The 72,089-nt window shown below is 42.4% G+C and overlaps 1 protein-coding gene across 1 annotated transcript; it reads right to left on the bottom strand.

The window, feature by feature from the left end:
* Positions 1–33,700: 33,700 nt before the first annotated feature.
* ALG14 (ALG14 UDP-N-acetylglucosaminyltransferase subunit) lies at positions 33,701–62,574 on the bottom strand. Its single transcript, XM_026655706.1, has 4 exons — positions 62,442–62,574; positions 59,150–59,301; positions 54,933–55,055; positions 33,701–34,021 (listed from the first exon to the last, which is right to left on the bottom strand). The coding sequence occupies exons 1-4, from the start codon at positions 62,572–62,574 to the stop codon at positions 33,791–33,793; spliced, it is 639 nt and encodes a 212-aa protein (XP_026511491.1). The 3' UTR covers positions 33,701–33,790.
* Between the last annotated feature and the right edge of the window lie 9,515 nt (positions 62,575–72,089).

Below are 72,089 nucleotides of genomic sequence, written 5' to 3'. Positions count from 1 at the left end.
CAACATCTCTATATTCATGGATTTGTGAAGAAGTGTGCAATACTATAGTCATGGGATTCATGAGTATTTCACACCCCGCCCTCTCAGGAGCAACCTGACCAGATTCTCATCTCTGACAAGTAACCTGACTCCCCAAGTTGCCAGCCTTACTACAACCTCTCCAGCAAACAACATCATTCCCACCTTTCCAGTTGCTGAACCACCATAGCCCTCCTAAGTAGAAATTCCTAGCTCCTGCCCCCAGTTGCTAATAGGTTGAAAAGCCCCAACACAACAAGAGGAAAATGTCAAAAAAGCACAAAAGAATTGGGAAGAGTTGAAAAGGAAGAGAGTAATATTTTGCAGTTTGGGTGACATCATGACCAAGGAGGTAAATCCTTACTCCTGACTACAAAAACCTGGGCTTCTAACTATTAAATTAAAAGAATAATCCCACTGGCTCAGCCATTGGAGGAGACTGTAGTAGGTGTGATATGCCATCCAAATTAGTGGTACCAGATTAAAAGGACATAAACCATTACACAAACACTACTAGTCACTCACAAAACCAAAATATTTTTACACTCTGTAACTATGGCATCTTGAAACTTCAATAAGTGAATTCACAATCAAATAAAACTTCAGAAGCAGGTAAGACAGAGGAGAAGAGGAAGAACAACTGCAATGAGATTAAGAAAGGATAAGAATTTGGGGAGTTTCAGAGGTGCTTATGCCCCTGCACAGACTGCTGTGCTTATGGTATTGCACGATTCAGCACACATAACATTCACTGATGTCACTCCTTATTCAGCTTAATGCAATGAGGTAAGCATTCAGCTGTTCACCCTACAATGTTAGCATTAATCAGTCACATGGTTAAATTCAGCCCACTGTGCAGAATATTTACCCCAAGAATAGACTTTGATTTCTTCTTTTTCTTATGTAGCATCTCCATTACTGGAGGTGTGCAACCAGAGGAGCTCACTCTGTATAATCCTCTGCTAATCTCTTTGTGGATGAGTAGTCCTTCTGATCTACCCAGGATACCACATTGGCTATTCAAAATCTTTTTCTGCCTTGTATTTTTCTGCCATCTTCTTCACAGCTCTTAAAATCTATAGTATAAATATCAAATTAAACACATTTCAGATTTAATAAGTTAGAAACTGTCAGTCAAAAGGTGAATACTTGATGGTACGTCTTGGTGCATAAAGGTTTGCAGAATTGGGCCCAGAGGCAGTAGCCCGGGCTAAGACTTTTTTCTGTTTGATTTCTGGCAAGACAGACTCGTTTGTTTTGGATCTTGTGTTGTAAATATGACACTATAAATAGAAATAAAGGGCTGATCCAAGTCCTGTTGACATCAATGGGAATCTTTCGATAAAGTTTCAGCTGTAACTGGATCAGGCCATAAGAGTCTTGAGAGACACAATGGGTAGCCAAAAAGATTTCTTTGTTGTGATGTCATGAACTAGCTGAACCTAAACCACTGCACAACTCTATAAAGCCTCTATGGAAAACAGCCGGAGTTGTTCATAATTAAAGGAAAGCAGAACTCATCTGTGCTATTCATCAGGAAAATAACCCATTCAGCCATCTTAGAGAGACTGTACTGTAGATGAGAAGGGAGAGAACTGAAGAATGGGGTGAGGGAAATTATGGCTTAGGTCAAGGATAAGATAGGTCAGTTAATTTTTTGGACACTGATTTTGGGATGACTGGTTTTCAGGCACCTCAAGGAACAAATTACCAAAGGTTTGATTCAACACCCATTTAAGTCAATGGAAATGTTTCCATTAACTTCAACTAAAGTTGAATTAGGACCTTCTGTAACAATGCTCTCAACCATTCTTTCCAAACTCAAAAATGGTTGCGGGAATCCATGACATTTAAAATGACATTTAAAACTTTTCTTATGAGTTGCTATGCACATTTCATATTTAATGCGTAAAAAGACAAACATTTTCATGTTGGACAATCAAATTGTAAATTCAAATTGTCCTTGATTTTGTGATCAGTAGTGTACTTATGCCTCATGCGAAAATATGGAAAACACTGTATTAAGAAATATTTGATCTAGAGTCACCAAAATGCTCTGCTTGCTTTGCACCATTCTGGCAACACAAACCTCATAAACCTATAAATCCATCCAGAGTGGTACAAACCAGCTGATGCGTACTGGGGAATCTGGCTCATTATATGTAAATCTCATATATTTTCATCATTTGTCTACATTCTTTATTACTACGGCTATTTGTATGGGGAAAGGATTTGTACAAAGTAAAAGTTATTCTCCACATGAACTCATAATCCTCTTTGTGACATCATAATTATTTCATCAGCAACTATTTGTAAGGTCATAAACAGATTCCTGACAGCAATTGGGAAGAAGCAGGTGGGCTAGACTCTGAATGTCTGCTTTTGAAGTCCTGTGACTTGTCTGAGGGTGCAGAACCAGGAGAGTGGGGTAGTCTAGTGCCAGGAAACCTGGGGTGAGTAGGGGCTATGTATGTTCCTGCCCCACCCATAACCACCACAATGTTTTCTGCCCTCACAATATCTTGTGGAGGCAAGAGCAGAACCTGGCTATTTTTCTGCCCCTGTGTGCATGCGTTGGAGTGCAGAGGCAAAAGCAGATCCCAGAGGAAGGACTGGAGTGCCTGCTGCAGTGCATGAGAGCGGACCAGCTGCTGGGGAACAGGAAAAGCTCTCCTCTCCTTTTCTTTCACTTGGCCAGCTGCAATGGCTGAATGAGCCAGGGAGGTGTGCAGGGACTGCACAGGGATGACACAGTGTATGCCCCCAGCTGGCTGGGAGAGGTGGATAGTCATATGACTCACTGACCCAGCTCCATCCCACCTTGCAGTCACTGCAGGTCCTGGCGGAGTCACCTGGCCCAGGAGAGGGGCAGGAGCATGTGTGCCTGCTGGTGGGGTGAGGGACAGGGCACTGGCCCCTGAGTGAGGGCCAGGGGCTGTTGGCATACAGGATGCCAGTTCCTGATGGAAGGGTGAAGCACTGGGCATCAGCTGCTGAGGAACTGCCATAGGATTGGTATTAAGACTGCTGGGATGTCCTTTCCCAGCCTGGAGCTTGCTCCTCCTCACCCCCAAGTTTCAGTAGCCCCCCTCCCTCTGCCTCCCCATTCACAGCAAGCTTCTGCCCCCCCTGCTTTGTGCTGAACTATTACAGACTACTGGAGGCCCCTTGCCAGAAGGGAGCCCGAATACTGCTTTTCTTTCCTTTGCCATTTTTGGGAACTATGACTACCCTGGAAGGGGTAGATTCCTGTGGGCCTCCTCTGGAGGGCAGAGTCTCCCAGGCCCTAAACCTGTGCTGATGACTACCTGGGTATGGAAGATTGGAGGCTGGGTGACTCATACTCCCCAAGGTTGGCGATGGGGAGGGGGGGAAGAGCTCTGGGAGGAAGACAGACTTGTAATACCCTCTCTAGAGTAGGATCCTGGCTGAGAATGGAGCCTGGTCATATGGCTACAGATGGACCGAGTCCCCTGATTGAAAAGTGGACTGGACCCCCAATGATTGCCTCAAGACTCTTTCTGGTAGCCCACCGAGGACATTTGGCCAGACTTCATCTCAGAGGCAGAGGGAAGGTAAGCCCATGATAAGTTTGAGCTTCTTCATTTGTTTTTCCATTCTTCATTTTCTTTTCTCTTGAACCTCAGAAGAGATAAGCTCCAGCAGAATCCAGCCAGAGGGCTGAGTTTCCATCCCAGATCTGTATGATGAGGGGTTTTATACAAGATACTGTCACACTCCAAGGATGTGTGATAGAGGGAGCAAGACCATGACAAACTCCATTGAGCTCAGTAGCCTTTCTCCAGGGATGAACCAATCCCATGGTTCGGGGAGAATCCCAGCTGTAGAAAATGTTTCACAAGATATTAGTGCTGTTATTTTAGACCCCAATCCTGCAAAGACTTACGCACATGCTTAATTTTAAGCACATGAATAAACCCATTGAACTCAATGCAGGATTGGGGCTGTGGTTCTGTCCCCAACAAATTTTGGGATTAGTTGCCAGTCAATAAGAATAAATAAATGTTAGTATGCAGCAATATAATAAGCATAAAACTATTTAGAATAAAATCTTTACAAAATAATCAGACATGAAGCTTTATAGTACCAGAACCCATGCTTTCACATGGTTACTTAATTTATCTGAACTCATTTTGAAAATGTCTTTAATATTTCTCCAAACAAGTCTGTATAATTTCTGTTGATGTGTTATCTAAAGATCTGTTAAAACTTTCCATGCACGTAATTTAGTATAATCTGATAATTAGTTTCACAATTCCTTGGTGCATACAGTGCTCAGCGATAAATGCCCTCCATGCCATAATTAAACATGCCCTACTGTGTGTATGGTGCTATATCTCTCTGAACTACTTTAACAGATTTCTCTCATCTTCTTATCCCATAAGAGTTTCTCTTGCCTTGTAGAACAATTATTAATGCTATAAAGTGTTTGTATCACACTCATCTTTCTAGCAGATTGTAGAAGATAGATTTTCTTGGTAGTCATGAATACTTCATAAAATAGACATCATGATATTTACTAGCATTTCAAAATCATCATCAAGAAAACCTAAGCAAAAAAGACATCATACACTGAAATACACAGGGCCAAATTCAGACTCAAATTCAGCCTGACTTTGTAACTACCTTCAAAGGCATTGCACTCACACCATGTGAGTGAATTCCTGCACATGGGGCCTATTTGTGCTCTATTGAAGACAATGGCAAAACTCACATAGACTTTCATGTAGGATTAGGCCCATGATATGACAATAGAATCATAAAATACAAATTAATGTCCCTATTTAGGAAGGATGCATGGTCTTCACTGTTTTTTCTGAATTGGGGCATAAGACCTTGATCCTACAAAGATTTACCTGTGTGCACATGAGTAAATCAATTGATTTATTGGAATTATTCATGTGTGTAAGTCTTTGCAGGAATGAGGCCTAAGTGAAAATAAAACTACATTTACCCCAAACTTGAAAGACTTACCTACATCAGCATTCACAGTTCAGTGCTTTGTTTGTTTTCCCCCCCGCCATTGATTCCAGTAGATAAGATGTTTGTCCTGATTTCTCTTACTTCCTGCATGGTTGATGGAAAATGGTAGCTTTCATGGGTAAATAAGTCATAATTCTTTTTAACTGTTTTTTAATGTAAAAAGACAATTTATGGCACAAATCTAGTTTATTCTTAAATTATGAGACAACAGTTGCCTTCCTTTGAAAGATGATACTGTAGCTACATATCCACTAGCAGCAATGTAACCAGAGCTGGCACAGTGGGTGCCAGAGTGGTTTCAGTCAATCAAAAAGGAAAAAACAAAATAACAAATGTAGAAACACACATGCACAGACAATCTGACTCAAAAGTGGGGAACCGTTCAGACTAATTGTGTTAAGAGTAAATGAAAACTGACAGAGTGAGTCCCTTTCTTCTTAGTTATTTTTAACAAGACAAAACCAATAAACCGGAAAAAATAGTAATAGCGTAGATTTTATCATTTGTAACATAATCAAAATCTGTCTAAAATGTTCCTTTTTAAAAAAAAAAAAATCCCTCCGCTTCCTCAAAATGTAATAATCATAGTAAACAGGTTCATGCCCCAAAAGGATAGTTCTCCAAAGGTCGGTGGGCAGCGGGAACCATCACATTATAAACTTAGGAACAACAAACTAAAAAGAAGAGAAGCTACTTAAAAGTCCAAAGGAGTTAGTTTTGCTCTCTTCAGAAAAAGAGAAACATTTAAGGACCAAGACGTGCTGCATAGCATACTTCATGATTCGCTTGTCCCATCATACTTCTTTTTTGGTTAATCTAACTCCTCTTCTAGAAAATTACAGTGAGAAAAGAAGCTGTAAATAATGACTTTGAATCCCTTTAAAAGAGAGAGGGAAAATATTTTTCCAAGAGACCACAGACACTCAGCATATTCAATATCGTTCTGAAAAGACTATAATGCCATCCGTTGGTGAGGTTTTGTCATTAGGAAGAGCTAAACATCCATATTCTTTTGGTTTCAGTCTAATTATTTTTATTTGGCTCACACCAATGAAATAAATGCAGTGAAGGAGATATAGGTGTGATATGAATGGATGCTCTTATCTGTGTGCCATAAGTAACATCCAATAGGTATAAAATACAGTTGTTGGAATGTGAAATCTTCCAGCTTTGTTTTCATGGAGGACACAAAAAGAGGAATGTCAGACATGAGCGGAATAGAACCTAGTTTTCAGACCCAACAATCTCCAACCTCAGAAATCAGATTAAAAGGTCAGATCAGTTCATCTGTGCTGAATAAAATGGAATCTAGTCTGCTCAAGTGTCAAAAAGAAAAGGCTGTAACAAGACAGACACGTCACAGAGGTTAAAAAAAAAGTCTTGATTTAAGCAATAATTGTTGATACAGTTATTTTCTGGGGGGTATTAACTGCCAGGAAGTATGTGATGGAGGTTGTTACAGCTGTTAAAAAGTGTGACAATGTAAAAATCTACATAACTAGCAGATCTGCACATTCTTCTAAATAAGACGTTTCTGTTAACTGGAAAAGAGCAGTACAGTAATCCACTGGAAAGCAGGACTTCATTCTTAAAATTCCATTCGGGTTGTAATTCCAAAGTGACTGTAGGAGCTTTTAAGTAGATGTTCTGTACAAATGCACATATCCTTAATTAGACTTAGGACCTGAGCCTGCTCTCATGGAAATTAATAGAATTGTTGCCATTGATTGCACTAGGAGCAGGCTCATGGTGTCCTCACTTGACCCTAATTAACCTCACACTGAGAAGGCAAACATTATAATTCATTATTTTTTAAAATGTATTTACCATTGTGATTACATGACTGTGACAAACAATCCTGGATTTGAATTGGAATGTGTATATCATAAAATAGAAAAATATGGTCTTGAACAAATGTAGCCCAGATGACGTTAGCATTTGCTTTGTCTCTTTTCGCAGGCTGTTCATAAACTAGAGGGAAAGTTTACACATTTGGAATTTCTAAAGCCACAGGATACTCTCATCTTTCATTTTGATATCAAAGCCACTTAACTAACTTTCAAAGATTCAATTTCATTGCTAAGACTAAAATTAGAGTTAATTATTTAGGATATGTAGCCTATACAAGTTGCAGTTATTTTAAATTGTTTAATTGTTGTATGTTTCTAATATTGACTAGACTGTATCTAAAAGCAATAATAAAGTACATGTGTTTTTTTTCTGATGAGAATGTAATGGTCTGGAAGATGCCTCATAGTGCCTGTTTATCCACAGATCAGTTGTTTCCCCACTCAGCCCTGTTCTGGAGGGTCTACTCTAAGGGTGGAGGCAGTTTAGGTTCCATGGCTTCTACAGTCATTGGCATCTTACATTTGCTGAGACTGCAAAAAAGGTTCATTTGCTGCCTAATGTAGTGGTAGTTCTGTTGTATCACTAGCTCTCCAGTAGGAAATGGACTGAGGCTACTACATGGCTTCTCACAGTCAAGACTGAAAAGAAATTGGACATCATTCAGCTGAAGCATCTCCAAATGATGGAAGACATCAAAAGGTATAAATTAAAATCAAAGGAAGAGATCCATGTTCTAACTAAACAGGTCCCGCACACTCAATGGTCCCCCAGTGATTCCTACAGTGATATGGTCATCTGCTCCAAATGCCTACCAACTTCCCTGTGAGAATCATCTTTGACTTTGACTGACTTAATGCAGGCTGGAAAAGAGCATCTCCCTCTCCTGCCACCCCAGAAGAGCTAAAACACAATTGGATGGCATCAAAATCTATATGTCCCTCACAGGCGTTCTACCTCATAAAGTGCCAGATTTGATTTGGCTCAGGACAGACATCACAGAGGTACATAACAGGTTTGATGGTCTCTATGTTTTCCAATTGACAGCATAACATAAGCTACCAAAGGCCATCAGATAGTAATAACGTCTAGTCAGCACCAAACTGGGCTTGATTTGAACAGGTGATTTAGGCCCAGTTCAGGAAAGCATCCCTGTTCAGGAAAGCAATTAAGCACATGCTTAAGTCCCACTGAAGTCACTGAAACTTAAGCCCAGGCTTAAAGTTAAGCATGTGTATTACTCTGTGACTGCCCCCTTTAAGATGGAGTGGGGTCCAGTGCATCTGTGGCTGGTTAGCTGCCTCCCAATTGGGCTTAAGAGAAGGCACCTGGGCCATATAAAGGGGCTGCCTGTGAACAAAGCAGGAGAGAGTCAAGTAAGGCAGTTGAGATACTTGAGAACAGCAGTGAGAAAAGAGTAGTTGCAGGAGTCCTAAAGGACTACAGTAACTGTGAGCTGCTTCTGATGATTTCTGAGGAAAACTGATGGGAGAATATGCTAGAGCTGGGGAATGGCTTGTGGGAACTTGCAGGAAGGCTTGTGTAGACGCCTTTAAGAATGAGGGGAAGAACCAGCATGGTCAGTGTAAGCATAGCCCAGAAGATGGGGGTTGATTCTGTAGGGCTCATCTCCAGAGCAGGGGAAGGACTTACAGGCAAGAAGGCTGGGGTGCGATGCTGCAGAGAGTTCTCTTGTGGGAGATCTGACATGGGGCTTCAGGAGACAGCTCATGGGAGAGAAGTGACTCCTGGAACTCTCAGGTAGATGGGTTGGAGAGTGTGGCCCTGGGACAGAATAGTTAATAACTCTTGGGTGGGTGGCCTGAGAATGGTGACCTTTTGAATGAGATTGAAGAGCTGCAGCATTGTAACTTTGTTTTACTTTAGTGTTTTGGAAAGAACTGTTTTTACCATGAGGGATTTGTGGACTGTGGCCATCTATGCAAATAAAAGGGTTTGAATTTACTGCTGAGACATGCAATATTCCTTTGTACAGGCTGATGAAGGGGAAACTGAGGTAGGGCATGTTTGTGCTGCTGAGGTTGGCTGCAGAAGAATGTCAGGGTTTCCATGTAACAACGTGCGTAAGTGCTATTCTGAATCAGGGCCTTAGAGGGAAGATTATGATATCCCATCACAAATCCCTCAAGCAATACAGTTCCCAATTCCAACCCACCATTAATAGGTAATTCAATATCTGAGATTTAAGTTTAACAACTGATGTTTTGTAATTGGATGCAAACCATTCAGATGGGATCAAAGTTATGTCATATAGTTAATTCTCTCATCTTTAAATTGGATATCAAGTGTAGAATAATTCTATAAAGAAATCATAATTCCTTATAGCTGCCACTTAAAATCAGCAAATCAGTTCCGTGATGGTCTAAATTACAGGAGGTTGAAAGATGTTGAGAATAGAGGGATGTTCTCTGATCACATTTAAGCCTTCTCTGCACCTGTTTACTGAAAGCACATTACTTTTGGCTAAGAAACTTAAAATGGGTGTCTAGTTACGTTGCATTGTAAGTTGCATAAAGAAAGGTGTAATGCTAGTGAAAAGGGAGCTACATGTGAAAAATACTATTAGGATTAGGAAAGAAACCACATTTTTTCTTTTTCCTTAGCTTGCCAATAAAAATTGCCTGTCTTGTATTGATCTAAAGGGACTTACCTCACTTAAAGGTGGCATTCCAAAAACTCTCAGGGAAAACTTTCTAGTAAATACTCCTTTAATGTTTTGAATTCTTATTCCTTTTTTTTTTCTCCTGTGAACTCACATGTTGGTCTTGAGGAGATGAAGGTATTTCAACAATACAGGAGTGAATGCACAAGAGATTAAATTAACACCGTGGGCTTATGTGAGATTGAACTGGTGCATGGGGACAAAAAGCTGAATTTCATCAATGGTGAGTGAATGGATGAGATGTAGTAGCATTTGCCTCTGACTCAGTCAGGTTTGCTACAGTCCTGCTGGAAATCCTATACAGTAAGTTTGCTACAGTCCTGCTGGAAATCCTATACAGTAAAAACGTAGGTATTCAAATCTCAAGAGAGATTGCGTCTGTTTGGATAAATAAATTTTCAGATAATCAACAGAATTTTCAATTTATGTAACAGATGTTGGAGGGCATGATCCAAATTTGGATCACGGAGATTTAGGAATAATTGATCTGATAATTTAGGTTACAGTGTAGTACAGAATCCTGAGTGATTTAACTACTGTATCTCGGATTGTTTATCTTGCAACTATTGTGCTTGTATTCAGTCCCGAGTTACCAGAAAAGTACACTGGCAACATTGTGATTGCATTGTTTTTCACTCTTTATTCATTTAGGGGTAGATTTCAAAAAAAGATATTTAGATGCCTAAAGATACAGATAGGCACCTCAAGTGGGATCCACAAATGGGACGTAGGTGTTGCAATGCTGAGCATCTTGGCATCTAGAAAATCCAGGAACACACGGCAATCCACAAAGCCAAGTTAGGTGCCTAGACAATGAATGAGGAGAGGTAGGCACCTAAGACTGTGAGTCACAAAAGTTAGCAAGCTAGACATGTAGCCACCTAACCTAGCCAATGAGAGATGCTGATAAGAGGGATAGGCTCCTAAATCCAGGCTGCAGGGAGATGCCTAGCTCTGCTTAGTGATCCACAAACAGGAACTAGCTGCCTGGAGTCAGATAGCTTAGGTGCCTAAAGTGTTTCTTGTGGGAATGAATTTGGGTGCCTGCCTTGCTCCTCACAAAATGGCTGGAGGAGGTGGTGGTGCTGCTCCTCATCTTACAACTTTTTGCCCAGTGGTTACAGGACTCATCTGGGCATAGGTAACCCAGGGTGAATTGCCCTCCCCCCCACCCCACTCTGCTCTGCCAGAGGGGAAGAGAGGATTTAAATAGGGATCTACCGCCTCTCAGAGTTTTCCAGTCACTGAGCTATGGGATATTCTGATAAAGAGTGGTTGTAGCAGGGGGACTAGACTTGGGGTCTCTGTCCTCCCAGGTGGGTGCTTTCACCATTAGACTACAGAGGCAGTCTCTCTCTGGATTGTGGGACTGGCTGAGAGTGAGGCTGTCTTTGGTATGTGCTGTGTACTAGCTGTGTTTCTGTTTCTGTTTGTCTTGTTTTGTTAATTGGTGTTTCTCTCCTGTTTTTCTTTGGGGCGGGGGAGAGTGTGTGAGGCTTCTTCATGGGGTCCACTTCAGGTGGGTTTAGCGATTTGCAAGCATGGGGTTCAGTGTGTGCCTGCTGTCTCTCAAGCTGTGGAGGATGTGTTGCTGAATGTAAGCAAAGTTATTGGCTGTGCTAGTATAAAATCTGACTCTCAAATAAGCAAATCTATAGTGATTATTTTTCCTGGCCCAGGAGCAGTTTGTGAATTGTTTGGTACAGAAGGAACTCTGGGGCAAGGAGTTTTCTGTTCCAGTTTTACCCTTGTTTACTTCTGCTACTGAAAGGGGTCTTTTCCAATGCCCCCCTGCACAATGAGACACAAATGTCTGCTCTCTCATGTTATGAGAAGGCAGTTTCTGCTGTTCAGGGATGATTCATTAAGCGGCAAGAACCCAAATGTGAGGCATGTTATGTCATTCTGGTGCCAGGTTTATGTGGTTTTCAATAACCCTGTACAGGCCTTGAAACTGGAATTAAAGGACCACATGGATGGGGTGGATCATACAGTGTTTGCTATCTCTGAAAACCTTAAGTATTTCTTGTGTGGTGATCCTGGTCACTTGAGGGGTTTCTGCCCATGTACTACTGGCTCTGGGGTATCTAGTAAGAATGTGGGATCCCAGGGGTAGGAGGCTGGGACATCAAGGGGAACAGCAGGAGACAGAGCCTACATCTGAACTGCCAAATTCTATCCTTGCCCCTTGTCTTATGTGGTCTGCCATTATCCAGGGAGCAGCACCCCCAGAGGATGCCTTTGTTGTGACCCTGTCACTTGTGCCTGGACAGAAGCAAGTACTGGAGGCTGAGGAGCACTTTGTAGAGCAAGCAGAAACAAGTTCTAGAGAACACACAGATGAGATGGATTTATGGGGAAAAAATAGTGGGTGCTCAGCTCCCACCATTCACAGCTGTTCGGTAGCACCCTTGATCAGCTAATCACGGGCACTGCCAAACAGCTGTTTGGTGGCTTGGGAGGGGTTTGGGAGAGGGTGGAGACCAGCCAGTGGAGAGTTGGCGGAGGCCTCGGGGAGGGGGCAGAGTGGGAGGCGGAGCAAGGGTGGGGCCTTGGGGGAAGGGGTGGAGTGGGGGCGGGGCCTCAGAGTGGGGGTGGAGCACCTCTTTGGGAAAGTAAAAGTTGGCGCCTATAGGCTTCCCTGTGGCTTTTTCCCCAAGTATTTCCACTTTCCATTGTTTCTCTCTGCTCTTTGGCTCTCTCCTTCTAGCCTCTATGATGCTGATCAACTTCTAAATATAATGGATGCCAGGATGGTCATAAAAGGGCACAACTCCTTGAATTTCTCAGCCAAAAATGGGCTGCAGTTGTCCTTTTGCAAGAGACTCACTCAGTCCATGATAATCAGGGGAACTGGTTGAGGGAAGGGGATGCTTTCTTGAGCCATGGCTCCAGTGTCACTGCAGGGGTAGCTGTTCTCTTTTTCCAGGGTGCAGGGGCACAGATCCTCTCTGAAGGAAACTATACATGGCTGGCTCCTCCAGGTGGAGACACATGTTGGGACTGTTTTTCCCCACCCCTCACCCCCCCCCCCCCAATCTTTTTACTGTGTATGCCTCCCACTCTGGGGTGAGACCATGTCTCCTTTTTGTAGACACTTGCCTATGTCATGCTTAGCTGTGACCCTGATATTATTACTGTTCTGGTAGGGGATTTCAGTTACACTGTAAATTATGTTTTAGATGGGAACCACGAGGAGCCACACTCTGTCAGCCAGGGAACTGTATTGTCTCCTGCAGACCTTTGGGATAGTAGATGTTTGGAGGTTCTCTCATCTCACTGTTAGGCAGTACTCTTGGCTAAAGGTTACTCACAACCATAACTCCAGGTCTAGACTGGGTTGCTTTTATACCATGAAGGCCGTATGGATATGTTTGTTCGTTCTCCACGTCTCCCACTCACTTGTCTGATCATCATTGTCTCTTCTTCTTCCTGCCTGTGTTTCCCACTGGCGCTTAATACCAAATTGTTTCAGGACTTGAATTTCATGTAGATGTTTACTGTGTTTTGGGAGTGTTGGCATCAGCAAAAGCTGCTGTATAAGTCCTTGAGACAATGGTGAGATGTCAGAAGTACAGGCTGCCATGCAGTCCTTGCATCAAGCCCTGAGTACCCTGGAATGAGACATCTTGGGCCTTCATGGCAATCTTGATGTGGGAAACTTGGTGCAGATTCACCAAGCCTTAACTGAGAAGTACTGGCTCCTGAGGTGCGTGTTGGAAGAGAAGGTGGAAGGAGCCCTGGTTTAGGCCTGGTTTACTCAGCTACATGAAACTGATGCTCCTAAAAGGTTCTTTTTTGGGTTGGAGAAGACTATGGACCATTGACAGATTTTTTTAATATATTTTTTTTTTTCTTTTTCACCTCCAGCTGCTGGATGGTCATCTGACAGCTGACCCTGCGGAGATCCGGAAAGCAGCTGTTTCCTTGTACAGTATTCTGTATTTGCCTGAAACCTGTGATGTGCTGGCAATGGAGGAGCTGCAGGTTACCCATCTGACTGATGAGGAAAAGCGGTGCGTGGCCACCCGCTGTCATTGCAGCAGCTCTCTGCAAGCAAGACCTCAACTATATGCTGCCATCTGAATTCTATAAGCATCTCTGGCATCTTATCAGACATGACTTCTTTCTCATGGTGCTGGAATGTATCCAGGAGAATGAGCTGCCTCAGTAGCCGCAGGGCAGGTATCATCCTGCTGCACAAAAAAGGGGACCTCTGTGGGTATATCTACACTACGAAATTAGGTCGATTTAATACAAGTCGATTTTTTTAGAAATTGATTTGACACAGTCGATGTGTGTGTGTGTGTCCCCACTAAGCGCATTAAGTCGGCGGTGTGCGTCCACAGTACCAAGGCTAGCATCGACTTTCGGAGCGTTGCACTGTGGTAGCTATCCCACAGTTCCCGCAGTCTCTGCCGCCCATTCGAATTCTGGGTTGAGCACCCAATGCCTGATGGGGCAAAAACATTGTCGCGGGTGGTTCTGGGTACATGTCGTCAGTCCCCCCTCCCTCCATGAAAGCATCGGCAAAAAATCGTTTCTCGCCTTTTTTCCTGGGTTACCAGTGCAGAGGCCATACCACGGCAAGCATGGAGCCCGCTCAGCTCACTGTCACCGTACGTCTCCTGGATGCTGCTGGCAGATGCGGTACTGCAATGCTACACAGCAGCAGCTCCTTGCCTTTGCAAGTTAGCAAAGATGGTTAGCAGCCGTACTGTACCGTCTGCTGCTGTCTCCTGGTTCCTCCTGGCCGGCCTCGGTGAGGTCGGTCGGGGGCGCCTGGACATAAATGGGAGTGACTCCAGGTCATTCCCTTCTTTAAGTTTTGTCTAATGGAGATTCAGTCCTGCCTGGAATATCAGGCAAGCCTACCAAAGAACCAGAGAGGCAAACGGCCGCTCCGGGTCAGAGTCCCAGACATGCCGCTTCTATGATGAGCTGCATGCCATTCTAGGGGGTGCCCCTACAACTACCCAACCCCTGTGCTTCCCTCCTCCCTAACCCCTCCTGGGCTACCTTGGCAGTTATCCCCCCATTTGTGTGATGAATTAATAAAGAATGCATGAATTTGAAACAACAATGACTTTATTGCCTCTGCAAGCGGAGATCAAAGGAGGGAGGGGAGGGGAGGGCGGTTGGCTTACAGGGAAGTAGAGTGAACCACCATTTTGCACTTGCTCAGCCTATAGTTGAACTGCTCCTTACTACTGTCCAGGCTTCATGAGCCATGGGAGCAAGGGGTAGGCTGGAGTAGGTGCGACCGCGCAGTGCTGCCGGCTGGGAGAGCAGCCTGAGGCAGAAGCCTCCAGCTGGCATGATATTCCAGGCAGGACTGAATCTCCATTAGACGAAACTTAAAGAAGAGAATGACCTGGAGTCACTCCCATTTTTGTCCAGGCGCCCCTGACCAACCTAACCGAGGTCGGCCAGGAGCACCCATGAGACAATGATGGTTAGCAGTCGTATTGTACCGTCTGCCGTCCTCAGGGCAAGGCAAGGGGATGCTGCTGTGTAGCACTGCAGTACCGCGTCTGCCAGCAGCACCCAGGAGACATACGGTGACAGTGAGCTGAGCGGGCTCCATGCTTGCTGTGGTATGTCGTCTGCACTGGTAACCCAGGAAAAAAGGCGAGAAACGATTTTTTGCCGTTGCTTTCACGGAGGGAGGGAGGGAGGCCTGATGACATGTATCCGGAACCACCTGCGACAGTGTTTTTGCCCTATCAGGCATTGGGAGTGCAACCCAGAATTCCAATGGGTGGTGGAGACTGCGGGAACAGTACAGTAAGCCAACCCTGTAAGCCAGTCACCCCTCCCTCAGTGAGAGCAACGGCTGAGACTCGTTTCGTGCCTTTTTTCCGTGCAAACGCCATACCACGGCGAGCATGGAGCCCGCTCAGATCGCCGTGGCAGTTATAAGCACTGTAAACATCACGCGCATTATCCTGCAGTGTATGCAGCACCAGAACCTGCAAAAGCAGGCGAGGAGGCGACGGCAACGCGGTGACGAGAGTGATGAGGACATGGACACAGACTTCTCTCAAAGCACAGGCCCTGGCAATTTGGCCATCCTGGTGGCAATAGGGCAGGCTCATGCCATGGAACGCCGATTGTGGGCCCGGGAAACAAGCACAGACTGGTGGGACCACATAGTGTTGCGGTCTGGGATGATTCCCAGTGGCTGCGAAACTTTTGCATGTGTAAGGGCACTTTCATGGAACTTTGTGACTTGCTTTCCCCTGCTCTGAAGTGCCAGAATACCAAGATGAGAGCAGCCCTCACAGTTCACAAGCAAGTGGTGATAGCCCTCTGGAAGTTTGCAATGCCAGACAGCTACCGGTCAGTCGGGAATCAATTCGGAGTGGGCAAATCTACTGTGGGGGCTGCTGTGATCCAAGTAGCCAATGCCATCACTGAGCTGCTGCTATCAAGGGTAGTGACTCTGGGAAATGTGCAGGTCATAGTGGATGGCTTTGCTGCAATGGGATTCCTTAACTGTGGTGGGGCGATAGACGGAATGCATATCCCTATCTTGGGACCGGAGCACCAAGGCAGCCAGTACATAAACCGAACAGGGTACTTTTCAATGGTGCTGCAAGCACTGGTGGATCACAAGGGACGTTTCACCAACATCAATGTGGGATGGCCAGGAAAGGTACATGACACTCGCATCTTCAGGAACTCTGGTCTCTTTGAACAGCTGGAGAAAGGGACTTACTTTCCAGACCAGAAAATAACCACTGGGGATGTTGAAATGCCTATAGTTATCCTTGGGGACCCAGCCTACCCCTTAATGCCATGGCTCATGAAGCCATACACAGGCAGCCTGGACAGTAGTCAGGAGCTGTTCAACTATAGGCTGAGCAAGTGTAGAATGGTGGTAGAATGTGCCTTTGGATGTTTAAAAGCACGCTGGTGCAGTTTACTGACTCGCTTAGACCTCAGCGAAACCAATATTCCCATCGTTATTACTGCTTGCAGTGTGCTCCACAATCTCTGTGAGAGTAAGGGGGAGACCTTTATGGCGGGGTGGGAGGTTGAGGCTAATCGCCTGGCCGCTGATTACGTGCAGCCAGATACCAGGGCAGTTAGAAGAGTTCAGCAGGGCACGCTGCGCCTCAGAGAACCTTTAAAAACCAGTTTCGTGACTGGCCAGGCTACGGTGTGAAAGTTCTGTTTGTTTCTCCTTGATGAAAACCCGCCCCCTTGGTTCATTCTACTTCCCTGCAAGCCAACTGCCCTCCCCGCCCCCCTTCGATCACCGCTTGCAGAGGCAATAAAGTCATTGTTTCAAATTCATGCATTCTTTATTACTTTGTCACACAAATGGGGGGATAACTGCCAAGGTAGCCTGGGTGGGGTGGGGGAGGAGGGGACGAGGGAAGACAAGGCCACACTGCACTTCAAAACTTATTTATTGAATGCCAGCTTTCTATTGCTTGGGCAGTCCTCTGGGGTGGAGTGGTTGTCTGGGTGAGGACGCTATGGAACTTGGGGAGGAGGGAGGTTGGTTACATAGGGGCTGCAGCAGCGGTCTGTGCTACTGCTGCCTGTCCTGCACCTCAACAATATGCCGGAGAATATCAGTTTAATCCTCCAGTAGCCTGAGCATTGCTTCCTTCCTCCTTTCATCACGCTGACGCCACCTATCATCTTGATCCCACCACCTCTCCTCTTGCTCCTGCCACCTGTCCTCTCGCGCATCCCTCCTGTCCTCACGTTCATTTTGTGCTTTCCTGCACTCTGACATTGTCTGCCTCCACGCATTCTGCTGGGCTCTTTCAGTGTGGGAGGACTGCATGAGCTCAGAGAACATTTTATCGCGAGTGTGTTTTTTTTCCGCCTTCTAATCTTCGCTAGCCTCTGGGATGGAGATGATACGGGGAGCGTTGAAACATTTGCAGCTGCGGGAGGAAAAAAAGGGAGAGTAGAATTTAAAAAGACACATTTTAAAGAACAATGGGTAGACTCTTTCACAGTGAACCAAGCTGGTAACATTACATAGCACGTGTGCTTTCTTTACAAGGTTGCATTTTGCCTCTTATATTGAGGGCCTGCTGGTTTGGTGTGAGAGATCACACACGCAGGGCCGGCAGGTAACAGAATTCGGCTTGCAGGCAGCCATGGTAAGCCACAGTCTTTTGGCTTCTTTAACCTTCATAACATGTGGGAATGGTTTCAAACAGCAGCGCCCTCATGTCCCATACCAAGCACCTATTGGGTTGGCCATTTAAGATGGGTTGGCCATTTAAAAGGAGGGGCTGCGGTTTTCGGGTTAACGTGCAGCACAAACCCAACTAAACCCCTCCACCCCACCCTATTCTCTGGGAAGATCGCTTCACCCCTCCCCCACCGCGTGGTGCACAGCAGGGATGATTTCTGTTCAGCCACAGGCAAACAGCCCAGCAGGAACGGCCACCTCTGAATGGCCCCTTAATAAAATTCCCCTCTTTCAACCAGGTGACCATGAATGATATCACTCTCCTGAGGATAACACAGAGAGATAAAGAATGGATGTTGCTTGAATGCCAGCAAATACCAGGACCATACGCTGCCATGCTTTGTTATGCAATGATTCCAGACTACGTGCTACTGGCCTGGCGTGGTAAAGTGTCCTACCATGGAGGACGGAATAAGGCTGCCCTCCCCAGAAACCTTTTGCAAAGGCTTTGGGAGTACATCCAGGAGAGCTTCATTGAGATGTCCCTGGAGGACTTGCGCTCCATTCCCATACACGTTAACAGACTTTTCCAGTAGCTGTACTGGCCGTGAATGCATCCCAAGTGTTTAGGGCAAATTAATCATTAAACACGCTTGCTTTTAAACCATGGATTATATTTACAAAGGTACACTCACCAGAGGTTCCTTCTCCGCCTTCTAGGTCCAGGAGCCTGGGTTGGGAGGGTTGGGAAGGTACTAGATCCAGGGTGAAAAACAGTTCCTGGCTGTTGGGGAAAACGGTTTCTCCGCTTGCTTGCTGTGTGCTATCTTCAACCTCCTCCTCCTCCTCATCTTCCTCGTCCCCAAAATCTGCATCCCTGTTGCATGCGAATCCATTGACGGAGTCCACGCACAGGGCTGGGGTAGTTGTAGGGGCACCCCCTAGAATGGCATGCAGCTCATAATAGAAGCGGTATGTCTGGGGCTCTGACCTGAAGCGGCCGTTTGCCTCTCTGGTTCTTTGGTAGGCTTGCCTGAGCTCCTTAAGTTTCATGCGGCACTGCTGCAGGTCCCTGTTATAACCTCTGTCCTTCATGCCCTTGGAGATTTTTTCAAATATTCCGGCATTTCGTCTTTTGGAACGGAGTTCAGATAGCATGGATTTGTCTCCCCATACAGCGATCAGATCCAGTACCTCCTGTTCGGTCCATGCTGGAGTTCTTTTGCGATTCTGGGACTGCATGGTCACCTGTGCTGATGAGCTGATCACCTCACCATGCTGGCCAAACAGGAAATGAAATTCAGAAGTTCGCGGGGCTTTTCCTGCCTACCTGGCCAGTGCATCGGAGTTGAGAGTGCTGTCCAGCACTCAGGGCTGATCAGTATTTGCAGAACAGGCAGGGACTGTTCTTCTGGGGGAGAATCCTGTGTTGCCTTCACTAGTTGCTTCTCTTATGTGGATGAGAACCTTGTGCAACCAGGCAGATTGTTGTCCTGAAAATTTGGTAAATGTTCTTTTTGCAATCATGACCAAGAAGCAGCTCTATGGCATGTGTGGCATTATGCCATGGTCCCCTCCCGACACCCCCCAGAGGGGGGTGAGGAGGATCCATTGTCCTCGGCTGGCTGACCGACCTTCTCTGATCTCCCTGAGACAGCCTGGAGGATGCTTATGTTTCTGAGTGACTCTGTCCCTGGCCCGGAGGACATTGTACAAGCCTCTTCCTAGGTGCTCTGGTGACTGACAGTGGAGGATCCTGCATATTATCATAGCAACCAATCGTTTTGTGAGCTATATTACTCTTGAGGTGTCTGCACAGTGCCCCTTCTGTTTGGCTTCAGACATGGTGTTTCATTTTCACCTGTGTGTGTGTGTTTGGTTTTTTGTGTGTTTTTTGTTTGTTTGTTTGTTTTGTTTTGTAGCTTTTCAGTTTGGGACTGGTTTTCTCCACATTCCTATTTGCTCTAGGAGTGAGATACAATGCTTGCAGTTGGCCGTCTTCCTGCCTATCTCTTTGCTGAGTCAGGCAAAACTGGCAGCTTTGAATCTCACAAGAACAGAGTGGCTGGGTAGAGGGGTGTGATGTACTAGGGCTGTTCAGCACACTGTCTGTGGCCTGGCTGTGGATTGATCACACCTTTATAAATGGACTTGTGACTTGCATGGTTTTTGGTTGACTTGATGTGTTAATATTTTGAGTGAACTTGGTGGTGATAACAACAAGGAGTCTGGTGGCACCTTAAAGACTAACAGATTTATTTGGGCATAAGCTTTCGTGGGTAAAAACCTCACTTCTTCAGATGCATAGAGTGAAAGTTACAGATGCAGGCATTATATACTGACACATGGAGAACAGGGAGTTACTTCACAAGTGGAGAACCAGTGTTGACAGGGCCAATTCAATCAGGGTGGATGTAGTCCACTCTCAATAATAGATGAGGAGGTGTCAATTCCAGGAGAGGAAAAGCTGCTTCTGTAATGAGCCAGCCACTCCCAGTCCCTGTTCAAGCCCAGATTAATGGTGTTAAATTTGCAAATGAATTTTACTTCTGCTGTTTCTCTTTGAAGTCTGTTTCTGAAGTTTTTTTGTTCAATGATAGTGACTTTTAAATCTGTAATAGGGACCGCTTAAGACTGTAGATGGAGTGGAGATTAAGGATAATCCAGGCATGGCACAATATCTAAACGAATATTTTGCATCCGTCTTTAATGAGGCTAATGAAGGACTCAGGAATAGTGGCAGCGTGACGGATGGGAATAAAGGAGGGGGGGTTGACATTACCGTATCCGAGGTAGAAGCCAAACTTGAACAGCTTAACGGGACTAAATCGGGCGGACCGGATGATCTTCATCCGAGAATATTAAAGGAACTGGCGTGAGAAATTGCAAGCCCGTTAGCGATAATTTTTAATGAATCTGTAAACTCGGGGGTGGTACCATTGGACTGGGGAATAGCTAATGTGGTTCCTATTTTCAAGAAGGGGAAAAAAAGTGACCCGGGTAACTACAGGCCTGTTAGTTTAACATCTGTAATATGCAAGGTCTTGGAAAAAATGTTGAAGGAGAAAGTAGTTAAGGACCTTGAGGTCAATGGCAATTGGGACAAATTACAACACGGTTTTACAAAAGGTAGATCGTGCCAAACCAACCTGATCTCCTTCTTTGAGAAAGTAACAGATTTTTTAGATAAAGGAAATGCGGTGGATCTAATATACCTCCATTTCAGTAAAGCATTTGATACGGTACCGCATGAGGAATTATTGGTTAAATTGGAAAAGATGGGGATCGATATGAAAATCCAGAGGTGGATAAAGAACTGGTTAAAGGGGAGACTTCAGCGGGTCGTACTGAAAGGTGAACTGTCAGGTTGGAGGGAGGTTACCAGTGGAGTTCCTCAAGGTTCGGTTTTGGGTCCGATTTTATTTAATCTATTTATTACTGACCTCGGAACCGAATGTAGGAGTGGGCTGATAAAGTTTGCGGATGATACAAAGTTGGGAGGTATTGCCAATTCGGAGAAGGATTGGGATGTCCTGCAGGGAGATTTGGATGACCTTGTAAACTGGAGTAATAGTAATAGGATGAAATGTAATAGTGAGAAGTGTAAGGTGATGCATTTAGGGATGACTAACAAGAATTTTAGTTATAAGCTGGGGACGCATCGGTTGGAAGTAACAGAAGAGGAGAAGGACCTCGGAGTCCTGGTTGATCACAGGATGACTATGAGTCGGCAATGTGATGTGGCTGTGAAAAAAGCTAATGCGGTCCTGGGATGCATTAGGCGAGGTATTTCTAGTAGGGATAAGGAGGTGCTGGTTCCGTTATACAAGGCACTGGTGAGACCTCATTTGGAGTACTGTGTGCAGTTCTGGTCTCCCATGTTTAAAAAGGATGAATACAAACTGGAACGGGTACAGAGAAGGGCCACTAGGATGATCCGAGGAATGGAAAACCTGTCGTATGAAAGGGGACTCGAGGAGCTCGGTTTGTTTACCTTAACCAAAAGAAGGCTGAGGGGGGATATGATTGCTCTCTTTAAATATATCAGAGGGATAAATACCAGGGAGGGAGAGGAATTATTTCAGCTCAGTACTAATGTGGACACGAGAACAAATGGATATAAACTGGCCGTCGGGAAGTTTAGGCTTGAAATTAGACGAAGGTTTCTAACCATCAGAGGGGTGAAGTTCTGGAACAGCCTTCCGAGGGAAACAGTGGGGGCGAAAGACCTCTCTGGCTTTAAGATTAAGCTTGATAAGTTTATGGAGGGGATGGTTTGATGGGATAACGTGATTTTAGTCAATAGGTCAATAACGTGCCATCGCTGGTAATTAGTAACAATGGTCAATGATGGGATATTAAAAGTTACTACAGAGAACTTTTTTCCGGAGGGTCTGGCTGGAGAATCTTGCTCGCATGCTCGGGGTTCAGCTGATCGCCATATTTGGGGTCGGGAAGGAATTTTCCTCCAGGGTAGATTGGCAGAGGCCCTTGAGGTTTTTCGCCTTCCTCCGCAGCATGGGGCAGGGGTCGCTTGCTGGAGGATTCTCTGCGACTTGAAGTCTTTAAATCATGATTTGGGGACTTCAACAGCTGAGTCAAGGGAGAGAATTATTCCAGGAGTGGGTCGGTCAGCTTTTGTGGCCTGCATCATGCGGGAGGTCAGACTAGATGATCATAATGGTCCCTTCTGACCTTAAAGTCTATGAGTCTATGACCAGGGAGATTGAAGTGTTCACTTACTGGCTTATGTATGTTACCATTCCTGATGTCCGATTTGTGTCCATTTATTCTTTTGCGGAGGGACTGTCCGGTTTGGCCAATGTACATGGCAGAGGGGCATTGCTGGCACATGATGGCATATATAACATTAGTGGATGTGCAGGTGAATGAGCCCTTGATGGTGTGGCTGATGTGGTTGGGTCCTCTGATGGTGTCGCCAGAGTAGATATGGGGACAGAGTAGGCAACGAGGTTTGCTACAGGGATTGGTTCCTGGGTTGGTGTTTCTGTGGTGTGGTGTGTAGTTGCTGGTGAGTATTTACTTCAGGTTGGGGGGTTGTCTGTAAGCGAGGACTGGCCTGCCTCCCAAGGTCTGTCAGAGTGAGGGATCATTTTCCAGGATAGGTTGTAGATCGTGGATAATGCGCTGGAGAGGTTTTAGCTGGGGGCTGTATGCGATGGCCAGTGGTGTTCTGTTATTGTCCTTGTTGGGCCTGTCCTGTAGTAGGTGATTTCTGGGTACCCGTCTTGCTCTATCAATCTGTCTCCTCACTTCCCCAGGTGGGTATTGTAGTTTTACGAATGCTTGATAAAGATCTTGTAGGTGTTTGTCTCTGTCTGAGGGGTTGGAGCAAATTCGGTTGTATCTTAGGGCTTGGCTGTAGACAACGGATCGTGTGATGTGTCTTGGATGGAAGCTGGAGGCATGTAGGTACGTATAGCGGTCAGTAGGTTTCCGGTATAGGGTGGTGTTTATGTGACCATCACTTATTTGCACTGTAGTGTCCAGGAAGTGGATCTCTTGTGTGGACTGGTCCAGGCTGAGGTTGATGGTGGGGTGGAAATTGTTGAAGTCCAGCCATTCTTCCTTAACTAACAAACCAGCTGTCTGTGTAAATGCTTATAACAGTAGTTGTAACCCCCAAAATGGGTAGCAGGAATGACAAATATGGACAAGAGGCCAAGACTTCATCAAATACAGTGCTGGGAATAGGAGTGTAAAAGGAACCAAACCTGACACCACCCCACCACCCACCAGGGGAAACCTGGGGATGGCAGCACAGTTGCAGCCTTAATACTTACCTCACCTTAAGGGGAACCCACAGCCTTGTGGATTGGTGAGTATGTGATGCAGGTTCTGCTGTTGGTCTTATCTTGTCTTTCTAGTTCTGTGACTTTTTTTGATTACTTATATTGATCATGGTATTAATAAAACTCAGTGTCTGCGTCTCACCAATCATCTTCATAGTTAATCTCTAAGTTGCTGCTAGGGAATGAATCTGTTATTGGTGATAAGTGCATCTTGCACCCAAATTAATCATAAGGCTACTTATCCCTGTCTTCTGCTGGTTCATGGATCACTCCAGGGCTTAGGCAGGAGGTAGGTGTCCGGATGCCTAGAGGGAGGCAGCACTGTTCATCTGCAGAGGCAATAACATGGATGCTGCAGGAACTTTTACCCTGAAAAACATATGTGCCAAGAGAGCTTAGGCACCTACAGGGTTTGGCAGGAGTTCTGTGATTCACAATGCAGCCAAAACAGGGACATAGGTGCCTAAGTACTTCTATGGATCCCACCCCACTGGCATTTTCAAAAGCGTCTATCTGTAACTTTAGGTGCCTAAATACTTTTTTTTTTTTTTAAATGTGGTCCTTAGTACCTCTTATCAGCCAGATTCTCAAAGCTTATGCCAGAAACAATTAACAATAGATTAGTCAATGTTAATTGTGACGCAATCTCTGTACAACAACTGATTGATTTAAAACCTTGGTTTTAATTAGGGCCGTCAAGTGATTAAAAATATTAATCACTTGATTAAACAACAACAAAATACCATTTATTTAAATATTTTTGGATGTTTACTACATTTTCAAATATATTAATTTCAATTACAACACAGAATACAAAGTGTATAGTGCTCACTTTATATTTTTGATTACAAATATATGCACTGTAAAAATGATAAACAAAAGAAATAGTATTTTTCAATTCACCTCATACAAGTACTAAAGTACAATCTCTTTATTGTGAAAGTGTAACTTGCAAATGCACATTTTTTGGGGGGGGGGGTTTACATAACTGCACTCAAAAACAAAACAGCGTAAAACTTTAGCGCCTACAAGTCCACTCAGTCCTACTTCTTATTCTGCCAGTCCCTAAGACAAACAAGGTTGTTACAATTTGTGGGAGATAATGCTGCCTGCTTCTTATTTACAATGTCACCTGAAAGTGGCACTGTTGTAGCTGGCATTACAAGATATTTACATGCCAGATGTGCTAAAGATTCATATGTCCCTTCATGCTTCAACCACCATTCCAGAGGACATGCGTCCATGATGATGATGGATTCTGCTTGATAACGATCCAAAGCAGTGCAGACCGATGCATGTTCATTTTCATCCTCTGAGTCACATGCCACCAGCAGAAGGTTGATTTTCTTTTTTGGTGGGTTGGGTTCTGTAGTTTCCACATCAGAGTGTTGCTCTTTTAAGACTTCTAAAAGCAAGCTCCACACTTCGTCCTCTCAGATTTTGGATGGCACTAAGGATTCTTAAACCTCGGGTCGAGTGCTGTCGCTATTTTTAGAAATTCTCACATCGGTCCCTTCTTTGCGTTTTGTCAAATCTGCTGTGAAAGTGTTCTTAAAACGAACATTTGCTGGGTCATCATCTGAGACAGCTATAACATGAAATATATGCAGAATGTGGGTAAAACAGCAGGAGACATACAATTCTCCCCCCAAGGAGTACAGTCATAAATTTAATTGATGCATTATTTTTTTTAATGAGCATCACCAGCATGTCCTCTGGAAGGGGCATATGAACGTTTAGAATATTTGGCATGTAAATACCTTGTAACGCTGGCTACAAAAGTGCCATGCGAATGCCTGTTCTCACTTTCAGGTGACATTGTAAATAAGAAGCAGGCAGCATTATCTCCTGTAAATGTAAACAAACTTGTTTGTCTCAGCGATTGGCAGAATAAGAAATAGGACTGAATGGACTTGTAGGCTCTAAAGTTTTATGCTGTTTTGTTTTTGAGTGCAGTTATGTAACCAAAAAAAAATCTGCATTTGTAAGTTAGACTTTCACAATACAGAGATTGCATTATGGTATTTGTATGAGGTGAATTGAAAAATACTATTTCTTTTGTTTATCATTTTTAAAGTGCATATATTTGTAATAAAAAATAATGTAAAGTGAGCACTGTACACTTTGTATTCTGTGTTGTAATTGAAATCAATATTGAAAATGTAGAAAAACATCCACAAATATTTAATTTCAGTTGGTATTCTATTGTTATAAGTGTGATTAATCACAATTAATTTTGAGTTAATCGCATGAGTTAACTGCAATTAATCGACAACCCTAGTTTTAATATGTAATATATTACATAACAAAACTTTGTTGCCTGGGGACATTGTGAAGGCCAAAAGTATAATTGGGTTAAAAAAAGAATTAGATACATTCATGGAGGATAGGTCCATCAATGGCTATTGGCCCAGAAGGTCAGGGACCCAACCCTATGCTCCAGGTGTCCCTAAACCTCTGACTGCTAGAAGCTGGGACTGAACAACAGGGGATGGATCCCCTGATTAAAATACCCTGTTCTGTTCACTTCCTCTGAAGCATCTGGCATCAGCCACTGTTGGAAGAGAAGATGGACCGTTGGTCTGGTCCAGTATGGGCATTTGTATGCTCTTTATGTAGAGGAATATATTAGCTAAAGTCCAAGTACAGCTACTTATGCATGTACTTAACTTTATTCATATGCTTAAAGGGTTGCAAGTGTTTGTAGAATCCATGCCTTAATGTTTATATTTATCCTCTTTGCACTAACTTACTTGTGGTCTCATTTCTGGACTTCCTTAGCCTCAGCAGTGAACCTTAGGAAAATATCAAGTAAGAAGCTTAAATGACCAAAAGAATGGGCCAAGCCCTACTTCATGTAATTCCATTGAAGTTGGTGGAGTTTAACCAGAGATGAATTTGTCCCAAAGATTGTAAAAGCGTACACCTGATTCATTATTGTGTTCCTCTTCATCAAACAAATTTGGTGAATAAGTTCCTCCCCTAGATAACCCCCAAGAGTAATTTAGCAGCAGTCACTGAATTTGAGATTAGGACACTTGTTCAATTTTCACTGTCAATTAGTATCCCAAACTAGATAATAAAATTCAAGGCAACAGAACTTGGTTGGAAAGTATAACAATAAAGTTGGAAGTATTAATCATTGAACCACTGTGAGCAAAAAATTAGAACTTAAAATACATTATTGCACAGTCTTAATGAGTATCAAACAAGCGAGATCCAGCTCTTCTTTTTATTATAATATAATACCATGTAGATTTAATGAAGTCAGGTGCAACATGACTTGCAAATATACAGATGTCCTAATGCTTCAGTACTTCACATGGGTATTTATTATGTTCACAAGAAGTTAATGTGTAGATGGAACATGTGCATCTGAGTCAGACTGATCAGATTATATATTCATATCTACTCTTCCCCTTCTGTCCTTTATGGAGTGATTCTTTAAAATGCTTTAGACTCTTTCTCAATTTCACCCTGCAGATGAAAATACATCTTTAAAAAAATCTGAGATAAAAGGATTATAATCCTTTGGAATGATGCCTCAATATTCTTATACTCTCTGATCAACTGTACAATACAGAAACAAAGCAATTTCACATGTCCCTACAATTAAGAGACTCTACACCAAATCTTGATCCAGCTGTTTATTCTCATTTCATACAACAGAGAGTAACACCTTCAACATACAAAATATCACAAACATTTGATTTCCAACTTTTATATCTTCCCTGTGAAATGCTATGGATTAAATATATCATCTGCCTCAAGCTTGGCACAAGGACATGGATACAGAAATATCAGAGGCTGAGTGGCTAGAGCCTTTGACATCAATCTGCAGTAGATTCACTCAAATGCATATTATATTACCCATGAGGATTGTATTATGATTCCCCTGAAATGCCAAACAATATGGCCAGTACTATCAACTCGCTGTCCAAAATATTACACACCAAAGTAACACTTTGTTTAGAATGTCTCACAAAATATCACTTCTGGCTCCACATTCCAAATTCATTTAAAGAAATGATGGGTACCTCAGATACTTTCATTCCAGCTCTAAGTTTGTGTATGAGCAAACATAATAAAGGTATCAGGAAACTGATATGATCCCATGTTTTCACTGAGCAAAAAAAGCTTACCCTAAATCTGTGGATATCTAATGTCTGTTTGACATCATTAAGAATAAAAAATTAACTAATAACAAAAATACAGGAGAATATACAAAGAGAAAGGGGTGTGTATATAATTTTTCTTAGAGTTTAGTTCTTTATGGAACAAATAATATTACACTGAAAATCATATTTGCACTCATAAGGATTATGGAACATATTCTGTGTAATATTTAAATTGTTTGAGTTGGAAAAGGCGTGTGTGTGTGGGGGGGTTGTTTTGGTGTTTTTTTTTTTTTTTTGTCTAAGCTAAGAGCTGTTGTGAATCTATGCTGCATTTTGGCTGCTCTTGGACCTTCAATACTCACTGCAGTGTATAAGCAGTGTTGCCGGAGATGAATAATACTATCTTCTGTACCATCCATAAAATTATTGTAAGAAACAAATCATGGATTTGGCTCACAAGAAACTGGATGTTGCACAAGAATTCATGATGAGGGTGTGCTGAATCAGAATTCATCTTAGAGCAAAATACTGACACTGAGCTCACACTTCCCATCAGAGGATTATCATTCTTATTGTGAGGAAGCAAAGCAAGCTGATGAAGAGCAGAATTGATCTGGGTTCAAATCCTTATGTCTGACAATCAAATTCACTTCCATTTTGTTATCTTTACCCACCTCAAACACCATTATCAATACAATAGGCAGTCTCAACTCAGAACAGGGCCAGAACTGTGATATCAAGGATCCTGAAGACCATGAATGAGAAACAGTTAGTCAGAGCTGCATTAGAAAGCTTGCAGTTTGTGCTGACTTGCTTTAACCAGTATAGAAGTTCTTAATTTCCATGAGTGCCAAATCCACCAAAGAATAAAATTTGTTATTTGAACACACATTTTTGAAAACCCTTTTGTTTTCCATAGTGAAGTATCTGAATTGGTGTTTTTTCCCCCCGTAACATGATGTGCAGATCCTGTTCCATTAATTAGCTAAACTTGAGTGATCCCGTTGTATTCACTTCATACAATACATCCTTGATGTCACACAACTTTTCCACAATTTAAATACTATTTGCTCTGAATTGTAATCTTAATGAAAAATTTTCACCCTAAAGAATTGATGTCTTACAGAACTCAGAATGGGGATACAGCCTTTTACCTCTAGGTCTTAAATTCAAATCCAGTCCAAGACAGTAGTGACTGAAGATCATTACCATTTGATACTGCTGTTTGGTGCCACAGGTGCAGTGGCCTCTAATTTCTAGTGAACTCTCCTATTCTGTATTCTGCATCATGACTGGCATTTTAGCACAGAAAGATTAAATGGGCATAAAGAGAGGAAGCCTGCCTGAATGTCAAGTGGAGGAGGGACTAGATGTGAAAATCCTACATCTGGATTGGTTACCATTTGCTTCTCCCTCAGATGAGGAAGACTCATCCATTTGTCCAGACTAGTAGCTCATCACTGAAAAAACACTAACATAATCCATGCTATAGAAGAATTATAGTGCTGCTAAAAACAATTATGAAAAATGTTTACTGCATATATCCACTTGTTTTAAAATATGCAACAGCTCTCCAAACAAAGGAATAATTTGATAGTCTACTTTTAATTTTTATTGGATTGTTACAAAATGTAACACACAGATTTTTGATTCCTCCTAACACTTATGAAGTGTGTAATCTGATTTTAATGTCTGTCAGGCATTTACTGAGTACAGCACTTCAAGTTAAGAGGCTCAGTGAAAGTTCATTCACTATTATTCCATATTCACTTAATTTTTCTCAGGTGCCTTCATTTTGACCTTCTGGCTTACCTCAGGGTACAAATCTAGGCAACTGCGCACGCACACACACACAGAGGAATAATCCCTGGAATAGGTGTGAAGTTTTTTTACTTTCTTCCAATGATTTGCTAAACAATACCAGAAACAGAACTGTAATCTGAAACACTGGGTTTCTTAAAGCGGCCATTTGTCAATCTTGCCTTGGAAATTTAAATCAAACATCCCACTGATAATCAGTAATCTACACATGCAGATGGCATGTCCGTTTTTGATGATCAAACTGAGGACTTGATTATGAGGCCCTTACTTCTGCAAAATTCCCACTGGCTTCCATTGGAGTCTTGCCTGAGACTACATCTTGGTCACAGTTTTGAATACACTTCTGAAGCTCCTCAATTCAAATAGCACAAAAGGACTTGACTGAGGAATGAAGGCTAAGCTCAGTATAGAGCTCTCTTCCCCCCTTCCCTGCCCCCGAGAAGACCTGATAAACTCTTTTAAATGGGGTTTATGGTGGGAAAGCGACACCCGTTTTACAAATATACCAAACTATTGAAATCCCTGTCCTTGAGCTTACTGTAAGTATAATTAGGATCTGAAATAGGCTTTTTCCAGTTTGGTTAAATGTTGTTGTTATAGTTTGCTCTCTCTCCCTCTTTTTATTACTTCAATCCAAACCTGCTTTTCATATTATTAACTTTGATTTATCGTACATACTGGCTTCAGCCACTAAGCATATGTCATCACCCACGCTTAATTTATAACAGAATGTAAATTGTGCTGTGTCTGCTTCTCTGTAACCCATTAGATAAACCAGAATATAGTAATTTACTGTTCCCTCCATAAGAGAAGATGCAGAAGTCTTACATGGATGGTTACTAACCAGCAAGCATATAGTCAGATAAGTAATTTTAAAAAGAGACAGCCATTTAAGACAGTAATTGAAAAGAATACTTCTTTTCTATAAAGATGAGATAAAATAGGTCACACTTTCCTCTGTTACCTTCATTCAACTCCACTGAAGTCATGGGGCAACACTGGCGGAAGTAGGACAACTGATACAAGCTCTTTAAAAACAATTGTTTGGTTATACCCACCTACTATAAACAAAAGGTGAGAATGCTCATTTACTTCAGCTCTGCAGGGTTTTCTGAGAACTAGAACAGTCATTTGAGGTTTGTGTTTTTTCCTTGAAAAGATTTGATTACAAAACTTCCCTTAACTCAGTTAAAGCCAGGAACACTCCTCTTTGCTGTAGCTGGTATGATTACTAAAGCAATTTTTGTTGAAGGGTTCAGTCAAAGTTAAGCTGGGATCTTTCCCCTCCTGGCTGTCGTCTTCATGCAGTTCTAGCTTTACAGACTTCTGGGACATTCCTGATACTGTGCAGCAGGCTTTCACTAAACCCTTCATTGTTCTTTTCAAGATAACTGGAGGCTTGACTCCCCTGTAAGCGGGGCAACTGAACTGGAAGCAAGGACTTGTCTTAAGCAGTCAAAGAAGGTGATATTCCTCAAGATCTGACCTAGAGACTGAAGTAGTTCATTTTTCATGAAAACCTCTTGAGTGAACCTGTTATACACCGGAGCATTTAAATGGGAATTTACAAGTAGAGAGGGGCTAGTGATTTTCTTTAATTCCAACAACTCTCATTTAGAGTGCAGATGAATACCATTGTTTGGAACTACGGTACTGTTTAAAGGCAGACTCACACAGTTCATCCACACAGGGTTTGATAATCCACACAGAGGGCAAAATCCTGCCCTGGGCAGTGCTGGAAACGGGAACAAGGTTGCTCATAATACACCCACCAGTTCACAATTCCTACTCACCAGAGGATTCCATGGGGAGAGCTTGTAGGAGCTGTGGTGAGGTACACTTTTCTGCTGCTCTAAATCGGAACAGCATGTGACCCCAGCAGTGCATGGTCCTGATTGTGGTGTGTATACTAGCCAGCCTGGGAACTGGACCTACCCTCTAGTCATCAGACCATACTGCCTTGAGGACATGGTGCATAAGAGGGCTTTTGTGGGCTTTTAAGCTCTAGGGCAGAGGTCCCCAAAGTTTGGGGCACACACCCCTAGGGGGCCATGGAGGAACATTCGGGGGCACAGCAGGGCCTAGGGCAGCCCCCACGGGGGGGGGGAAGAGTATCACCCAGATACTTCCTGTCCCGCTCTCAGACGTGTCCCTCGCTCCCACCCCCACGCCTCGCCCTGTGCCGAGCCTCGGCATGGCTCCACTACTGGCCTGGCCCCAGCCCCGCTCCCAACCTCAGCCTCGGCCCCCGTCCATGTCTCCCCCCACTCACCCCAGAGTTGTGGCCCCGCTCCCGGCCCCGGGGGGTGGTTGATATGGATGCGGGGTGGGGGGGGGCCACAACTGTCAAAAGTTTGGGAACCGCTGCTCTAGGGAGAGATCCTGCACTGCTGCTTTTACAGAGAGCAGGGGAAGAGGGTCCCTCTCCCCCCTCAACTCGAGTGCCTTACTACAGTGGAGGGCGGCATCCAGCTCACAGAATAAGTTCGGTAATGTGTCTAAAAAACAAAGTGGTTTTAGCCATAATAAAACAGCGTCTCCCTTCTTACCAATCTACAACTGTGCAGAAAGTCCTGATAACATGGTCCTCATTCCAATTAGTAAGGGAAAAACTTACACATATTAGCATAACTCACATCAGGTCATTTTCAAGGACCTAAGTGGTGACTCAAACAAACTGCACAAAGATGTCTTCATACAAATCTCTAATCCATTAGCACCCCTTTCATATTAGTCATTGTCCATGTTAAGACCCTGTAAAATATAGAGGGTTTGGAAACACATTTGTGACCAAATTAATGGAATCTTTGCAAGTATATTCCTCCCCCAGCTAAGAACTATTAAACCTGCTGATGGGATGCAACACCTGGCCCTCATACAGGACTTAGCATATCGGGATACCATTTTTTCAAGAAACAGGTTAAATGTCCCTTCACACCCGTTTCCAAAAAGCAGGCACCACTATTTCTGTGGAAATAAACCAATCCCTGCTCCAGTTACCAAAATAACCTCCATGACTTTTTTGACCTCTGGCGTAGTGGAAAAGGCCTCAGAACTTTATCCCCACGTGGTTGCTTGAGGAGCTGCTGCTTGGCCTCCTTGTAGTCAGTTCATACAGTCTCTATAAAGCATTTCCACTCTTCTATGAGCTTTCTTCTCTGTATGTGTTTCTCTAGCCAGAAACATATGTGTGTGTGTATATATACAGATGACAGATGTGTTTATATTGCTTTATGCATGGAACATTGTATAGGACTACATTTTGCCAGATGAACTTGAAAGACTAAAGTATACTTACACATACTTCATTCTCCCACAAAATAAATTTTTAAATTTTGCCTGATATGAAGTGCCATTTTCCACAAAAAAAAACATTTTTTATTAAATGTGCATTGTATTGCTGAAATAGAGATTATTTTCTTAAACAGACAAAACAAAATATACAGAAATCAAATTCACCATGCAAGAGAGGTATTTCCTCCCACTTCTGTTGCCATCGTTAATACTCATTTTAGTCTTTACACATGTGGCAGCAAACTGGGCCAAAACAGCTCAATACTCCACGGTGACAGTTTTGTCTACAATGTAAAGCTGCGAAGGATATTTTTATGTACATTTTGAAGCATGTATCTTTTGACTATACAAACACTGCATCTGTCTCATGACGTTTGTCACCTTCTTATTTATCTTAATTTAAACAAGAGGTGTGTTTTGGATAGTAGGAGCAGCTTTGACAAATCAAGAGGAAAAATTATGCTGGTTTAATGTCCAGGGTTTTGGAAGACTGTAGAGTGTTAATTGTAATGAAGCCAACTTAATATAACTGTTTTCTTTATATTCCAAAGATTCGCTAGGGACTTTGCTGCTTGCATACAGGAAACAGTCTGTTGTATTAGAACAAGACCATGTTTCTTACCCTTTAAATTATTACAGAAAGTTTCCTTATAGGAAATGTTACCATTCAGACAAACTCTCATATTTATTTGTAGACAAATCTTCCTGTTTGTGTCACAAGACAATTAGGTGAAACCAGAGACCAAGAAGATTCAATGCTATTCCCTTACAAGTGTGAAGAGAAGCTGGTGAATAAATCCACATGATGGCAATAAATGTGTATGCAGAAATAACATTTTTTCTTAATGTAACTCTTTATTGCGGTCTGCTTTCAAGTCTTGGCTGTTTGACTTATACATTTGGTTTGCAACAACCAGTAAATCTCAAACCAAGAACCTGTGGAAAAAATAAATATATTCCTTTAACTATAAAGAGGAGCTACCTGCAGAAATGTGAATTCATTATAAATAAAGTTTGCCTTTTGTTGTCACACTATTCGACCAAGATATACAGACTTGGGATATTTTTCCTTCAGAGCAGGCCACTGAACAATGAAGTAATCCGAAAAGTAGTAAAGAATTTTTCCAGACAGGGATAAAGTTTCCACTCGGCAGATGCTCTCTACATACACAATGATAACTTTCTTTAGCGCCAGTATCTCAAGAAGAAGGGCAGATATACAGACAGGAACACATGTTCCTGGTCCGTTGCACAATATCTAAAAGAAACAAAATATTTTAGATCAAAAGTCAAATATCAGATTTTTTTATACTGTATAGAGACCTTAGATATTTCCATAAACGATTAGGTTTATAAAAAGTAGACATTTATTAAAACTAAACAAAAAGCAAAGGCAAATTTACAGTAGGGTTTACATCAAAACAAACAGCTGCCAAAAAACATATTTTAAATGTCAAATATTGTGGTGAGGTGGGAGGTGTTGCTTCTTTCCTAGTAGGGACATTTTTGTGTAGGGATCAAAATTTAATAGCTTTCAGGAACACTACTAGCAAAGCATAGGGGTCAAATACTGGCCTCGGGCAGAGCTTTCATTGATGACAACAGGAGTTCGATGCATGGGCTTAGGGCACAATAAAGCCTAAACTGTTTAATCAGGATTTCTTAAAACTGGCAATACAGTTATAAACCTCCTGAATTTTGGCCTTGAGTCAGCAAAACATTTAGTACATGCTTAACTGCTTTGCTGAATTGGGGCTTTTATCAAGGCTTTTTAGCTGATCTGCTGAATTATTGGGGGTTTTCTAGTAAGCACTTGGGAGTTTTTACCAAAACTTGTTACGATTATGCTCTTTTGTAGCTACATGCATATAATTAATAATAATACTTTGCACTCATCAGAGGATTTCAGTGCCTTACAAACATTAATTACGCTAGTGAAGTGAAAATTATTTCTATTTTACAGATTGGTAAAATGAGGCACAGAGAAGTTAAAGCCAACATTTTCAAACTAGGATGCCTTTAGGCATCTGACCCACATTTAGTTTCCTAAGTAAAAGTAGCCTGATTCCAGGGGTGGAAGGTCAGGGTTACTAAACTGAATGAGACTGTTATCAGCACATTTGGAACAGTTGCAGTTTGTTTGGTAAATAATGGAGACACTGTGTTTTATTATGGGTAAAACAGCTTTATTTCCCTGGGATGTAATATAAAATAGGAATAATTTTAGATAATAGGGTCACATAATTTCTGTTATAGACTCAGTCCTGCATTTCTCACACCTATGGGTGCTCAGTACATCTTAGAAACAGGCCGCTTTTATTTAAGTACTTAAAGTTTGGCACCTAAATTGATATTTAGGTGCCAAACTTTAGGCACTCAGGTGTGAAAATTTTGGCCAAAAGTGACTTGGCTAAGATCAAACAGCTGTCCCATAGCCAGGGACACAGAACCTGGGAGTCTTGGCTCCCCATCCCCTGCTCCAGTCAGCAAAACTAATTAAAAAACACATGCAACTCCCATTAATTCAGCACTCTCAGGATCAGACCATGAAAGTTTGTGTGAAATATACTTATTTTAGGCATTTAAATTTTGTTTGCCCAGTTCTCCAACTCTTAAAGACTTTTTTGGGTAGAAAGTTACATATAGTAAGTTTGATAGACATCTGGTAGTCTTTGGATGACACAGTTTAGGACAACATTTTCTCGTGGGAATCAACAGCCACCAAGCTTATATGCAAAATAAATTAATGTCACTTTTTAGTGTGGTTCTTACAGAAATTAATTATTCACATTTGAGTTTCATTAAACTTTATTTACAGTGGGGAAAGACAGTTTAATGGGCAACACTTTTTATACTCTGTAAATCTTTGAAATAATAAGTCAGAAGTACTGAGTATTATGTAGTGCCCCAATTCACCATGAAATGTTTTTGTTACATGTCAGCAGTAACAAAATATCAATATATTTGTATAATAAAATTAAAGTGCAATTCTTTTCATACTAGCCCGTATCTGGTTAAGATGAGATTCAGTTGAGAACAATTCTGCATATCAGATTTTTAAAATCAAAATAATATGCTGTACTTTCGAAGCTGCTGCTGCGCTAGATATCAAGTACTTATGCCAGGGATTGAAAATCCACTCTCCAAACTGTTGAGAATGAATGTTGAAGTATAATTTCTACAGAATTTAAGCTTTCATTTTAAAAAAAATTCTACCCCCTAATGGTTACAAAGAAAATCTTCCAAATGTGAATTAAGTGTAAACTGATACTCTCTCCCTAAGTCTGCACACAGACACAGGGCTTGTCTACACTGGCACTTCACAGCGCTGCAACTTTCTCGCGCAGGGGTGTGAAAAAAACACCCCCCTGAGTGCAGCAAGTTTCAGCACTGTGAAGCGCCAGTGTAAACAGTGCCCCAGCACTGGTAGCTACGTCTCTCATGGAAGTGGGTTTTTTTAGAGCACCAGGAGAGCTCTCTCACAGCGCTCTGTCGTGACTACACAAGTCACATTAGTGTTGCCATGTAGACTAGCCCACAGCATCACAGCAGCAGCATAATCTGGTCAGTTTCATCTCTGCTATTCAGAATCCTAAGGACAGCAGTGAAACAGTCCAAGATCACTTCGGCTTAATACTGCTTTACCTTTTTTAGGCATTTTCTATGGCTGTTGAAAGGCATCAAGCTGGACCTGTAGTCTCCCCTTCCCCCCCAACTAGCACAGAGCCACTGCAAATGAAAGCTGCTTTAGTGTAAGTGAATGCAACAATGTATTAGAATAAATGACATTTACTAGCTAAAACACAGAAAACAGCTCACAACCATACAAGGATTAAATGTCAGACAAAGGGCTAAAACAAAAACCAGCAAAAGCAGAGAACTTGCGAGTTATTATATTTAGTTTATTTTTCTAATTTATACCTTTAATTACATATTTCAGCACTTCTGATGTTCATAAAATTCAGTAATCAAAAGGAGGACAACAAAGTCCCTACAACCTTAGTAGAAATTTGAAAAATTAATGCAAGATTGTTTTGCATAAGGCCTGTCAATAGCTACTGGTCTCTTATTTCTGTTAGAAAATTCCACAGAGTTTGCTCTTTGTGAGCCTGACAACATCAATGAAATTCATTGCTTTTCTGTATTCTGGGATAGATTCTGCTCCATGGCAGGGAAACACTCATCATAACTTAGAGGCAGTGTACAAAGGTGAATTGAAGACAACTGTGCACTCAACTCTGAGGCTGTCTGGTTGCTTGACTAGCTCCTGGCATAAGAACATAAAAGCTGCCATATTAGGTCAGACCATGGTCCATCTTGCACAGTACCCTGTCACCAGCACAGCTTCAGGGGAAGTGTACAGAACATGGCAATTATGGAGTGATCCACCCATCTTTCACTCCCTGCTTCTGGTAGTCAGATGTTTAGGGTTGCCCCAAGCTCAGGGTTGCGTCCCTGACCATCTTGGCTAATAGTCACTGAACATATCCAGTTCTTTTCTGAACCCAGTTATACTTTTGGCCATTACAACATCTCATGGCAATGAGTGCCCCAGATTAATTGTGCACTGTGTGAAAAAGTACTTCCTCTTGTTTATATTAAACCTGCTGCCTGGTAATTTCATCAAGTGACCCATTTTTTGTATTACATGAAAATGTAAGTAATACATTTTCCCACACCATTCATGATTTTATAGACCTCTATTGTATCCTACCCTTAGTCATCTCTTTTCTAAACTGAACAGCCCTAATCTTTTTAGTATCTCCTCAAATGAATGCCACTCCATACCCTTGATCACCTTTGTTGCCCTTCTTCAAACCTTTTCCAGTTCCACTATATTTTTTTGAGAGAGGGTAACCAGAACTAGACACAGTATTAAAGGTGTGGGCACACTATGGATTTATATAGTGGCATTATATTTTCTATCCCTTTCCTAACAGTTCCAAACATACAGGTAGCCTTTTTGACTACTGCTGTGCATTGAGCAGAAGTTTTCAGAAAACTATCCACTGTGACTCCAAGAGCTCCTTCTTGGGTGGTAACAAATAATTTAGAACCCATCACTGTGTGTATCTATCTATCTATCTATCTATCTGGGATTCTCCCCGCACCCCATACAGTGCATTTCTTTGCACTTAACACTGAATTTCATCTGCCATTTTGTTGCCCGCTCACCTAGTTTTGAGAGAGCCCTCTGTAAGTCCAAAGCAGAATGCAAGGAGTTAACTATCTTGAATAATTTCATTCATTTGCAGTGGTGTTTTTAGCATGTTGGTTCCAGGATATTAGAGAGACAAGGTGGTGAGGTAATACCTCCCCTCTTATCCCATAGCTTCTTAGTTTCCTTACGAGCCTTTGGTACTTTGTCAAAGGCTTTCTGAAAATCCAAGTACATTATATTGATTGGAACACTCTTCTCCACAGCCTGTTGACTCCCTCAGAGAATTCTAATAGATTGGTGAGGCATGACTTCCCTTTACAAAAGCCGTGTTGTCTCTTCCCGAACAAATCGTGTCTAAGTGTCTAATAATTCTGTTCTTTACTATTGTTTCGATCAATTTGCCCAGTACTGAGGTTAAGCTCACTGGACTGTAAGTGCCAGGATCTCCTCTGAAGCCCATTTTTAAAATTGGCATTATGCTAGCTACCTTTCAGTCATCTGGTAGAGACGCTAACTTCAGAGCTAAATTACATACTACAATTAGTAGTTCTGCAATTTCATATTTTAGTTCCTTCAGAACTCTTGGGTGAATACCATCTGGTACTGGTAACTTATTATTATTCAGTTTATTTATTTGTTCTAAAATCTCTTCTATTGACACATCAGTTTGTGACAGTACTTCAGATTTCTTGCCCAAAAAGAATAACTCTGATGTGGGTATCTCCCCCACATGTTCTGCAGTGGAGACTAATGCAAAGAATCCATTTTGCTTCTCCATAATGGCCTATATGACTTAGAGTAGGCTTCAGGCTTTTCCCATTTATGCTAACTGATAATGGACCCCAAGGGATGTTATAGCAACTGGGGATAAGCCAGGCCTAAGAAAACATTGACCATGCCTCCTTTTCCCAATTCATTGCTTGCACAATTAACCGGGACAGGAGTGGAGGTGACAGAAGAGTGCTATAGTGGCTCTGTGTCACCCAAAGATTCCAGACATCTTTGTGCCACCACGGTGATACAAAGCTAACTCAATGTACAGGTGCCTAAATATCTTTAAAAATCTAACTCTAAGAGCTGAACTGTCACTGAAAGTCAATAAGACTTGTATTCGTAAGTCACTTTTGAAAATGGGACATAGGCACTTATGAAAATTTTACCCTTTGTCTTCAAATTTGTCTGTAAAGTACCTAATATAGTTTTAATGTTATAGTGATTATTATAAAAAAGATACAGGCTAGGGTGAAAGGCTTAAATCTTAGTGACAAGTCAGATATTCACTTCTATAAATTCGGTATTTGATCACTGCTTATTAAATACCATAAAATAGGTAACTATCACAACACATTACAGCATGCCAGTGCAACAAAATAGCAAGAGATCAAGAGGAAATACTGCTCTTTAACCTTGAGAAACAGTATCCCTGGATGGATAAAGTATCCTCATGGATGGATAAAGCAATGTCATGCTCTATCATTTTATTATAAATGAAAAAGGCCTGTCAATTGGTTCTTTGTTTTCATGCTAATTTTGACATGACATCACTCATCTGCAGTGAAACCTTATCACTGGAAAATAAAAATTAAAAAGACAATTTAACAAGAGTTTAAAGGTAACCTGCAAAGGGAAAAATAATGGGCCTGGGTCTTTTGCTTCATTATAATTAACAGTGGAGGCCTGAAAGGTTTTTTTTTTTTTTAAATTCTGCTGTGTTTTAGTTTTTATATTAGAAATTTCTGTAGCGCCTATTTAGATTGGAAAACTGTAGAATTGCTGGGGGGAAAAAAGTATCTCTGAAGAGTCAAAAGATTGAAATCAGAGAATCTGTACAAAGAACTGACTTTGTTAGACTATTTAAAAACTCCTTGATTTTGTTGACACAGTTCAATAGCAAATTGGGGGGGAAAAGTAGTATTTGCTGAATCTTTAACACCACAGTCACTTCAGTTAAAGTGTGAAAGCTCACAAACTTCTGAGATCCTCCCATCATCCTCCAGCAACACTCGGTAAGTCCCAAATTGACATTCCTGATATTCTAAAGATAAAAAACAAGTGCAGAGGGAGGAAAGGAAGGGAATAAGAAACAAAGGGGGGAAAAAAATCCTGGAGATCTTCTTTTTATACATAATAAAGAATCAAAAAAGGCAAAATCCCAGGTTTTTTTTTTTTTTAAAAGAGCCTTTGTGGCTGCATTTAAGAAATAGTAAGAAAAGTTTCAAGTACAAAAGGAACAAGAAGTCAGCAAGAAAAAAATAGGGTCTTTAAAAATATTACTAAATTGTCATAGACTGACAGACAGGGACTGCTTTAAAAGTGTTTAGTTGTTTGTCTCAGTATTCTCAAAGGAGGATTGGTAAGAAATGCCCAAAAAAAACAGTTTCCAAGTAGAAAAAGAAGAGAAATACCAAAATAAACCAGGATACTCAATGAGATCAAGAAACTAGAATGGCTGAAAGTGACCAAACTTCTTAGCTCACAGCATTTTTCAGTGAAGGACTTTCACATTCACTTATGGAACTTACTACTTCAAACAGATCACCAGAGCCACAGTTTAGTGGCCTTTAGAGCCCACTGTAAGGTGCAACTGGCTAACTAGACTCTGGAATTAATTTTCAAAAGACAGATATCCACTAGAGAAGGCAGCCACTGTCCTAAAGCAGCTGCAGTCTGTCTACCATTTGTGTGCAGTATTATTGTGTTCAGTTTATTTTAACTGCATGTTTTTAACTAATGAGGCACCCATATGCTGTACTGTTGGGAGCTGTATAAAAATACTTAAATAAAAAGTTTTAGAATATGTAACAGCAAATTACAATATGTGGAACTTACAAAAAATAACATTAGGAAGTTCTTTTGACTTTCATAAAGCATGTAGTGGAAATAACAGTAAACAAACAAAATTCCATAATACATAAAGAAAATGAATATGGATCAGAAGACATTATGTCACAAATTAAACTGCATTCAGAACACTGTGTGCGGCTCCGGTCATATTATCATCAGAAGGATGATTCATAAATGGCAGAAAGATTGCAGAGGTTAATTAGAATGCTCCAGGAATTCAACAATCTCAATTATTAATTTGCTAATAAGTGTGGTCTGCTACAAGACACGAGTTGTTCGAATGCTGATTTTTAGTGGCAATCTTAAGTGCAGACAGGGACATGGCTCTTCTTTGTCATGTTCTCTAAGCAGGGCCGGCTCCAGGCACCAGCTTCTCAAGCAGGTGCTTGGGGAAGCTGCTCCGGAGTGGGGCGGCACGTCCAGGTATTCGGCGGCAATTCGGCGGACGGTCCCTCACTCCGCCTGGGAGCAAAGGACCTCCCGCCGCAGATCGCGATCGCGGCTTTTTTTTTTGTTTTTTTTTGTTTTTGTTTTGGCTGCTTGGGGCGGCCAAAACCCTGGAGCCGGCCCTGTCTCTAAGTCATCCTTCAGCACGTCCCCAAGGCTCTGAATGGCATCTTAGCTGAGCCTGTATGTGAATGATCTCCTGCTTAGAAATCGCAGGAAATTCTAGATCAGTTTGTAGATCTAGTTTAGAGGATGAGGGCCTGTCTTCCCTCAAAGTAAACATTATCGTACTGGACTGCTCCCTAGCCTCCTATTCCAAAGAGAAAAAAGGATAATAAAACCTAAAAACTGTATATAAATATGCTTGCTTGACAACGACCCTACAATTGAACTTTAAAAACCACAATTCTCAATGTGGCTTTCATTAGTATGGACCAGAAACTTTGAAAAAGGTATTTTTGAGGTAGTTAAATGTGACTTTTGTTATATGCATATAAACATGCTCATAAGATAGCAATTGATATGCTACATATAAAAACTATGTGATGTGAGGAAAAGTAAAACACTATTTTCATGAGGTAGAGGATGAGTGAGATATATTTAAACCTAAAAAGAAGTTAAATCTAGAGGCTGACCATAGGACTGGGAGCCAGGAACTCAGCTCTAACCTTAACCCCAACATTGTCTCCCTCTGGAGACCTGAGTTATGTCATTGGTAATGTTGTTGTAAGAATTGGTCAACAATGGTAAAGTGACTCAAAGACTTTAAAGGTCAGAAAGGACCATCATGATCATCTAGTCTGACCACCTACACAGCTCAGGCTACAGAACCTCACCCACCCACTCCTGTAATAGACCCCTAACCTCTGGTTGAGTTACTGATATCCTCAAATCATGGTTTAAAGTCTTCAAGTTAAAGAGAATTCACCATTTACACTAGTTTAAACCTGCAAGTGGCCTGTGCCCCATGCTGCAGAGGAAGGCAAAAAAAACCCTTCAGTCTCTGCCAATCTGACCTGGGGGAAAATTCCTTCCCAACCCCATATATGGTGATCAGTTAGACCCTGAGCATGTGGGCAAGACCCAACAGGCAGATACTACAGAGAATTATTTCCCAGGTAATTCAAGAGCCCTCTCCATCTAGTGTCTCATCTCTGGGCATTGGGGATGTTTGCTACTGGCAGCCGCTGATGGACCACATGCCATTGTAGGCAGTCCCATCATACCATCCCTTCCACAAACTTATCAAGCTCAGTCTTGAAGCCAGTTAGGTTTTCTGCCCCCACTGCTCCCCAGTGCTTTGAAGATGAAAAGGTCTATATATGTGTAAAGTATTAAACAAAGAACAGAAGACTCCCCAATGTTTTAGTAAATTCTGGGAGAGAACTTAGTCTTAATTTTGTGTGCTTAAACTTTCCTTCCTTTTTTATACTGTGCAACTTAAACAGCTGACCTTTTTCCTTTTCCTACTTTGGTTTCTCTTGTACATGTTAAGTGTTTTTTATCTAAAAAAGGGTAACAGTAGATGAGACATAATATAAAAACAGTACAGTACCAGACAAACTATGGGGGGAAAAAATGCTTTGGCACACAAAACAAGTTACTAGATTCCCCTTACTAGCAGCATCACACACAGTGCACTTGTTTAAAAAGTGAAAAATAGGAAAGGATTACCACAAAGATCTAATGAGAATCATGATATAAAGGAACAATAACTTATTGTCCATCATAGCAACTTGCTCAAGTGCTGTGAACTTAAGACATTTTGAACATGGAACAGAGAATGGAAAATCTTAGCTAAGTGAAATAAAGGTCTCCTTTCATACAGTTTCATTGTGTGAGCATTTATCTAGGTTTATTATGGTGAACTTAACTAGCTTAAGAACTGGGCATTTTACAATGCTTAATTATTTCTAAGGTATTGTACTTGGATATAAAAATATAGGTCAAGATTTTGAGAAGTGACTTGTGATTTTGGTTGATACAACACTTTAAAGCAGTGGTTCTTAACCTTTACTGTAGCCTGCATCCCTTTGGTTCTCAAAATATGTTCTCGCACCCCTTATCAAAAATCATTGAAGTAGGTCAGTTCTTTAAACCTAGATATATTTTTTGTTCGTATATTACGATAATCGTTAAAAAATGTATCTTAATAAATAGATAGGTTTGATGAAACAAAGTAGTTGTACTTACGTGCCTGTGCTTAATTTGTGTTTTGATGATTTACCTTATAAAAAAAATCTGGCATGACTCGCACCCCCAGAAAAAGCATCTCGCACCCCCAGGGGGTGCGTGCACCCCAGGTTAAGAACCACTGCTTTAAAGGGATGTAATTTTCAAAAAGTGATGAGCACTGAGCTCTAAAAATCAGGCCCCTCTAAGATGTCTCAAGTTTGACAACAAAAATCACTAGTCACTTTTGAAAATCTTAGCCACAGAATCTGTCTGAAAAGGATTAGATCTAATCTACGAAAAATGCTTTTTTTTTTTTTTTAAACCAAGCACCTGAGCTGGAAAGGTACTGAGTGCCTCCTGAGAGTTGTTCAGCATCCTCAACTCCTAATGACCTCAGGACAGGATGCTGAACTCTGCTCCCTAACACAAAGCACAAGCTAAAGGGCTTTGCCATGAGCTCAAGGCAAGGTATGAAAGGAGACGTTATCCTCCCCACAACTAAGAGACAAGGCACGTAACACCAGTGCAGCTGAGTCTGTTGCTTCCCTTATACAGTTTTTTGGTCCATGGACCCACTAGTTATGCCATCGTAAGTCTACACACTGCAAAGCTTGCCTTTGTGGTACACAGGGAACTCAATACAGGACTCTCCTTGTCCTCCACCTACTGAAGAGTGGAACTGCATCAGTTCTGCTGCATTTGGGGCTTTCTGATGCCCAGGACACGTTTCACTTCAAGAAGGCAAGATCTTGCATTCCTCATGCTCCTAAAAACTTCCACTGAAGTCAACAGGAGTTTTAGGTGTACAAGGATTTGTAGGATCAGTCATTCCAATATATAAATGATTTAGAAGTATTCCAAACTCCTCCTTTTTCCCCAAGAAAAAGTACAGCAGAAAAATATTTGCCTACATTGATAAAACCTAGAGTCTGTATAGCTTCCAGTGTTACAAATACTTAGTTCTTGACTTGATCTGATAAACTTAGGAACACTAAGCAAAGTAATATTTGGGTGCTGATTTTTATATCAGAAATTTTACACAAATGCTGTCAACTCAATTCTAGTATTCATTTTCCCCACTCCTAAGTTTTATAAACTAAGGAACATGATATTCTGCCAAGAATGTAGGGAGCTGCGGTCCACTAACCACACTTTCACCCAAGGAAAGTTAAATATAAGCAATTGTTTTACGTACTACACATCTAGAATCTTTTTATTGGCAAAAAAGGCATTTTAGTCTCTATTTTTGCCCTTTTAACTATTCTATAATCTTTACAAGCACTCTGACTTTTATTCTCAGGTATTTTGAAGTGATCACAGATCTATGCCGTTTAAAAATTTACAATGTTCTTGAATTTTCTTAATAAATAAAAGTGTGGAGGATTTCAGTGCAAAGGGCATATGGACCTTGGCAAAGATGTAGTCTTTCTTTAAACTATTATTCATTTTATCAAGACAGACTTTTTTTTTTTTAAATGTCAAAAGCATTACATGAGTACTAAACTATCAATAGATTAGCAATTTTAACATAAGTTCTGATAATTCTGAGTCTGCTGCAAATGTCACAGTCATTTTAAGTTCCTCTTACAAACAAAGGATCAATTGAATTATATAACAGTTAGTAACTTCACAGTGTTCTTCTCATATGATTTTCCATGTCGGCTCCTTTGGTAGCATATTAAGCTGCTCAGTTAGGTTTTCCAGTCAATTTCACTCATAATGATAACTCGATAAAATTGATACTCATTAAATGAAACCACTACTGTAGCAAGGCAATTTCCTAATGCACTCGTTACTCTGATCTCCTACAGGCTGTCCATTTAATTTGGATAAAAGGCACTTTACCTTTTCTTTGTGTTTCTTTTTTAATTAATGTGTGGAGAGAATAGCAGGGGGCTCCACAATGACTTCTCCTTGATCTTCTGTTTTATTTAAACTGTGTGTGAGGTTTGCTGTGATACAAACTTATCTGCACCAATTAAGCCAATGAGACCAGGATCAGGCCCATAAACAGATCATTTACAGCAGTGGTTCTCAACCAGGGATACATGTACCCCTGGGGATATGCAGAGGTCTTCCAGGGGGTATATCGACTCATCTAGATATTTGCCTAGTTTTATAACAGGCTACATGAAAAGCACTAGAGAGGTCATTTCAAGCTAAAATTTCATATAAACAATGTCTTGTTTATACTGCTCTATATACTATAACTGAAATGTACGTACAATATTTATATTCCAATTGATTTATTTGATAATTATATGATAAAAATGAGAAAGTAAGCAATTTCTCAATAATAGTGTGCTGTGACACTTTTGTATTTTTGTCTGATATTGTAAGCAAGTAGTTTTTAAGTGGTGAAACTTGGGGGTACAAAAGACAAATCAGACTCCTGAAAGGGGTACAGTAGTCTGGAGAGGTTGAGAACCACTGATTTACAGAAACTATCTTGTTGCAATGTACTGCATATGTAGTTAATCTTGATGCTATTCAGAATTACTATACTAGATAACTGAAGATTATATTAGAGATGGGTCAGAACCAAAACCCTGAATCCAAGCACACTAACTTTGCGGAAGTTAGGTTCCAATTCAAATTTTTGTGGTGGGTGCATCTTTACTAAATATAGTCATAAATGCAAGAATGACAAAATTTTGAATGCTTATAGATTCATAGATTCTAGGACTGGAAGGGACCTCGAGAGGTCATCGAGTCCAGTCCCCTGCCCGCATGGCAGGACCAAATACTGTCTATCAGGGATGGTCTAGACATTTATCTAACCTACTCTTAAATATCTCCAGAGATGGAGATTCCACAACCTCCCTAGGCAATTTATTCCAGTGTTTAACCACCCTGACAGTTAGGAACTTTTTCCTAATGTCCAACCTAGACCTCCCTTGCTGCAGTTTAAGCCCATTGCTTCTTGTTCTATCCTCAGAGGCTAAGGTGAACAAGTTTTCTCCCTCCTCCTTATGACACCCTTTTAGATACCTGAAAACTGCTATCATGTCCCCTCTCAGTCTTCTCTTTTCCAAACTAAACAAACCCAATTCTTTCAGCCTTCCTTCATAGGTCATGTTCTCAAGACCTTTAATCATTCTTGTTGCTCTTCTCTGGACCCTTTCCAATTTCTCCACATCTTTCTTGAAATGCGGTGCCCAGAACTGGACACAATACTCCAGCTGAGGCCTAACCAGAGCAGAGTAGAGCGGAAGAATGACTTCTCGTGTCTTGCTCACAACACACCTGTTAATACATCCCAGAATCACGTTTGCTTTTTTTGCAACAGCATCACACTGTTGACTCATATTTAGCTTGTGGTCCACTATAACCCCTAGATCCCTTTCTGCCGTACTCCTTCCTAGACAGTCTCTTCCCATTTTGTATGTGTGAAACTGATTTTTTCTTCCTAAGTGGAGCACTTTGCATTTGTCTTTGTTAAACTTCATCCTGTTTAACTCAGACCATTTCTCCAATTTGTCCAGATCATTTTGAATTATGACCCTGTCCTCCAAAGCAGTTGCAATCCCTCCCAGTTTGGTATCATCCGCAAACTTAATAATCGTACTTTCTATACCAATATCTAAGTTGTTAATGAAGATATTGAACAGAGCCGGTCCCAAAACAGACCCCTGCGGAACCCCACTCGTTATGCCTTTCCAGCAGGATTGGGAACCATTAATAACAACTCTCTGAGTACGGTTATCCAGCCAGTTATGCACCCACTTTATAGTAGCCCCATCTAAATTGTATTTGCCTAGTTTGTCGATAAGAATATCATGCGAGACCGTATCAAATGCCTTACTAAAGTCTAGGTATACCACATCCACAGCTTCTCCCTTATCCACAAGACTTGTTATCCTATCGAAGAAAGCTATCAGATTGGTTTGACATGATTTGTTCTTTACAAATCCATGCTGGCTGTTCCCTATCACCTTACCACCTTCCAAGTGTTTGCAGATGATTTCCTTAATTACTTGCTCCATTATCTTCCCTGGCACAGAAGTTAAACTAACTGGTCTGTAGTTTCCTGGGTTGTTTTTATTTCCCTTTTTATAGATGGGCACTATATTTGCCCTTTTCCAGTCTTCTGGAATCTCTCCCGTCTCCCATGATTTTCCAAAGATAATAGCTAGAGGCTCAGATACCTCCTCTATTAGCTCCTTGAGTATTCTAGGATGCATTTCATCAGGCCCTGGTGACTTGCAGGCATCTAACTTTTCTAAGTGATTTTTAACTTGTTCTTTTTTTATTTTATCTGCTAAACCTACCCCCTTCCCATTAGCATTCACTAGGTTAGGCATTCCTTCAGACTTCTCGGTGAAGACCGAAACAAAGAAGTCATTAAGCATCTCTGCCATTTTCAAGTTTCCTGTTACTGTTTCTCCCTCTTCACTAAGCAGTGGGCCTACCCTGTTTTTGGTCTTCCTCTTGCTTCTAATGTATTGATAAAAAGTCTTCTTGTTCCCCTTTATTCCCTTAGCTAGTTTGAGCTCATTTTGTGCCTTTGCCTTTCTAATCTTGCCCCTGCATTCCTGTGTTGTTTGCCTATATTCATCCTTTGTAATCTGTCCTAGTTTCCATTTTTTATATGACTCCTTTTTATTTTTTAGATCATGCAAGATCTCGTGGTTAAGCCAAGGTGGTCTTTTGCCACATTTTCTATCTTTCCTAACCAGCGGAATAGCTTGCTTTTGGGCCCTTAATAGTGTCCCTTTGAAAAACTGCCAACTCTCCTCAGTTGTTTTTCCCCTCAGTCTTGATTCCCATGGGACCTTACCTATCAGCTCTCTGAGCTTACCAAAATCCGCCTTCCTGAAATCCATTGTCTCTATTTTGCTGTTCTCCCTTCTACCCTTCCTTAGAATTGCAAACTCTATGATTATGATTTATTAAAATGCACTGGGTGATAGTAACAGAAATATGTTGGCTTTAAATAGCATGAATTTACATATTTGAGGACAAATGAAAAAATTTACTACAATAGGTTACATCTAATCTACATTTTGGTAAGTGGCATATCTGCTTAAATGAGATCATTGCCAGGGAACAGGCTAAGGCCTGGTCTACACTAGGCTTTTATGTCGACTTTAGCGCCGTTATATCGAATTAACCCTGCACCCGTCCACACCAGGAAGCCATTTAGTTCGACATAAAGCTCTCTTTAAATCGATTTCTGTAATCCTCCCCAACGAGAGGATTAGCGCTAAATTCGACATGGCCATATCGAATTAGGCTAGGTGTGGATGGAAATCGACGGTAATAGCTCCGGGAGCTATCCCACAGTGCACCACTCTGTTGACGCTCTGGACAGCAGTCGAGCTCGCATGCTCTGACCAGCCACACCCCCGGGAAAATTTGAATTCATTTTCCTGTCTGGGCAGTTTGAATCTCAGTTCCTGTTTGGACATCGAGGGGAGCTCAGCAGCAGTGGCAACTATGCAGAGCTCTCCAGCAGAGATGGCCGTGCAATCTAATAGAAAGAGGGCCCCAGCATGGACTGATCGGGAAGTCTTGGATCTCATCGCAGTGTGGGGCGATGAGTCCGTGCTTTCAGAGCTGCGCTCCAAAAGAAGGAATGCTAAGATCTACGAGAAGATCTCCAAAGCCATGGCAGAGAGAGGCTACAGCCGGGATGCAACGCAGTGCCGCGTGAAAATCAAGGAGCTGAGACAAGGCTACCAAAAAACCAAAGAGGCTAACGGACGCTCCGGATCCCAGCCCCACACATCCCGTTTCTACGAGGCACTGCATTCCATCCTGGGAGCGGCCGCCACCACTACCCCACCCCTGACCGTGGACTCCGAGGATGGGATCATGTCCGCGGCCGGTTCCTCGTCGGACATGACAGCGGACGGGGAAGATGAAGAAGGAGATGAGGAGGACGAGGCAGTCGACAGCGCTGGCACCGCTGATTTCCCCGACAGCCAGGAGCTCTTCATCACCCTTACCGGGATCCCGTACCAACCGTCCCCATCCCTTACCCCGGACACAGAATCAGGGGAAGGATCAAGCAGTAAGTGCTGTAAACATGTAAACATTTATTTAAAACAGAACGGTAATATTTATACTATTAACAATGTATATTTATAAAAGTGCTGTAAACTAGTAAAAAAATAATCAGGTACAAAACAGGAATATTTACAAAGGTAACAAATGGGTTTTCATGATTTCTCTGTCTTAGGCTCTTCTCAATTTAGTCCCAAGTATTTTAAAAAAATTTCACAATGTCCGTTACTACATGATTCCCAGGCCCAAGACGCTCCACTCCAAAGTCCCAGTGCACCTACGCGAAAATCCGGTCAATGTGGCCGGGGATCGACGAGAAATCCTCGTAGGAGAACTCCTCGTAGGTCTCGTGGAGGTAGATCTCAAGCCTGTTGATCAGGTTCCGGGGTAGGGCGATCTTAGTGGGCCCTCCGTGGTAGCAGACATGTCCCCTCCACGCCACAATCAGGTACTCGGGGATCATGGCCCGACATAGCATGGCGGCATACGGCCCCGGTTTCTGCATGCTTTCCCGCAGCATGCGTTCTCTCTGGGTGTCCGGGATCCTCAGGAGGGTGATGTCGCTCATGACGCCCTGCTTTGAATTAGGGAGGGGAATGTTAGTATTGGGACTGCTTTACAGCCACGCGGTGGAGGGAGAGGGGCAGCATACAGGGATCTTTCCCTGGGACAGCCGCGAGGGGGTGGGACAGGGGCAGAGTTGATGCTGTCCTGATTGCTGGCAGCAGAGACTGGCATTGCTTTCAATGTGAAAGGAGGCCAGTGCTACTGCTGGAGTTTTAAGCAGCCACAAGTCTGCGGCTTACCATTATTGCCCGCTCCAGAAGTTCAGGTCTCCAGCCACGCTTCTCAGATCACTCCAAGACCTCCGCAAGTCCACAGGCACTGAAGGCGACGGCCGAAAATTCGACCTTGTCCTGAGTGCGCATGTGAGAGGTTCAGTGCATGGTCTTGTTCACAGAGAAAGACTAGGTTCTTTGTATACAATTTCATTTATCTGTCTCAGGAATTCACTCCCTTTTTACAATTCACACAGACACATCTGCGACTGTCTCCCAACCCAGCCTGTCAGCACACTCCCAGAGGCTAGCGCAGATTAGGCGGAGGAAGAAGAAGACGCGTGAAGACATGTTCTCAGAACTAATGGGATGATCCCGAGCCCAGGCAGCCCAGCAGACACAGTGGAGGGAGAACTTGTCACAAATGCACCGAGCAGTCATGGAACGGGAGGAGAGGTGGCGTCAGGAGGACCAACAGGCTACTGAAAAGCTGCTTGGACTAATGAGGGAGCAAACGGACACGCTCCGGCGCCTTGTGGATGTTCTGCAAGACCGGAGGCAGGAGGACAGAGCCCCGCTGCAGTCTATCTGTAACCGCCCTCACCCGCCACCAAGTCCCACACCACCCTCACCCAAACTCCAAAGAAGGAGGGGCGGCAAGGGCCGTTAAAACTTTCAGTCAACCCCTGCAGACTGCTCTAGCACTAGAAGGCTGACATTCCCCAAAATTTCATAAGTCCTTTCCTACCCACCTCACACAAGCCCCCGTCCAAGTTTCACACCCCACGTTTCATGTCTGGTTCGCAATAAAATGTTTGTTTCTCTCCATTACTGTTTCAGTCAGGTTCTTTTGAGGGAGAGTCTGTCTGGAGGGGGGGAAGGGGCTTGGTAATTGGACAGGACAGTGACCTTTAGCAGGGTACAGAGGCGGTGTCAGGTCCGGCATCAGGACACATACACAGTGCAGTCACTGGTTACCCTGGTCAGTCTGGGAGGTGTTTTTCATGTTCTGGGGGGGGGGGGGTTGCTCTGTGACTTTGTGGCGGGGGAGGGCAGTTACAGATCTTATGCAGCGGTCCTTATCATGGCTCACAGATCCACGCAGCAGGGGATCTGTAACCCTACCCCCCCTGCCAGAAAGTCACATAGCCGACACATACACACAGTCCCCCCCAGGAGTGCTGGCAGGCTCCATTGAAATAACCAGTCCACCAGTGCGGAGCCTGTCATTCCGGGAGTTTAGAAGCATCATTTGCATCAGAACACTGAACCCGCCCCCCGCCACAGTCTGCGTCCCTGGTTTAAAATATTCCCGCGAAAACAGCAATACAGACAACGGTGTTCATTAACAAAATCGAAATGATTTTATTTTTTGGGAAGGGGAAGGGGGTGAAGGGGGTATGTAACTGGAGAGGATAGTCAAAATGAACTGGGTAAAGAAACGGGGGCAGGTTCAGCTTTTCTGTCCACAAACTGAAAAGTCACTGGTTGCCCTGCTCACTCAGGAACCTAGCTTTCAAAGCCTCCCGGATGCACAGGGCGTCCCGCTGGGATCTTCTAATGGCCCGGCTGTCTGGCTGGACGTAATCAGCAGCCAGGCTATTTGCCTCAACCTCCCACCCCGCCATAAAGGTCTCCCCCTTGCTCTCACACAGATTGTGGAGCACACAGCAAGCTGCAATAACGATGGGGATATTGGTTTCACTGAGATCACAGCGAGTGAGTAAGCTTCTCCATCTCCCTTTGAGACGGCCAAAAGCACACTCCACCACCATTCTGCACTTGCTCAGACGGTAGTTGAACAGTTCTTTTTCTGTGTCCAGGGCGCCAGTATAGGGCTTCATGAGCCAGGGCATTAGCGGGTAGGCTGGGTCCCCGAGGATGACTGTAGGCATCTCCACATCCCCAAGAGTTATTTTGTGGTCTGGGAAGTAAATACCTTCCTGCAGCCGTCTAAACAGACCAGAGTTCCTGAACACGCGAGCGTCATGAACCTTGCCCGGCCATCCGACGTAGATGTTTGTAAACCGTCCCCGATGGTCCACCAGTGCTTGCAGCACCATTGAAAAGTAGCCCTTTCTATTGATGTACTGGCTGGCCTGGTGGTCCGGTCCCAGGATAGGGATGTGAGTCCCATCGATAGCCCCACCGCAGTTTGGGAATCCCATCGCGGCAAAGCCATCTATGATGACCTGCGCGTTTCCCAGGGTCACTACCTTTGGGAAGCAGTACCTTCACGATTGCCTTGGCTACTTGCATGACAACAACCCCCACGGTAGATTTGCCCACGCCAAAGTGGTTCGCGACTGACCGGTAGCTGTCCGGCGTTGCAAGCTTCCAGAGGGCTATGGCCACTCGCTTCTGGACAGTCAGGGCTGCTCGCATGCTGGTGTCCTTGCGCTTCAGGGCAGGGGACAGCAACTCACAAAGTTCGAGGAAAGTCCCCTTCCGCATGCGAAAGTTTCGCAGCCACTGGGATTCATCCCAGACCTGAAGCACTATACGGTCCCACCAGTCCGTGCTTGTTTCCCGGGCCCAGAATCGCCGTTCAACAAAATCCACATGCCCCATTGCCACCGTGATGTCCTGGGTGCTGGGGCTCGTGGTTTCTGACAGCTCTGTGCCACTCTCCGACTTCAGGCTCTCACGGCGGTGCCGTAGCCTCCTCGCCCGATTTCTCTGCATCTGCCTCAGGGAAAGGTGTATGATAAGCTGCGAGGTGTTGAGAACGGCCACAAGTGCAGCGATGGTCGCAGCGTGATCCATGATCGCAGTGCTGTGGCGTCCGCGCTGTCACTGACCAGAAAAGTGCGCGAACTGATTTCCCGCCGGCGCTTTCATGGAGGGAGGGAGGGCGTTAGTGACGGACGGATGACGACAAATTTTTTTTACCCAGAAGGCATTGGCGGCTCGACCCAGAATTCCGATGGGCAGCGGGGACTGCGGGAACTGTGGGATAGCTGCCCACAGTGCACCGCTTCCAATATCGACGCTCGCCCCGTTAGTGTGGACTCACAAAGTCGAATTACTGTCCTTAGTGTGTCCTTAGTGTGGACACACACGTTCGACTTTGCAATATCGATTCCACATATTCGATTTAAGTAAAATCGAATTACCCTCGTAGTGTAGACATACCCTAAGTAATTAATTTCAGTGACTCTAAAATTGAATAAATTGACATGTAGTTGAAAAGTCCATGTAAATGGGCACCTGAAGTTAGATTGGCCAGTAAGTGCCCCGAGGCTCTGTGCCAAAGAGAGAAATACAGAAACAGGGCAGTTTTAAAATTTAGTCAGAACCCTATTGACATGTACTGCTCAAGTGAAGTACTGAATCCCTGTTTGGTCTGAACCTGCCCTGCCTAGATGGGCCACACCCACTCTCAAGGCTAAAGAACAGGGATTGCAGGTAGCTTGTGCTACTGCATTCCTACTCCTTGCAGAGATAACCATCAACAAGCACCTGCAATCTGGACTGTGTCAGCTTCTACCAGCATGATGGAGGGAGTGCAATGAGCTTCAATGAAGTTTGCTAAGTTACTTGCAAACCTAAAATATCAGAGAGGTAGCTGTGTTAGTCTGTATCCACAAAAACAACGAGGAGTTTGGTAGCACCATAAAGACTAACAGATTTATTTGGGCATAAGCTTTCGTGGGTAAAAAACCCCATTTCTTCAGATGCATGGAGTGAAAATTACAGATGCAGGCATAAATATACTGACACATGAAGAGAAGGGAGTTACCTTACAAATGACCTTGTTACCAAGTTACCTTGCAAACCTAAAGGGATACATTGGTATCCTAGATTTCTAATGTGCAACCCTATGTTTGTTTCCTGCTGCATCCCTATTCCAATATGGATGACAAGAGATTTAAACTTACTTTAATATATTCTTAGGTGCTTAGTACACTAAGTAATTAATTAAAGTGAATATGCATGATATACTGCTAAGAAACTTCCTTAACTGGGACAATCATTTACTTGACACCTGAAAGTGCCAATTACAAAGATTCTACTTTACTTTAAAATATATAAAATTACATACAGTATATCAATTAAATTTGGCAAATTTCATAAAAAATTCTTTGCCATACATCACTCAATAACTAATTAGGCCACATTTTGGGCTAAAGTCAATAATTATTATCTTCCACAGCCACAGGACTACAGATATTTTACAGGGCTCCAGCCACGGAGTCCAACTGTAGATTTTCCAGGATTAAATTTAAACACTTCCCTTCTTTTTAGTGGCTACTAAGAAATCTACAGGGTGTCCTTTCCAACATGCAGCTCCTGACTGTGAAGCCACACTGTCATATTTGACAACTGCGCTACTTACTACAATGCCAAAGGTTCTCTATTAAGCATGGTCAGGGTATTACTCAGATATCCTACTACAGAGAAATATCTTCCCTGACATCAGTTCAAAATTCTGTTGCTTCTGTAGATGATATCATAGACATCTTTAATAGCAGAAGTGAAAGCACTGCACAGCTTCATCTGTTTAAGAATTTAGTCTATTGTTAAGTAGAAACACAGAATTTTGGATTGGTAAGAAGGAGCGTGGATTTTGTTCTAGCATACCATTATAGCCTGATCCTGTGGTCCTTTCTTAATGGGAGTTTTACTCGAGTAAGGACCGTAAGCCTAAGTGTACACACATTGTATATTCATTAATGGTTTGATATCCCAAACAGCTACTCCCTTTTAGAACAGATTAGCATTTCACCATTAACAAGGTTTGTTTTACATACCAAATCTGGCTTTAGTCTGAAAGTCAAAGGAAAGGAGTAAAGTATGGAGTACAGTGTTGTCAGTACTGAAGAGCTCCAAGACTGGCGCACCTCCCGACATCTGGGAATACGATTAAGGGTAAACTGGAAGAGAGTAGGATAAACTGAATTAAAATACATTTCTTCTGCAGAATATGTGACAGCATATATATCTCCGTTACTATAAAAATATTTGTTTGTTGTTCATTTTGTATGTTTCCTTATTACACGCACTTGTTACTTCTAAAATCTGGAGTGTAAACCCTTTGGTAAAGAACCTTGTTGTGTAACGTGAATAGCACACTTTGGGGTGCTGTAAAAACAATACGTCTAGTATACCAGAATACCAGAACTACAATACCAGAACTCTGCTACCCTGTCCCATCCCAAGTTACTTTAAAACACTTCTAGCTCAATAAAAATACACATAAGGAGCAACATCATCTGCAGTATGTTAACTTAGTGCCCCACCTAGTGGACAACACAAAGCATTGTTAAGACATTTTTATGTTTATACTCATCAGATACAATTTTCTGACTTTTGCAAGTGTAAACTGGGAGTGGAATTATAGTAGTGTAAAAACTGAGGTAAGCAAGAAGAGAATCTAATGTATCAGTGGCCAGCATACTCAGTTTAATCACAATTTTAAAAAAAATGTATTAAATGATATTCCTATCCTTTAAATGAATGGATCAGCAACAAAACTGACAGAAAAAGTGTTTGAATAAAGAAATTAATAATTGAGAAAAGTAATATTGTCAATTTCTTTAGAAACTAATAAATTAAAGGGAGGGGGAGAGAGAACATTCAATAATCAAGAAAGATACCAAACTGCAGAATTTGAAATTTATTTTTCTCTTCCCCCCTCCCTCGTCAAAACAGATAGCACATGAATAACAGTACTTAGATTCCACACATCCTTGGTAGCAGGCTTTGGGACCTGATGGAAACAATTCTAGAACACACAGATAGGTCAAAAGTCAGTCTCTATGCACACTGAAAAGTTGATCTCCAGTGAAACTCCAAACAAACGTGCCATGTGTGACAGCGGTTTTAATGAGGTGGACAACTATTTCCTAAGAACTGGCCAGAAGCTGCTCACTCATTTCATGAAGGCCACCAAACAGTCATCAAATGGTAACAAGTCTCAGTCACTATCAATTTGGCAGAATTCCAACTGATGACCTGGAAGTAAAACGCTCCTAATCTCATCACCGAAACCATAAAGTCTCCACTCATTCTAAATACACCAGTCTTAGCTAAAATCATGTTTCCCTGATGAGTGGTGGTTTGAAGTTAGGAGAGACCAAGTTTTAAGACAGTTACTTGTTTAAAAAAAAGTAAACTAAAGATAAAGAGAAAAGTTGTACAGAGGGTTGAAAAGAATGGTTAAAAAGCAGCAGAAGTGACAGAACATAGCATTATTCCAATAGACCTTCTAATGTGGCTACACATTTTAAATACAAACTTGCATTATTGTCACAAACTTTTTTCTTTAAATACTGTTATTTTGAGTCATCTGTGTTATGACATTTTGTGAAAACATTCTGTTTAACAGCTATAGACTGTATTAAATCTTGACATGGAATTGTATAGAAGGGAGGCTTGTGCCAAAAGCACTGAACTGCACAGTGTCATATAAATAAATGAAAGTTACCATAGTGTATGAGGGAACTTGACACAATGGCTGTATGGAATGCTTTTCAGAAATGACATTCCTTAAGAAAAACTGTAGAAAGCTTATCTACACATAAGCAACAGAGGGTCCTGTGGCACCTTTAAGACTAACAGAAGTATTGGGAGCATAAGCTTTCGTGGGTAAGAACCTCACTTCTTCAGATGCAAGTAATGGAAATCTCCAGAGGCAGGTATAAATCAGTATGGAGATAACGAGGTTAGTTCAATCAGGGAGGGTGAGGTGCTCTGCTAGCAGTTGAGGTGTGAACACCAAGGGAGGAGAAACTGCTTCTGTAGTTGGATAGCCATTCACAGTCTTTGTTAAATCCTGATCTGATGGTGTCAAATTTGCAAATGAACTGGAGCTCAGCAGTTTCTCTTTGGAGTCTGGTCCTGAAGTTTTTTTGCTGTAAGATGGCTACCTTTACATCTGCTATTGTGTGGCCAGGGAGGTTGAAGTGTTCTCCTACAGGTTTTTGTATATTGCCATTCCTGATATCTGACTTGTGTCCATTTATCCTCTTGCGTAGTGACTGTCCAGTTTGGCCAATGTACATAGCAGAGGGGCATTGCTGGCACATGATGGCATATATAACATTGGTGGACGTGCAGGTGAATGAGCTGGTGATGTTGTAGCTGATCTGGTTAGGTCCTGTGATGGTGTTGCTGGTGTAGATATGTGGGCAGAGTTGGCATCAAGGTTTGTTGCATGGGTTGGTTCTTGAGTTAGAGTTGTTATGGTGCGGTGCGTGGTTGCTGGTGAGAATATGCTTAAGGTTGGCGGGTTGTCTGTGGGCGAGGACTGATCCTATCTACACACAGTTAATTAAGAAAAGTATTAAACTTATGATTTCCACCAGCCTCCGACCTATATATTTTTTTAGAAATGTAATTCTTGCAGTAACATGTTCCATCTCTACTATGATACAAAGGCTAACAGTAAGCACTTAAATCTGATACATCTTTTAATGGAAGTCAACATATCATGCTCATATACCAGATATGGACCAATTGGTCTTTTTCATCTCCGATATGATTTTATAAGGTTGTGCTTATTTATAATTGCTTTTTCTGCGCATAGAGACCTTCTCATTGTTAGTCAGACATCAAACTGTCGAAACTGGCAGTTCAACAACAGATGAGACTGGAGAACTGTAAGTTTAAACATCAATGCTGTAGCCCTTTATTATCTAGTGACTTTTTGATTATTTTGCCCAAGCATGCAAGGAGAGGTAGTGAAAGCTTGCCATTGCCATGGCCCATTACAGTGTGTTCAACTGAACAAGCTGTAATCCTTCCAAAGAAATGAGATACTGGGGAAGGGATTTGGGTGAAGTTTGCTTTTGTGCAAAATAACTTGTTTACTTAATGACTAAGGAGATTTTCTGTAAGAACCTGTTGATTACTGCTGTTTTATTTCTGTTCAAGCCATGTAAACTGATAGGGTGACTGTCATGGGGACCTGTCCTATAAAAAGAGTCAGGGACTAGCCTACTTGAGACACACTCCTGTAAGGAAGAACTAGCCAACTCAAATCCCACCTGAAAATAATTAAATGCCCTGGCTGGTTGTCAGCTAATTAGCTAGTGAGCCTGATAAAGGGTTACCAGGGCTCAGCTGAGGTGGATTCTATAGACAGGAAGTTCCTGATGAGAGGAGTGTCCAGGAAAGCTCACTGGATGAGGGGTCTGGGAAGGTGTGCTCTGAGGAACAGGGAATTCCTAAATGATGGAAGGAAGCCAAGCCTGTCAGAAACTATATGCTGTCCCAGAGAAGAGTTGCCGTTGACAGATCTGTGCAGAAGGACTCTTGCCAGGTAGTGACAAGAGGCCTAACTCCAGGAAAGGGACCAGAGCTGAAAGAACCCTGCTGGAAAGCAATGGTAGACCTAGGTAGGAACAAAAACTGAAATAATATAAATGTAATCAGTTCTGTTCCCTTAACTTTTCAGAAATGACAGATGTTACATGAAGTATCAATATACAGAAAGCCATCAATTTTATATCATGCTTATTGAACAATTGTAGCAAATTAATACACCTTAAGAATTTTAACTGAAAACTTTTTTTTCAAATTGATCCAATATTAAACGAGTAACATTACTGGTTTCAGTAATTCTTTAAAAGGTTATTTAAACTACATTAGAACCTCCGTTACAAACTTCTCAGGAATGGAAGTTCTTCATAACTCTGAAATGTTTGTAATGCTGAACAAAACATTATGGTGGTTCTTTCAAAAGTTTTACAACTGAACATTGACTTACTACAGCTTTGAAACTTTACTATGCAGAAGAAAAATGCTGCTTTCCCTTTATTTTTTTGTAGTTTACATTTAACACAGTATCATACTGTTGGTTTTGGTTTTTTTTGGTCTCTGCTGCCTGACTGCGTATTTCCCGTTCCAAATGAGGTGTGTGGTTGACCAGTCAGTTTGTAACTCTGGTGTTCATAACTCTGAGGTTCTACTGTACTATATCATGTACAAATGATCAAGCTTTCTTATGAGTATGTATTTAACTTACCTGGGAATTGGAGAAAGTTTCAGCTCTTTTTTGTTCAAAAGTACGTATTTTATCTTCACTCATTTTATCTGAATCTGCAAAAATGTAATGTCGAGGACAGTATGACTGGGACAAACTGCTGAGTAACCTCAGGATTTCTGTTGTGTGTCCTCCTGGGGGGGGAAAAACCATCGAAGCTAGTTAGTATATGAAATATTTAGCAACTCCCAATTGAAAACATGCTGCTGGGGGGTCACTTTTTCCTTCGAGAGACATTGCTAATATTAGCCTCATTCACCCTCCTCTGAGAGCTGGGAATTTAATTAGGGGCTGTTTGTGATGGTTAAGGTAATACGGAGACCATTCAACACTCATTGAAGTTAATTGAAAGACTCACTGATTTTAAATGAGAGTTGGACCAGGCCCATACAGAGGACCTACTATAGAGACTTTGTTTTCCAATGTCATATATATGCCACAAATACAGCTGAGACAACTGTTCTGGTTATAGCACAGTTGAATCTTGACCTGTTTACTGCACACTTGCAATTTGCAGAGAGGATGGGGTTTGACACATGTCTTAACTATATCCTATGGTCAGACTTAAAGCCTTGGACACGTTATCACTATATGCAAGCCATTCCTGGTCATGATCCCCTTACCAGCCAGCACCAACACTTTTGGGTCTATGCTGGCCATCTGGAAGCAACATGGGATACTGTGATTACAAATGTCCTTGTATCACTCCAACTCTGCCCTGCCACCTGCTTTTCACTAGCTTCTACCAGTGTAACTAATCTAGCGCCTGATCTTCACTAGGCCGTAGAGTTATTTTAAAAGTATTGTTAAAACAAAGTTTGGTCTTTTATGTCAAGGTAAGACAACTATAACAGTTGGAGGACTGCCATATCATCCCATAAATAGTCAATTTGCCTGTTAATAGAACCTCATGCGACTCTATATATGTAACCTTATTTATACATTGATAACATGACAACTTTGTGTACTAAAATTTTGGTGGGCCAGTCTTAAAACGTAGGTACCTCTCATTTTTATTCCTTTCTTCCTCCTGCATTTCCCCCCCCCCCTGCTTTTTAGGAGGAGCAGGCACACAGTTACACTATACTCATGTGCAAAGACACGCAACGCAGGTAGCCAGTTGAATAGTGAAACTGAATATGATCCCACTCCTGTAAGCTGCAAGTGCAACGCTCTCATTAAAGCTAATGGGAATTCCCTGTCCTTGGGGTATGCAGGATCGGATTCTAGGATTGTATTATTTTATGCCCTGATCTTGCAGTTATGCTTCATTTGAGTACATGTGTTTGCAGGATTGGGGCCCTAGTTACTTTCACTCTGCCATGGAGTTGCAGAGGTAGACCAAACTAAAGTAAGTAAAACCAGTTGTACTCCGTCAGCTGGTGTCCATTTTCACTGGTGGCAAATATCATCTGGAAGACTAACACCCAAAATATGCCATGGCAGGAGACTGACAGAAAAAAAACATGGTACCTCTACTCCGATAGAATGCGACCCGCTATAACACGAATTCGGATATAACGCGGTAAAGCAGCGGGGAGCCCTGGGCCCTTTAAAGTGCCACCCGAGCCCCGCTGCTTTACTGCATTACATCTGAATCCTTGTGGAGCCCCGGGCCCTTTAAATCCCCGCCTGAGCCCCGCTGCCGGAGCTCCAGCAGTGATTTAAAGGGCCCGAAGCTCCCCGCTGCGGCTGGAGCACCAGGCCCTTTAAATCACCACCGGGGAAGCCGGTCCAGTCCGGCACGGCGTGCTGGCTCTTGCCGGTACGCCGTACTGGACCGAACCCGATATAACGTCTCACCTATAAGGTGGTGAGATTTTTTTGGCTCCCGAGGACAGCGTTATATCTGGGTAGAGGTGTATCTAGACTGCCATATTTCAGCACCTAGGCAAAATTGTCAATTTTACATACATTTTTGCACAATATTTTTTGGAAGTGTTCTGAAGAAGATCTTCTTAGATCAGTAGTGGGATTAAAAGTTTAAAATCTTTATTTAAATCTATAATAGTGGCACTATAGGAAGAGGCTCCCAGGTTCAAACTCAATCGTATCTTTGTTAGTGTGGTTTATTTTATTTTATTTTTTTAAATTACCTTAATCCTTCACTGGGTTTGATGTGAGTGATTTTTCACACAGCAAATATAATGTATTGGTTTTTTTTTAAGGATGCAAAAATGAAGTTTAAGTAAAAAGCCCAACTATGCACTGCAGGGGGCTTGTAAAACAAGCTAAAATGGAGCAAAAGATGCTACCACATGCTTAATTCTTCTCTAGATTTGTGTGTATTGTATCATATACTCTTCTGTTGTCATTCCAGAAGAGGCCCACTCCCTCTTAACCTCACGTTTCCTTGTAGAAGGTGTCTTTCACACTTAGTTTTCTGTGCCTTAAGAATAAGTGATACAGCTAGTGTTTGTTTCCTTGAAAGCATAGCAAGATCTTAAAATATACTTAATGTAATTTCCCTCAACATCCTATACTTCACATGCTGCCCATACAGCTGTGTGGTGTTGCCAACCTCTATGACAGCCACAGAGCTCCATCCCAGACAGGGATAAGAGTTAATATTATTAATAAATAAGTATATAATGGTAGCACACAAAGGACCCCGTGAGTATTGGAGCTTGATTTTTGCAATCCTAGCAATGGAAAGGTTACACTCTTAACATAATAAAATACTACTCTTGTCACCCAGTTGTGGATGAAGTGGTCTTGCATATTACAGCAGAAACATAAAACACCGCACTAATAGCATTACTCGCCGCAGTGTGGGGTGTAACGCCCTTTGGCTCTTTAGCCCACCTGGCTGCCGAAGCAGGACCCATGACTCCCTGGGCATCACCCTGTGTTCTCTGTTAATGCCCCCGCGGGTTTCCTCACATTGTCCCTCGGACCTCACTCGCCTACCTCCACTTTCCACCGCCCTCCCTTAGCTGCCTCTTGCTTCTCTGGGGCCCTCCCGCCGAGGCGGGCGCCCTGCCGCAGGAGCCCCGCCGGCCAGCTCTCCATTTCGGGACAGAGCTGTTGTGGGGACACTACAGCTCCAAGCCGCACCGCCGTGCAAGGCTCGAGCACGCTTCCCAGCATGCCCCAGACTACCCGCCGCCGAGCCGCCACCTACAGGACTACACTTCCCAGCATGCGCCGCTCCCGGGGGCAGCGGAGGCCGTGCTGGAAGCTGTAGTTCACGGCGGCGACAGCCCGTGGGAGTTTGCCGGTGCGCTGTGCTGCCCTCTGCCGGCCGGCCGGGATCGGGCCCGTCTCTACTCACCGGAGCCGGCCACCACCAGGAGGCTGAGGGGAGCTGTCCGCGGGCTGCTGTTCCGCCTCGCTAGGAGAAGCCGCGCAGCGAGGAGCAGCAACAGCAGGGCAGCGGCGCCCAGCACGGCCGGGAGGGGGTCCATAAAAGCCCGACAGGGGCGGACATGGAATTCCACAGAACAAGGAAGACACGACACGAAAACTACGGGGGCCGTACCAGCTCAAACTTACTCGCGTCTGTATATGCGCTTCGTTATGTGGCGAGCGAGCATCTCACTTCTCCCCGCCCCCGCGGAAAGTCAACACAGATCCTTCCGCGCGCGCCCCAGGGAGGGAGTGCCGCCGCTGCTCTCCCGCACCTGACCACTGCAACGCGCAGGGGCGCCGCCCTCCCCTCCGGCTCCAGCGCGCCTTGGGAAGCGGGCGCCGGGCTCCCATGCAGAGAGCTCGTAGGCAGCTGAAGCTAGAGCCCAGGGTTCGGTGTGAGGCGCCGGGGGCCCTGCAGCGCCGCTGTTGTTGAGGGCTGGTGAAAAGCTCTGTGAACCTGCCCCTGGTTGACGAGATCAAAAACCTTGCTCACTTCTCTATAGCTTTGTTGTCTATGTAGCACTAGCAGGAGTATAGGGTAGTAGAAGCTTATTTTTTGTCCCTAACGTAAGGCACGGGGAACAGATGTGTTCAGCAAGAAGTGCCATATTCACATGTTAACCCTTTAAAATAAAATGATTAGCACCAAAAGCAATTTAAGTGCTAATTTTATATGTAGATAATGCACAAGAGGAAAACACTGTCTTTCTATGAAAATAAATGTCTTCATGTTGCAGGTCACTGGGAGAGAGGGTAGGTAGGATTTGTTTTATTTAAATTATTTTTTCCAACACTGTTTCCTTCCTTGTTTTTTTCCTCATCATTTGGCCTATTGAGCAGCCCTACTTAAAGTTGAAAGAGTCTTGAAATCTGTAAATAGCTGTGAGCATGACAATCAGACTTGGTCATCAGATTCCCTCTTTTCTTCCTCTTACTTATTTTGGATACTTCCTCTTTTTAGATAACACTTACTATTGGAGACTGGTGTTACTCATTCAAAAATGTGAGTTAAATAATGGAAGGGTATTGTGTCAAGACAGGTTATTAAAAATAAGGGTAAAATTAAAAGAGAAGCATGCAGGGAGGGATCTGCTTTGAGAAACCTGCTCTTGATACTGAAGAGATACATTGAGGATCTGCCAGATCTCTGGCCTTGAAGGGGGAGAAAACTTTCCAGACTTCTTACAATTCGCTAGCTTAACTGGTGATCTTTCTGAATAAACTCAGAAGCTCAAGTGCTACAGTCCTTGCTCATTGGGACTTTTGCTGGAGGAAGGAGTATAGCATTTCAGCCAGTACATACAGCAGACTGCTTGGCACCAGGGAAGGCTCAGAGTTTGAGTAAAACTGCTTAAAGTACGACCTTTGAGGTTTGAAAGGACAATCCTGTAGTCTAATTGCAGAAAATCTCTACTGGAATAGAATTTCTTTTTATTCTAAATAAGCAATAAAACTGCATGTCTTCATCTGACTGGAGGAGGTATATCAAGACTTATTCTCGCAGCCCTTTCTGATAGAGCAGCCTCTTTTCCTGCTCTAAATAAATGGTAACCTAGCTGCATTTGTGTTTCCTTATGACAATTTCGCAGTAGCCTAGGGTGCTCCATATCCCAGCAAATATCAGATGGGGATTTCATACAGATAGCTGTAGGAGACGGCGCCATTGGAGCCAGGAAACAAGTCTCCTTGTAGCTGTTAGACCCCACTGTATTCCCCTTGACAAACTCTATCTTGTCTTTGGTTGTAGCCCTCACCGTTATTACCAGATCCTTGTACAATACTTGGTCTCAGTATTGGTCAATATTAACAGTGTTTGCAAGTAACATAGTGTGTGGCTAGAGCTAGCAACTCTTCCAAAATCCCAAAGTAGCCACTTTAGCTGAAAACTCGTGGAGTACCTATAAATCTGGACGCTTTACCAAGGAAGGTGTTGCATACTGTTGGGCTCTTTTATTGGGACCAAAAAACTGTTACTAGTAGTCCAGGTGAATGTGAAATCTGCTCGCCCTGACAATGTCTGAAAGAAAGGTGTGAGTTTATCCTGAAGAGTCTCTATTGATTAGTTAGTTTATACCATGCTTTGGAATTAAGAGATCTATAAGTGCCAGTTTTATGTATAGTTTATATTATGATTATAAGGGCTGTCACTTCAAATGGCTACCTCAGAGTACTATTAAAGTCTCTGCCATGGCTGCAGGAAATTAGCTTTGAACTTCTCATTTAGGAGAAAGAAACCATTCCCATCTTAAAGTCAGCCAGCATTGTCTTTAAGGAAAGTGATACTTAATGTATTCAGTTCACTTTAGAGCAAGTGGATGGAAAAAATGCTCTTGTAATCTAAGATGGCATTTGTATAAGATGGCAAGTTTGTATGGCCCACTCCTAAGGCAGTGTTGTCCAAAGATAAGAGGGGAAAAAGCAGGAGAAGAAAACCTAGTGTTGTCTTTTTGAAATGTGACTACTCCTTGAGAGAGCTTCCTAGTACACTCAATATCTATCTGGAAAACTATACTGGTATGTAAGTGTTAAATTAAATTGACCTCTTCACAGTCATTTTACAGTTTCCTATGACTTTAATGAGGAAAGCTAGAAATGTAATATGCTGAAAGTATTTTCACCCTGCTAGGAGAAAAAAAAAGTGAGCTGTAAATAACTTTGCTTGTCTAATGGTCAGATCCACTGTCTGACATTCCTAGGACAATTTGAGGTAGTTTTTACTGATATCCGTTTAATTGGTAAGTGAAAAGGTTTGTTGAAGGAACTGAAACATGCAAAACGTTGATTGCTTGTAATGGGCTTTGAATACCTACTATTGAGTGTTCCTCCATTGTAGAAGTATGAACAAGAGAGAGCTTAATATGTATTAAATAAGTAACTGTTGAAAGAAACAATGAATGCCTGTATACCTTTTGTTTCTAATACCTTCCTAGATACTTAGGAATGTCTTATTAATATTCTCTAGCTCCATTGGATTTTGTTGTATTTCAAGCTGAAATATATTGATCTGATTTATGGTAGGTTGACTAGTGTGCACTAACTTGAGAGTGTTCCTTTTTAACAGACTCATGTTAATATTAAGCCATCTATTGACTATAGATAATAGATTTTTCTGTATAATAAAAGATTTCTTATTAGATTCTTTTCATGTCATGTAAAACTTCTCTGTGAAGGGCAATATACCATTTAGGAAATTACTGTTTCTGAGCCAATACTGAATTCCTGGGAAAAGTAGTGCTGCAGTAGAATTAGTGGTCCCAGGAACTTTACTTTCTACGTAAGAATTGTAGAGGATAAGTGGTCTGAAAAGTACAGTAGGATATTTGGGCTGCTTCAGTAAACTTGAATTCTTCAAAAAAGTAATTCTGTAGTGAGTTGTATGTGGCAATGGTAGATTTAGAATCTTAAAGGCAACCTGCCACGAAAGAGGAAAAGGGAAAATGGGCTTGTATCCTTTTTGTTCTTTGTACGAAGACAACCTGAAAGCCGGTGGTTGGGTTTAATTATTTTTTCTTTAACATAAGAAATTCAGGTCCTAACTAGTGAAATGGTAATATCACAAAAGTCAAGTGAGTAAATGTTAAGCAGCCGAAGTCTGGTCTCCACTACAAAGTTAGGTCCATGTAAACTTGGTTTGCATCAGCCTCGTTATGCATGTGTCTACACCAAAAGAAGGTGGAGGATTTTTATGTAACTGTTAAACTCTGTTTTGGCAATGCCTATTAAGCATGAGTGACTAACAACTGGGAGGAAGGCTTCTTTGTTAATGATTCAGCGCCCCCACTCTGTCGATTTAATGTGTGAGAGATGGCAATGAAAATTCTCTGAGATCCTGAGAGGTCCTCCAGCAAAACTAGAGAAGACAGACTTGACAAGCCTGCTTTTCTCCTACCTGAAGTTCTCCGTGTCCACTGAAGGTAGGACAAGAAGTAATCTGCTTAATCTATAGCCAGGGAAATTTAGGTTGGATATTAGGGAAAAAAATTGTCCAACCATAAGGATTGGTAACCTATTCTAGTACTTAACTAAGGAGGTTGTGGAATCCCTGTCATTGGAGGTTTTTAAGTACAGGTTAGACAAAACATCTGTCAGAGATGGTCTAAGTATACTTGGCCTTGCCCGAGGGAGTGAGAGGTGGATGGACTAGAGTACTAGATGACCTCTCGAGGTCCCTTCTAGTCCTACGTTTCTATGATATTTCTTAGGTAAAAACACATGCCAGGGACTCATTCTGGTCTATATTATAAAGCAAAAAAAGGAAACCAGTCCAATTATTTTAAAAAATCCATAGTAGGTCATCTGTAACGAGTTATAAAGCATTAGCAAACTCTTTGCTGATTTTTTTATTACATGTGTATTTGCACTTGATTCCATAACACTGAACAAATCTATTTTTTTTTAAAAGGGATTTTAAAATTATAAGATTTTAAAATATAATTAGAGATGAAAGTGAAGAAAAGAAGAGAGCCTATGCTTAGTCCTGTCTTCAAAGTCTATAAAGTCCTGCGTAAAGGTATAAAGTGAAGCACTGAAATTAAAAAAGCAAAAAGCTAGATGGTTTAATTACACTAATAGTTATAGCACATTTTGTATTCAGTTCTATCCAAGGGGTTTTCCATTTTACCAACTTTAGGCTTCACAATTAGTCAGACTCTATTTGCTACTAAATACTTTAGTGTATATTTATCTATTGTCTGAGTGCAAAATAATTTGTGGAGCTGAGCTGAAGGGTGAGAACAGCATGTACCCAAGGAACAATTAATTATTGCTCTTATGTCTGTAAACAGTCAATATGTTTTATTATGTTCCTATGATTTTTCTCTCTCCTTCCCAATCATATTTCCACCCCCTCTCTCTTTCTCTCCCTGCCTGTAAAGCTCCTTGTTTCTCCTCTCACTTCCCAGTCACTGTTTTTGTTGTAGTTGACTAACTAACTTTACTTGAACAGCAGGGTATGGTCTACTGTGAACCTCTCTCAATATTATCACAGGAAAGGGAGTGGAAAGCTCAATTTGTGTGTATGTATGTGTGTTTTGGATTGCATCAGACAGTTTGCTCTACTGGTTCAACTACATCAATTGCTAGTGTTCAGCGTTACATAGCACAAACATTTTGTAATGTGACTAGTTTTTAACAGATACAAATCCAAGTTTCTAAAATCCTATATTTATAACTGTAACGCTGACCCACACAGAGGCATCGGCAGTGGGATCAAACCTGAGGCCTCTGTAGCTAAATGCATTAGCCTGTACTTCATGAGCTAAAAGACACATTCCTGTTAGCCAGGGCTGTAGTAGGCTCATCAATCTCTAGCTGGCGTAGCCACCACTAGAGGGGGACAAAGTGTCACTCCAAGCAAGCAGTGGGGTTACATAACCAATTATGCCAACACTATCTACACTAACATTAGAGTCTACATTACCCTTCTTGATATAATGCCACTTCTATAAATGTGCTTGATGCTCCCTTTTATATTTCTTTATAAATATAGGCACTGCTCCTGCAAACACTTAAACATGCTTGTAGCAGGGGAGTGGCTTCCTTGAGCACAACCTTGGTGGCCAGAGGGAACTCTGCAGCACCGTGCAGTTTCCTCTATGTCCGTGTATCACTATTTAACGGAGCCTTCTGGAAAAGCACGTATCAATTTACAGGCTCTTACCTTAGAGCCCAGACAAAATGTAAAAGTCCCAAAATAAAGTCTGAGTTCCAACAGCAGCTCTTTCTTCTATAAGGCCTCAGAGTTACTCAATGTTTCTCCCAGGCCTCCCTGACTGGAGAGCTTTGTAATCCCTTTCTTCTGTTTGTTCAGTCCCTCTCTCTCAAGCGTTTCGTCTCTGTCTCTTTAGAACTTGGTGCTGCTCTTTTATAAGGGAATCGCCTGACCCTATCAGATGTGTCTGCTTAGTAACTAGCGTTGGCTGGCCCCAGGCCTCTAGCCCTTAAATGGGCAAGCTACTACATTACACAGCTATATTGCCAACACCAAATGCTCAAAAAGCATGAGATCAGCCCCACCCTCCAATGTGAGATTTTAAAAAAATAATAGATATTGGATTCTTATTATTTGCCTTCTGGTTTTTGAGCTTTTAGGGTATACTTGCTTCAGGTTTTCAGACTTTTCTCAACAACCATGAAGGCTAGCTAGAAGCTTACTTTAAAAAAAAAAAAAAAAGCTGAGTTTCTGGTGTAATATCATGATTCCAGCAGCTGGAGCTTTTAGCTGGGGCTAAAATAATGAGACTTGTGTTTAAAATAATGAGTTGGTAACATTAAGTATGTGAGTAAACCCACATGCATAAGTGTTTATAGCATTGGGCCTTAATGCTTTATAGCAGCACATTAGTGCCATGAATGCAGGGGACTGGACTAGATGACCTCTCGAGATCCCTTCCAATCCTATGAGTCTATGATTCAGGTACTCATAGGAGGTACTCAACGGACTAGCAATTTGGAGGAAAAATGTCTTACTCCAGCAAACATGATGTACACTGTTGTATGCAGGCAGCATGGCTAAAGGTTGTTTCCTTAACATATTGCACCTGACAGAATGGCTACAGATGAGGAGTTAAGTACAGTCTCACACTGTCACCCTACATTGCCTCACACAGAGACAATCTGGAGGCATTCAGAGTGTGTTTTGATGAAGCAAGAAAATTTGCCAAGGTTTGCAGAGGAGGTAGGTAGGTTTGAAATTATAGATTGCAACTTGCTCTAATTATTGATTAGCATAATTTAGGGTGAATTCTCTGTTAGATAATATAACCTGATCTTCTTTTATCTCCGCAAGAAGCCAGGATTCTGAGAATGAAACTATTGCTCCAGATTTAAAAAATGCTGAGCACCCAGGAGTTCTCACTGAAGTCCATGGGAGCTGCTGTTGGGATGGTGCCAAATTGGTGTGGCCATACTGAATGAACGGTGAGAGCATAACTTGACATGACTTAAACATGGCTGAATGGCTGCAGAGGATCCTGGGAGCAGGTTCCCTTGAAGCAGACACAAATTTGATAAAGAACTGGCAAAGTTTGAGTGTACAATCGATTATTGAACCTATTGGTCAGCAAATATGGGCCCATGAAAAAGTAAATATCACATGTATAAAGTTCCAGCATAGAGCACAGGTCGACCTAGTTATAGTGACCTTACAGCAAGGACATCATGCAAAGAGCCAGAGTGAACGATTGATGAGTGAGTAAACATGGGGTGATCTTCATTTGGTACCACACCCCCCAGCCCCTTCTATAACACTAATTAGTAAAATTTAGTAACCATACACCCACTGGGTATTCTTTTAAGACGTGACTCCTTTGAGGAAAGAGAGTATAAGAATCAAGCAAAGTAAATTACTGTGGTTGGGATTCCTTAATTGATGCTTGAAGAAGCAACGCTGCTAGACAGAGTAGCCAAAACTCTGCTCCATAGGCTCAAGTAGGACTGTGAACCACAGAGGTGTCAAGGCAACCAAGGCCTTGCCTCGATGGAATCTGAGACAGACCAGAGGACTGAGAAGAACAGAACAGGAGGGAAAAAGCCGTCTATAAAATTGGTAACCATCTTCTCTGTTTTCCAAGCAGGAACTGCATGAGGCTAGCGCAGGGCCTGTTTGTGTATGTGTGTGAAAGAGAGACTCGTTAAGAGGAATGTATAGCTCTTAATGTCTAACATAAGAGTTATGTGCTTAATATAACCCTTTACTGCTTGTGTAATTCCTTCTCAATAAACTGCTGCGTATTGCAGATAACTACTGTGGACCTTTTTCACTGGTATGACAGTAATCTGCTCCACCGGGTGCCAGTAAAGATCCATTTATGGGGTAGTAGCGCCCCCTGTTGTCAACATTTGGTAGCAGAGGACGGTTTACTGTCATGTCTAAGTGAATAAGTCTTTAAACTGAATCAAACTGTGTCTAAACTGGTTGCCCGTTAAGTGCTTGGTATCTTGAATCATTGGTGTTAACTGACTAATTTGAATATTGTTCTGAATCAGTTCTGACTTTTATATTAATTATAGCTCAGGGGCCAGATTTAGTTATAGTACGAAGAGAGGGAAATATAGCAGTGAGTGGGGTTGTATTGGTCATTACTAGAGTCGATGATGTTTCACAAACACAGAGAGAGAAGGGTCATTGTACCGCGGGACAAGAGAGACATCCCGAAGCCCCTGGGTATGGTTTAGAGGAGCTTACTGAGACAGGCATGTGAAGAGCTGATCCATGGTTGCCAAATGCTGTTCTGTCCCGTACAAGGCAGGGTGTTTGAATGAAATGCTGTTAAAATATCAGACATGTGACACTCCTATTTCTAAAAAGGAACAAATAACAAATGTTGCTGTTTGGTTTATGTATCAGGCTGTGAATAGGTTTGCAGAGGAGCGTGAGATTTGGAAACAGGAGAAGGAAAGTTTGCAACAGAAGCTGAGATTACAAAATGAGGGGATGAAAAGAGATTTTCAAAGTGGTCTGACGCAAAACGTAACGAATGTCCAGCAGATAGCTGCTTTAACTCAAACTTGTCAGGAATTGGAATGTGATATGGATGCACAAATGCAGGAAGAACAAAAGTATAAATTGGAGGCAAAACGATATGAAGGGGCTGTTTCAGTTTTAACTGAACAGGCTACAAAGCCACCTGGAAAAGAGAATCATAAGAAATGCATTGAAGTGATTAATAAGCTGGAGTCTGCTTTGGTGACTAGGAAAACTATTTGCAGCATGGCTTTTGATCATAATCCCTGGAATGATGAGGATTGGGAAAATGTTGTGAAGGAGTGGCAGAGGGAAAAAGCACAAGAGAAGGAGGAGGAATATGTAAAGCCAAGTGCCCCTCCACCTCCATATGAATGTATGAAAGAGGAAAAGAATGGCAAAAGGGTGTGTGTGTCATTACGGTCTGGCAAAAAGTATGGGAGTGAAGCAGCAAGTGATTAGAAAACAGAGATATAGAGCTAAATACAATACTGATGGTATGATCAGTACTGAAGGATCAAGAAGGGAGTTTGTTGTTTGAACTCCTGGATGAGGAAGATGAGCCTGTTGAATCAGGGGATGAAATGGAAAGACAGCCAGCAGTGGTGGCTCAAATACAGTAACTCCTCACTTAAAGTCATCCCAGTTAACGTTTCATTGTTACGTTGCTGATCAATTAGGGAACATGCTCATTTAAAGTTGTGCAATGCTCCCTTCTAATGTCATTTGGCAGCCACCTGCTTTGTCCACTGCTTGCAGGAAGAGCAGCCTGTTGCAGCTAGCTGGTGGGGGCTTGGAACCAGGGTGGACCAGCAGCCCCCCTATCAGCTCCCCCTATTATCTCCCCGCTCCCCTAAGTTCCCTGTGCAGCAGCTGCCCAGCAGCTATCAATTGCCGGCAGTTCAGCTGTCCTTCCCCCCACTGCCATGTGGTGCTCCTGCCTTCTGCCTTGGAGCTGCTCCCCAAGACTCCTGCTTGCTGTGCGGAGCGGGAGGGGAGAAAGAGAGGAGGGCTGTCAGAGTGTCCCCCTCTCCCCAGCTCCTGCACCCCGCTTACCCCATCTTCCATAGAGCAGGGGGGACACACGACGGGGCTCAGGGCTCAAGA

The sequence above is a fragment of the Terrapene carolina genome, unplaced genomic scaffold (genome assembly GCF_002925995.2).
Source record: "Terrapene carolina triunguis isolate 2854851 unplaced genomic scaffold, T_m_triunguis-2.0 Scaffold210, whole genome shotgun sequence".
In the NCBI taxonomy this organism is placed as follows: Eukaryota; Metazoa; Chordata; order Testudines; family Emydidae; genus Terrapene; species Terrapene triunguis.
Note: the sequence above shows the minus strand (reverse complement) of the source record. Positions and strands in the feature narration are given on the sequence as shown.

Bases quoted from the DNA above. Each gene is read 5' to 3' on its own strand.
- ALG14 (XM_026655706.1), bottom strand. From the start codon at position 62,574: ATGGACCCCCTCCCGGCCGTGCTGGGCGCCGCTGCCCTGCTGTTGCTG. The intron at 59,302-62,441 runs GTGAGTAGAGAC...TTCCCCCCCCAG, and splicing joins CCTGGTGGTGGCCGGCTCCG to GAGGACACACAACAGAAATC. The intron at 34,022-54,932 runs GTATGTAAAACA...TGTTTCTTTTAG, and splicing joins TCAGACTAAAGCCAGATTTG to ATATTGTGCAACGGACCAGG.